The 72,089-nt window shown below is 43.7% G+C and overlaps 1 protein-coding gene across 1 annotated transcript; it reads right to left on the bottom strand.

Moving 5' to 3' along the window:
• Positions 1–34,218: 34,218 nt before the first annotated feature.
• On the bottom strand, positions 34,219–55,124 carry SLC10A2 (solute carrier family 10 member 2). The gene is made up of 6 exons (XM_055426859.2): positions 54,748–55,124; positions 46,366–46,484; positions 41,198–41,286; positions 39,162–39,337; positions 36,701–36,858; positions 34,219–34,310 (listed from the first exon to the last, which is right to left on the bottom strand). Exons 1-6 carry the CDS (start codon positions 55,122–55,124, stop codon positions 34,219–34,221), a joined length of 1,011 nt encoding a protein of 336 aa, XP_055282834.2.
• Between the last annotated feature and the right edge of the window lie 16,965 nt (positions 55,125–72,089).

The raw sequence follows: 72,089 nt of genomic DNA, 5'->3' as shown, positions 1-72,089 counted from the left end.
TGTGGAAAACTCCTCATTCTTCGAAGGTGGCCGTTTGGAGATCGCCTTGCCTTCCTCCCCACTCTGCGCTAGTGGGAGCACGGACTTAGTCTGTTTCCACACCAGCTCTTATTCCAATTCCGCCTGCTCTGAGCTGGTGCTGTCATCTTTGTCATATTCAAATTAAATGCTATGATTTCTCGAGATGCTACTAGGACTCTCCACCGCTCGAAGGTGAGAGTCCAGGTCTCCTTGTAGGATGCATCGGACGCCTCTGTGGCGGGACCTCTGCCTCCTGTCTCGTCACTGCTCCCTGACACGCCCGTGTGCCACGCACGCTCAGCCCACGACCAGGAACCCAGCGCCCTGGGCTGTGGGGCTTGTCTCTCACATCTGAGTTTTTCCCCACCCTGCTTTCTCTGCCCTAAATGCTTTTCTCTTTTATCCCCATGATAAACTTCTTGTCTTCAAAGGTCACCTCAGGGTTTCTTTCTTGTTTTCTCGATTCTCGTTGGCTGCACTTTCTGTTTTTCTGCAGCACTCTTGGGGAAATACTTCCTTCAAAGCATTTGTAGAAGGGCTACACTTTTGTGTAGGTGTTGGTTCATTTTTTTCTCTCTCTCCCTAGATGGGCAGTGAGCACTTTGAGAGTAGGAACATTTCTTTAATTCATCCCTATTTCTGTTTAGTCACTAACTCGTGTCCAGCTCTTTGCAACCCTATGGACTATAGCCTACCAGGCTCCTCTGTCCATGGGATTCTCCAGGCAAGAAGACTGGTGAAGTGAAAGTTGCTCACTCGTGTCCAACTCTTTGTGACCTCATGGAGTGGGTAGCCTTTCCCTTCTCCAGGGGATCTTCCTAATCCAGGGATCAAACCCAGGTCTCCCTCATTGCAGGCAGTTTCTTCACCAGCTGAGCCACCAGGGAAGCCCAAGAATACTGGAATGGGTAGCCTATCCCTTCTCCAGTGGATCTTCGTGACCCATGAATTGAACTGGGGTCTTCTGCATTGCAGGTGGATTCTTTACCAACTGAGCTATCAGGGAAGAATACTGGAGTGGGTTGCCATTTCCTCCTCCAGAGGATCTTCCCAACCCAGGGATTGAACTCATATTTCCCTCATTGGCAGGTGTATCCTTTACCCGCTGAGTCACCAGGGAAGTCCTTATTTCATCCCTAGCCTCACACATATTGCCTGGCACAAAGTAGGAGCTAAATAATGCTTTTCTGGAAAAAACTGACTGCATCGAATAAAAGACTTTGCTTGCCTTATTGTTTGGCCACTGTGTCCTAGTTAACATTTTGTTTGTGATAAGGCGGTGTACCCAACTACACTGAAAGTCTGCTGATTCTTCACCTGCCTGGTCAGAAGCAAAGCAGGCCCCCCACTTTTCTTTTTGATGAATGAATGGAGGTTAGGTGACGGAGAAGGATGCGAATGGGCAGACTCCTGAGCTGGTCTGGAGCTTCAGCGAGTCGGTGTCAGGCTCCCGTCCCACTGCTGTAGGTGAGGTGTCTTGGAGGGAATTTTCTCCTCCAGCACAGCCTGTGCTGCAGCTGCAGTCGTGCATGTAGTGGGAGGTGGAGTAACAGACGGGCTCTGACAAGGCAATGAACGCAGGAGGAGGAGGAACAGAAGCACACGTTAGTGTGGGCTTGGTTAATCCAGCGCTGATTATAAAGAAAATGTCTGAAGCAATATCGTTTCCAGAGAGGTTGTGGTGTCACAGGGGTAAAGAATCCGCCTGCAAGGCAGGAGATGCGAGTTCGATCCCTGGGTCAGGAAGATCCCCTGGAGAAGGAAATGGCTACCCACTCCAGGATTCTTGCCTTGGAAATTCCATCAACAGTGGAGCCTGGTGGGCTACAGTCAATGGGGTGGCAAAGAGATATGACTGAGCACACACACACACACACGCACACACACACACACACACAGGAGCATCAGTGTAGGGAGATGGGTCTTCCTGATGTGTGTCAAGCAGGCTTTATTTGGTTCACTTGGACCAAGTTGTTGAGGGGATGGGGTCCCACAGGAAGCCGTGGGGGCTGTTACTCAGAACACAGACAACAGAGGTAGTTCACACGGTGAGAACTGTTTTCCTAGATCTTTCCAAATACAATTAGGATTTCAGATTGGAAGCTCTCACAACACCTTGACATCAACAAACCATGAATAAATAAAATTACAAAATCAAAATGCAATTCAAAAGGATTTGGTGTAATGATGCCTTTTTCAATAAATGCCACAGAGAGAAAACTGTGGGATAAACCATATCCTTTCAGTTTTCTCCTTGGGGGTTTTTAGATCCATATGCTTTTATGGAGAAAAATGTTATTAAAAAAAATAGAACCTCTGCCATCATGACTGTTGAATCCCTGGTAGGGGCTCACAGAGGGACTAGGCATGGGGCTGCCACTGGGGATCGGGCGGGCTGGTTGGGTTTCCTGCTGATATTTCCTGGGGCTGGAAAGACTGTCATTTCTGCTCCCTCAAGGGACTGTCACTTGTATAAGATTCTCCCTCCAGGAATTCCTTCCTTGGGTTAAGGTATATTTCTAGGAAGTTTAACTTAAGTTGCAAATACATTAGCAGGGACAAGTCACATGTTCATTCAATTCCAGGCATAAAGACTTTAGTGCAAGTTTTCCTAAAAACACATTTCAGAGAATATTATTCATGAGAAATTATGTAAACCAAGAAGTCTACGGTCAGAGGAGCGTGGCAAACACTGGGTTAAATAGAAATAAATGCTTCTCCCCCGTGTTCCTCCTCTTCCTCTTCCTCCATCTCTTTCTCCTTTTCCCTTTCTTCTATTTTTAGCTGTGGATTTCCCCTCAAAGCTTTAGCATGCCTAGAGTGAATTCCCAACATGGAAATACAGTCAACCAGGTTGGCAAAACGTATTTGAACCTGAAAACTGGTTTATTTGGATGTTTAGAGAAACAGTTTGGAAAAGATTCTGTTTTCATGACAGCCAGATTATGAAACATCGGGAAACTGAGAGAGGAGGCTGGGAAGCAAGGTTCTCATCTCAAGTGAGGCCGGGGGTGCACACGTGAAGCCTGGAGCGGGGGCCTGAGGGGTTTCAGGGCAGAAGGTTCACGGGAGGGCACTCGGGCAGAGCTCAGAGGGCAATAAGCGAGCCTCCGCAGGGAAGCCAGAGGCGGGGGCAAGTCAGAGCAAATCGGGGTTTTGCATTTGTTCCGACTTCCGTTCAGATCTTGTTCTGAGCTCAACTCAGTAACTTGGTGAGAAATTAGACCTGCAAAGACCTTGTTAAGGAAGAGTCTGGATCTTCTCCAAATCAACTGACTCTCTCGGGTGTTTTTAGGCCCAGGGTGACCTCCCCCAGATTTCTCAGGATGCTTTGGCTTCCAAATGTTTCCTCCTGGATTACCGGCTGTGGAGAAAGCAACCGGCAGGCAGGATGACAAGATGAAAAATCCTGAGTTTGGGCTTTAGAAAGACAGATTCAGGATCCTGGAGTGGGTATAGCTGTTCCCTTCTCCAGGGGATCGTCCCAATCCAGGGATTGAACCCAGGTCTCCCGCATTGCAGGCGGATTGTTTACCGGCTGAGCCACAAGGGAAGCCCTCTGAATCCCAGACCCATGTTTCAGTCTGAGCAGTGCCACTCCTCCAAGAGATGATCTTGCTCAATTATTTTAACTTTCTCCCCTCAGGGTCCATGGGGGAGTGGCTCCAGGACCCAGTGGATAACAAAATCGGAGGGTGCTCAAGGCCCTTACACAGAGCGGTGTGTAACCCACGCAAACATTCCAGGACCTTTAAATCATCCCTTGCTGCTGTTGTTCAATCACTAAGTCATGTCTGGCTCTTTGCGACCCCATGGGTTGCAGCACACCAGGCTTCCCTGTCCTCCACTATCTCCTGAAATTTGCTCAAGTTCACGTTCACTGAGTCAGTGATGCCATCCTACCATCTCATCCTCTGTCGTCCCCTTCTCCTCCTACCCTCAATCTTTCCCAGCATCGGGGTCTTTTCCAGTGAGTCAGCTCTTTGCATCAGGTGGTCAAAGTATTGGAGGTTCTGCTTCAGCATCAGTCCTTCCTTCCAATGAATATTCATTGGAATATAAGTAATCATCCCTATATTATTTATAATGGTGGTTCAGTGGTAAAGAATAGCCTGCCATTGCAGGAAACGTAGGTTTGATCCCCGGGTCAGGAAGATCCCCTGGAGGAGGAAATGCAAGCCACTTCAGTATTCTCGCCTGGAAAATCCCATGGATGGAGGAGCCTGGCAGATACAGTCAGTGCCTGCCTGCTTGCTCAGTCGCTTCAATTGTGTCTGACTCTTTGTGACCCTGTGGGCTGTAGCCCTCCAGGCTCTTCTGTCCATGGGATTCTCCAGGCAAGAATACTGCAGTGGGTTGCCAAGCCCTCCTCCAGGGAGTCTTCCTGACCTGGGGATCGAATTCACGTCTGTCTGCATCTCCTGCATTGCAGGTGGATTCTTTACCTGCTGAGCCACCTGGGAAGCCCTGGGCTACCGTGCATGCGGTTGCAAAGAGTCAGACATGGCAGTGACTAAGCACAAGCGTGAGATTACGTATAATACCTAATATAATGTGAATGCTATGTAAATGGTTACTAGTGCAGGGAGAGCTCAAGTTTTGCTTTTTGGAACTTTCTGGACTTTAAAACAGTATATTTTTGAGTTTTGGTTGATTAAGTCTGTGGCTGTGGAGGCACACTATGGGACATTGCTGGTTCGATTCCATGTTACAACAATAAAGCTAAGATCACAATATTGCAATAAAGTGAGCCACACAGAATTTTTGATTTCCCAACACGTATAAAAGTTATGTTTACACTGTACTAAAGTCTATTATGTTTTATGTCCAAAACAGCATGTATCTCAATTAAAAATTACTTTAGTTAAGTAATGCTAACCATCATTTGAACCTTCAGTGAACATAATCTTTAACAGTGTCAGACTTTGTTTTTTTGGGCTCCAAAATCACTGCAGATGCTGATTGCAGCCATGAAATTAAAAGACGCTTGCTCCTTGGAAGGAAAGTTATGACCAACCTTGATAGTATATTAAAAAGCAGAGACATTACTTTGCCAACCAAGGTCCGTCTAGTCAAGGCAATGGTTTTTCCCGTGGTCATGTATGGATGTGAGAGTTGGACTGTGAAGAAAGCTGATCGCCGAAGAATCGATGCTTTTGAACTGTGGTGTTGGAGAAGACTCTTGAGAGTCCCTTATACTGCAAGGAGATCCAACCAGTCCATTCTAAAGGAGATCAATCCTGGATGTTCATTGGAGGGACTGATGCTAAAGCTGAAACTCCAATACTTTGGCCACCTCATGCGACGAGTTGACTCACTGGAAAAGTCTCTGATGCTGGGAAAGGTTGGGGGCGGGAGGAGAAGGGGAAGACGGAGAATGAGATGGCTGGATGGCATCACCGACTCTGTGGACATGAGTTTGAGTGTACTCCGGGAGTTGGTGATGGACAGGGAGGCCTGGCGTGCTGTGATTCATGGGGTCGCGGAGAGTCGGACACGACTGAGCGACTGAACTGAACTGAACATCAAAATTCACTGACCACTGATCATCATAATATTAATAAATATGATAAAATGGAAAAGTTGAAAATATTGTGAGGATTACCAAAATGTGACACAGAGACAGGAAGTGAGCAGATGCTCTTAGAAAAATGATGCTCACAGACTTGCTCATGCAGGGCTGCCATACAATTTCAATTTGTAGAAAACACAGTGTCTGTGAAGTACAATGAAACAAGGTCGGGCTCTAGAAGTTTGGGTCTCAGTGGTTTGACCTGTTAAATAACAGCAGTACATTAGATGACTTGTAAAATTATTGCTAGTTTTAATGCTCTGAATTAGATTTTATATATCTATATCTATAATCTCTATCTATAAATGAATAATTCATATTTTTTAGTAATAAAGAAATGACTAAAATACTTTCTTTGGTCTGATAAATGTAATATTTTCTTCTGCTTATATCTCCAGAATATTTCAAATGACTCTAACAAAAATACAGACTCTCAGAAGGAAAAAAGCAGCTTTATAAGTTTGAGATAATATCTATTAAGATAAATGTATTAAACAGAAAACTTTCAGGATTTATATATCTAAATTTTAAGTCTAGTCTTTGAATAACTAATGGATAGCCTAATAATGAAATTCCAAATTATGATTCGGGACGTTCCTGATTGAAAATGTGGAAGTTTTGAGGGTTAGTTGTTCCACTGATCATGAATATTTATTATAATGACTGTGTGTTTTGGCATACTAATTTTTATGTTTGCATGGCAGTGTTTTTGCAGGGGTGCCATTATTCACAAATGCTAGCTCACTCATTTACAAATAAACTTACCCAGTAAAGAATGGAGTGCTTGGCTAGCCCTTTTTAGCTCAATGTAGAAGCAGCAGGATATTGGGAAGTGACTCTCTTGGAAGCTTGGAATTAAGACAAACTGAGCACAGTCCTTTTAGAATCCTAATCTTTGGCCAGTGTATGAGCAAAGGCTTCAGTCAGTTCAGTTCAGTTCAGTCTCTCAGTCGTGTCCGACTCTCCGCGACCCCATGAATCACAGCACACCAGGCTCCCTGTCCATCACCAACTCCCGGAGTTCACTCAAACCCATGTCCATCGAGTCGGTGATGCCATCCAGCCATCTCATTCTCTGTCGTCCCCGTCTCCTCCCGTCCCCAATCTTTTCTCTAGCATCAGACTCTTTTCCAGTGAGTCAACTCTTCGCATGAGGTGGCCAAAGTATTGGAGTTTCAACTTTAGCATCAGTCCTTCCAATGAACACTCAGGACTGATCTCCTTTAGAATGGACTGGTTGGCTTAGTGCTCTGTATTAATAATGAAGAAGATGGATTATAACAATATTTGAGTTTTTTGTTTTGAACAGTTCAACTTGCTTACTCCAATCCTCTCATCCATTTTGTTTTCAAAACATAAGAGCCAAAGTTAGGAATCAGGTTGGATTTTCCTGCTCCTTTATTCCCCATCTCCGGATACTGTGGTTTAAGTCTTTTCTTTTTTTTAAATGTATTTTTAAAGCTTACTTTTATTTATTTTTTGGCTGTGCTGAGCCCAGCATGTGGGATATTAGTTCCCTGCCCCAGGATCGAACCCATGTCCCCTGCAATGGAAGTGCGGGTTCTTAGGCACCGGACAGTCAGGGAAGTCCCCTGTTGTTCTCAAGTCTTTCGAAAGCCCATCAGATTCAGTCTCCCCACCCTCACCCCACCTTTCCAGTCATTTTCATCACACCCTCCTCTCTCTGTTTCCAGCCTTATTCCTTTCCATTCCACCCTGCACACCGCCAGCAAGTTCATTTCACCATCCCCTCAGGAACCAGCAGGCTGCCGTACTCAGCCCCGTCCCTGGCTGCTTTTCGAGGCTGCCTATGTTTGGAGCTTGTCGTAATCAGCTGGGGCTGTCATTGCAGAATACCATAGATGGGGCCACTTAAACAAGAGACATTTAATCCTGGTGTTTCTGGAGGCTAGAAAGTCCTAGATCAAGGGGTCAGTCAGGTAGGTTTTATGCTGAAGTCTCTTCTCCTGCCTTGTAGGAGGCCTTGCCTCTCTGAATACTCGCATGACCTCCACGTGATCCACTTGACCCTTTATTACAGTAGTGGCTCTCCTTACAAAGGCCCTAACCCTGTCACACCAGGGCCCTGCCCTTCTGACTTCGTCTAACCCTAATTATCTCCTGAAGACTCCGTCTCCAAATACTGTGACACTGGGAGTTAGGATTCAGCAGATTTGGGGAGGGCACAGATATGCAGTCCACAGCAGGACTGGCACTCACTTGTGTCCCCCTGGGTGTCCATCCCACTCCGGGGCTTTCACCATTTCCCCACACCGTGACATCACCTGCTTTTGCACCTGAGACCCTCCAGCTTCGCTTCCTCCACCCCAAACCGGTATGCCTCTCACCCCAAAGCCTTTCTTCCTCTCTTGTGCTTGCTCAGATTGGACCTATCCTCAAGGCTCACCTAAAACTGCAGCTGTCTCAAAGCGCACTTTTCTGACCTTCTTTGATTCACGCTAATAATCTCTTTCCATGAACTCTTCCCGATATACGTGCATGGGTGACAAGTTGCTTCAGTCCTATCTGACTCTTTGCGACCCCATGGACTGTAGCCCCCCAGGCTCCTCTGTCCATGGCATTCTCCAGGCAAGAATACTGGAGCGGGGTGCCATACCCGACCCAGGCATCGAAACTGCGTCTCTAATGTCTCCTGCATCGGCAGGGGTCTTCACCATTAGCGCCACCCTTACAGTTATAGTCCTACCATATTTTAACAGTTACTCTTGGCTTCTTTTATGATATTAGTGAAATATCTTATTGGGATTTATACTCTGTAGTGTACTTTTATGTCTACAGTCTCATGTGATTCTCTCAAAAATCCACTGAAGTAGAGTTTAGTTGAGATTCTATTTTAGACATAAGGAAATTGAGGCTCCATGAGAGAAATGATTTAGAGAGCTTATAAATCAGGGTTCCAATGCTGTTTTCTGACTGTAACCTTCATGATCCATCTGCTCATTCCTTACCCCATCTTATGAATCTTCTTTCTAAAATATTTTAATTTAGGTTTTCTAGTATTTATGTGTCTCCTTAGACTGCATTTCATTCTTTCTTGGGGAGAGAAACAAATACAATGCATTTCTTTGAAGGAATTTAGAGTTTATCCCATTTGAGTTTCTTCCCACTAAATCCTGTTGCCGTTCAGGCAGTAAATCGTGTCTGGCTCTTTGTGACCCCACGGACTGCAGCACGCCAGGCTTCCCTGTCCTTCACTATCTCTCTAAACCCTACGCTGAGTTATTGTGTGATGCATAGAAGTCTCGCCACTTAATAAATGAAGAAACTCACAGACACGAGGATGTGATTTCTGCCATCTGTCTATTGGATTAGGCCACGCCTCTTTATTTATTTATTTATTTTCACGTGTGAACTGTGTCACTGAGAAACCCCTGGCAAAGATAACACATCTGTTCTATTCTAAGCCATTGTTGTCTTTGGTCTTCTTGGGATTGCAGCAGTGCAAATCTAACTTGTTCGGGGCCTGACCTCAGAATGTTTTGGCCTCCCACACAGAAGATGAACCCTGAGGTTACGCTGTTGGATGGGGGTGAGGGGGTGCGAAATAGCTGAAGAGGGAAACCTCCCCGTCACACGTGGCCCCAGTCCGTCCAGACATCGGTGCAAGAAACCACTTACACATTCTTTCAGAGTGATACCAAATCAGAAACATTTAATGGGCACTGAAATAGCCAAGCTAAGAATCGGGTTCAGACACGTCGAGGTGCGATATCTCCAACCAGAGCCAAGTGAGAAAGGAGTTAGCCCTTGAAATGGCCAAATTAAACAGGACACAATTGAGAGCAGGTTGTCCCTCTAGGATCTCGTAAAGCCGCACGTGGGAACTTTTGAAAATGGAGTTAGCGCCGACCGTGGCTTATTTTGCTTGGCCGTGTAGTGGGCTCACCCTTCAGGAATTTGGCTCTGACTGGACGTATCACACTTTTATGTGTCTGACCTCCTCCCTCAAGTCTCCTTTTCTCGCGTGTGTGTGTATATATATATATATATATATATAATTTAAAAACTCAGATACGGTGTTAATGTTATTAAGTTTAGTAAGAGTGAAAGATTAAAAAAATACGAAAAAGGACAGAGTGTGCTGAAGGTCATGTAATTAGATGACCCAGGATGGGGGTCTGCTTGAACTGTGTGGGCTGAGTTGACTAGTACTGGTTAAGATCAACAGCGAGGCCACTGGGCCGGAGGGGGCAAAGAGGTGGGGCTCCTGAACCCCGCCTCGGCAGCTCACCACCCAGTGCTCTCGGAAGCAGGATGCTCAAAAGCAGACAGCTGAAGAGGAGGACACAAGTCATCTCTCTGTTGAGGGTCACACGGTAGAAAGAGGGTGTAGTGACATCCCAAGAGGGCGCCCGTCCAATTTCTTGCAGGGTTTGAAGCCAACAGATTGCATGTCATGAGTCAAATGCTGCAGTTCTTGGGACTGGATGCAGACGCAGGGGAGAGGATGTTAAGAACATGATGGAAAAAACCTGTATTTCGAGTGTATTTTCCTCCTAGGATGGTCTGTGTCCTACCTGTCAGCATAAGTCCCCTTCTTGGAAGCTGTAAATGGAAACAGCTACTCACCCATGCAGTGTTGGTGGCAGAGATTATCACTGAAAAATTTCGTGGCATTTGATTAACTTGTGAGTTTCTATTGCAATGTCATAAAAAGGGATCGCTACTGAAATCCCTTCAGCATCTAATTCTGAGTCACTATCTCAAGTGACTGCCCGTGTATTGAGATATACTTATATAGAAAACTGTATTTTGGGGCCACAACCAACTGATGGTTCTTTTCCATTCCTTTAATAAGGTATTCAGAGGAAAGGAACATCAAGTTTAATAAGTTAAGCTATACATATACATATATATACATATAACTTATTAAAAGTTATTTAACATTATTGTTAAATATATCTTAAATATGTGTGCATGCTCAGTCACTTAGTCGTGTCTGATTCTTTGCGACCCAGAGGACTGTAGCCAACCAGGCTCCTCTGTCCATGGGATTCTCCAGGCAAGAATACTGGGCTGGGTTGCCATTTCCTCCTCCAGGGGATGTTTCCGACCCAGAGACTGAACCCGCGTGTCCTGCATCTCCTGCATTGGCGGGTGGATTCTTTACTACTGAGCCACCTGGGAAGCCACATTATACATCTATATATATAGTGCTTTCAGTTTAAGTCCTGCAAATTTCTCCTTTCCCTTTTCACCTTCGCACTCCTCAGCGTTGCTGTGCCTTCATCAGAAACAGCCTCAACCACTTCTCACGGTCTGACTGAAGGTGTTATCGTGGGGTTGATTCTGACACCAAACAGGTGAAATAATCTTTTCTACTGTCAGATTTCAGGCAAGATTCAATGCTCTGAGCTCAGGAGAGGTGTGGTAAAAAGGTGCGTTTTCATGCCCACTCAGCCCTCTGACTGTTGTGTAGTTAAGGGTAATTCTCTTAACAATTTGATGGTGCTTTTTTATTCGGCAGTTTCTCGCTGAGGTCAAGGTTGGCAAAGGACCAAACAGCTTCTGTTCCAACTTCCCTGTAGTTCCCTTCCAGGTCAGTCCTGGGATTCTGGGCTAATTTGAGAAGTTTCTGCAGGTCTCCGCTGTTTCTGGCCAAGGAGACCTCTGGGAGGCCACCTTAGAACCGTGACTGCTTTGCTGATCTGTGTTCATTGGGCACCTAGCTTGCAAATCTATTTTTCTCTGTGCAAATTTCCTGGATCTGTCTATTCATTCCTGAAATTTCTGGATAAAAGACACCTTTTATGATTCGACCAGTGATTGTTTAATTGTGTGTGTGTTTTCTTAGAAAACTAGGGCTAACTTGCCAAGCATCTGTTCTATTCACTTTAGTCTGTATTTCCCAGGGCTCACTTCTAAAAATCAAAGGCCCCTTTGAAGTGGCTCTGACTCTTAAATGACTAAACCTTTACTTTCCTCTCTCCACAAACCCCATACATTTTTTAAAAAAGTGTCTCTAATGGTCTTTATAACTTTGTAATTGGTCTCTCTTCATAACAGAACCGTTGATGTGCCAGAATGTGCACTACTAGATTGATGGTATGGTGGAAAGGCTCTTCATGTGGAGAGATGAGAAGCTGAAGGAAATTTTATGCGTTCATTAGACATTAATTATGTATCTGGTCTGTGCAAAGTTTTGAAAAGTGTATTAGTTGCTCAGTAATGTCTGACTCTTTGAGACCCCATGGACTGTAGCCTGCCAGGCTCCTCTGTCCTTGGAATTCTCCAGGCAAGAACATTGGAGTGGGTTGCCATTTCCTTCTTCATGAGATCTTCCTGACCCAGAGATTAAACCCACGTCTCCTGCATTACAGACGGATTCTTTACCGTCTGAGCCACCAGGTTGCATAGTAAATGCATATTTACATTTATATTGTAAAATAATCTAGCTATAATATGAGATTGAGTGGCATGCTCTTTATTCAAATGAACGTTGTGCCTGAAACTCAGAGTAAAAGGATTTTCTGGAAGAAATGATTCTAATTGAATTTGAGAGAAGCAGTCTTGATTTGGTATACACAGAGTGGAAAAAACTATTTTCCAAGGACTGGGAGGATGGCAAGAAATAGAGAAATAAAAGTTTAAAAGGGCTAAATCAAGTAAGTGCTTGTAGCACAGGGCCTATGACGAATTGACTTTAGCTAAGATAATATATTTCATGGCTTGAAAAAGTGGAAAGGGTTACATAATGAGGTTGGAAAGGTGCTCTTATGGGAGACCTTTAAAGACCATGGCCATGAAGTTAACTTGACAGTATCATATTGTGGAGAAGTTGGTTTGAAACTTTTTTTGTGTGTTCCGATGGATCTTCTGGAGTGTCAATGTTTCTCTCCTTGATTTGCTAATCAGATCATGTTAATTATGAATTGCAAATATAAAAGACAATATACAGGATCCTAAAGCAAGGAAACTGATCTACTCCCAAAGCCAAGCCCGATCCCTGGCAGACAAGGTTTGCTCAGTAGATACGTGATGCTCCCATGAGCAAAGGTCCTGAGTTGGCTCACTTCCCTGGCTTGTGCATCATTGCACACACTCATGGCTGATTGGCAATGCCTCTTTCACTGAATAGTGATCACTTTTTATAGTTTTAAATCTCACTCTTAATCAATTCATAGACACTCAGAAACTTTCTTAAATAGAACACTCCATCTGAGTGGTGGTAAACAAGATGTTGAAGTCGCATAATAGAAAACAAATTATGCAGAGGAGCTGTGTGCCATGGCTGAGAAAGGAAAAAAAAAAAAAAAGGACATTTTGTAACCCACTGCTGCGTCCTTAATTGTTTTGGCATGTGAGACTCAGAGAATCACTCAGGCGAGCAAATGTCAGCCTCCCAGAAGCCTGCCACTTGGCTGCTCGATCAGTTCATGTTTGGTGTAGCTCCCCAGGCTGTAGTCAAGACTCAACAGCACAGGGCCAGGCAGTGTTCTGTTTGAAAGGACTGAAGGTGGTTTTGAACTTTTCACTGAAGCGAGTGTCATGGGCTAAAGCCTTCAACCAAGGCTGCAGTGAACCACGAAACTGTCTCCAGGACTCAGCTTACTGGTCCTAACTGAGGTTGGATACCCATCAAGGATTCCAAAATGATGCTTGACAGCAAAGACTTTGGCAGCATTATTTGTTTGGGTTATTATTCCGAGTCAACATATATATTATAAAGGCTTCCTTTCCTTTGTTTTTATTGCCTTCCCATACTTTTACGAGTTTGGCAGGGAAACCAGAAAAATATGGTGAAAAGGAGTAAATTTTCTGCAGAGAGTTTAAGGGGATAGTTAAAATTTCGTAAACAAAGCATCGTCTCTCACCAGAGGCATGGCCCTTCTCCCAGTTATGGGTGGAAGAAGACCGCTAAAAGCACCACAGCCCTGGGAATACCCAAAACAGTACTGAAAAATAGCTGATGCTGCTACATTTCCCAGATGCAGCCTCTGAGGCTGGTGGAGGATAAATAGCAACCTCCTAGATCACACTGCCACTGGGTGTAGGTGACAAAATCGTAATTGGATTCCAGATGTTTGAACTCTAAACCACTGTGTTACAAGCCTTCAGAATGGGAGAAAATAATAGCAAATGAAGCAACTGATAAAGGATTAATCTCCAAAATATACAAGCAGCTCCTGCAGCTCAATTCCAGAAAAATAAATGACCCAATCAAAAAATGGGCCAAAGAACTAAACAGACATTTCTCCAAAGAAGACATAAAGATGGCTAACAAACACATGAAAAAATGCTCAACATCCCTCATAATCAGAGAGATGCAAATCAAAACCACAATGAGATACCATTTCACACCAGTCAGAAAGGCTGCTATCCAAAAGTCTACATGCAGTAAATGCTGGAGAGGATGTGGAGAGAAGGAAACCCTCTTACACTGTTGGTGGGAATGCAAACTAGTACAGCCACTATGGAGAACAGTGTGGAGATTCCTCAAAAAACTGGAAATAGAACTGTCATATGATCCAGCAATCACACTCCTGGGCATACACACCGAGGAAACCAGAATTGAAAGAGACACATGTACTCCAATGTTCATTGCAGCACTGTTTATAATAGCCAGGACATGGAAGCAACCTAGATGTCCATCTGCAGACGAATGGATAAGAAAGCTTTGGTACATATACACAATGGAGTATTATTCAGCCATTAAAAAGAATACATTTGAATCAGTTCTAATGAGGTGGATGAAACTGGAGCCTGTTATACAGCGTGAAGTAAGCCAGAAAGAAAAATACCAATACAGTATACTAATACATATATATGGAATTTAGAAAGATGCAAATGATAACCCTGTATACGAGACAGCAAAAGAGACACAGATGTATAGAACAGTCTTTGGGACTCTGTGGGAGAGGGTGAGGGTGGGATGATTTGGGAGAATGGCATTGAAACATTTATGTTGTCATATGTGAAACGAATCACCAGTTCAGGGTCGATGCATGTTACAGGATGCTTGGGGCTGGCGTGCGGGGATGACCCAGAGGGAGCATAAAGGGAGGAGGGAGGTGGAAGGGAGGTTCAGGAGGGAGAACTCATGTACACCCAGGGCAAATTCATGTCAATATATGGCAAAAGCAACCAATATAATATTGTAAAATAATTTGCCTCCAATAAAAAATAATAAAAAAAAAATAAAGGGATCCTTCCTGAGTCCCCAGTTATTTCTTAGTCCATGTATGACACTCCTCATCCTGGTGGTTGAATCCTACAGTACCAGACAGGGCCCTGCTCTTAAGAAGTTCCTCCTATTGTTAGGGGAGATGAGACATGTTTAAACAGAAACTCTCCATAATAGAAGACAGTAAAGAAGATGTGAAGACTTAGTGAAAGTGAAGTCGGTCAGTCATGTCTGGACTCTTTGTGACCCCATGGACTATAGCCTACCAGGCTCCTCTGTCCATGGAATTTTCCAGGCAAGAGTACTGGAGTTGGTTGCCATTTCCTTCTCCTGGGGATCTTCCCAACCCAGGGATGGAACCCGGGTCTCCTGCATTGCAGGGGGACACTTTGCCGTCTGAGCCATCAGGGGAGACACCATGTGAAGACTTAAGAAGAAAGAATTAAGAAACATTTTAAGCAAAGTAGGCTTGTTTTGGGCCCCAATCCCTTGTCCTTTGAAGCATAAAACATGATATTGATAAAAGAAATGTCCACTTATTGAAGTCTGGGGAAGTCTTTCTGGCTTATGCATGAGTTCCCTTGAACTTTATGCTAGTTAAAGCAGCCAGTTGGTGACTTTCAAATGTATATTGTACATCTGCTTGAATTATTAAAGGAAAGGGTGCATTGACCAGAGGTAAAGAATGTTGATGTTAAAAGTAGATTAAATGCCTTTCTTCCCAGGGTGCCAAGGCAGGGACTCCTTTGATGATAAGACTCCCTTCCCAGGTGCCAAGGCCAGGATGACTCACTGTGTAGGGGCTGTGTTTTTGAAACCTTGAAGGCATATGTATCTCTGACCTGTTCAGTGTTCTTTGTTCTGACCAGATGCAGAACTGTGCTGAAACTACACTTCTCCAGAGCAGTTCCTCGGTTACCTGGGATGCTGGCTTCCGGGTTATAGTCCTCAGTGTGGCTCAAATAAAACTCTTTTTTAAAAAAAAAAAATTTTTTTTTTTATGTGGACCATTTTTAAAGTCTGTATTGAATTTATTACAATATTGCTTCTGTTTTATGTTTTGCTTTTTAGGCCCCAAAGCACTTAGGATCTTCGCTTCCTGATGAGCACCCCCTGTATTGGAAGGCCAAGTCTTAATCACTGGGTCCCCAGGCAAGTCCCCAAACTCCTATTCCTATTAGAGATTGTTGATTGACTGTTTTCATGGACAGTATCAACCCACCAGTGCAGGCATAGCCACTTGAGGAGAGAAGACACAGCATTTGTCTGAATGTTACAGCTCAGCAGCATTTCTGAAGACTCTGATGTGATCAGGGAGGGCTCCTCCGAGAAGGTGGCACTCGAGTGGGACCTCCAAGGATGGTGAAACCTGGGTAGCTGGAAAGGGGAGAAGAAGATGTCAGAGGCTGCAGAAATGGTTGATATTAAGGTGGAGAGTCAAGTGTGTATGAGGAGTTTTGGTAAAATGTTGAAGAGGGTCAGCCTTACTGGAGAACAGGTTTTCTGGGGAAGGAATGTCAGGTAAGACTAGAAATCCAAATGACCCCCGGCAGCACTTGGCAGGAAGAGGCAAGCAGGATGCAGGAGGAGGAGGAGACGCACCATCCCCTCACCCCTCTGTTTACAGCTTAGGCTTTTTGTCCAGAATCTTTCCTTAAAAACTTCTATTATTAAGCACCAAAGCTAAATGAATACTGAAATAATTATCTGAGAAAACAGGGGATAAAGATTGTGGAATTATTTTCCATAAACAGCAGAGTATTTCCTGAAGCCAAAAAATGTGAGTTATTTCCTTTATTATTTTTAATGCCCTACTAAATGCCCGCTAGTCCTTGGAGGGTCAAAAATAAACTCTTATCTTTAGTTGCTCTTCTTATCTTTGAAACTTATCTGATAAGAACATTTTCAACTTTTGAGCTGCAGGAACAAGCATCCTTAATAAAATTATATGGTACTTTCTTTGATATCTGATTTCTGTCTCTATTTATCCTCTGTCTTTTGACATTATTATTACTGGACACTTTTAAAAAACAGGTTGTACAGTTTGTTATTCTTAAGTATATAGAGAACCATTAAATTAAGTAAATTTTTCTAAGTAGTTTTTATGCAACAGGAATAAGTTTATGTATATATGTGTATAATATATATTCTCATTTCAACTAACTGATAATAGGCCGTAAGTTAATTTTGGCATTTCAGAAAGCAATAATGAAAACAATAAAATATTCTGCTTTGAATTCAATTTCATGACTATAAATGTAAACATTTAGAAATTTCTACTTACACAGGTTCTCTTGAGTTATATGCTTCATGTTAATTAATTGGTGTAGAACATGCGGTTTCCTTTCCTTCCAGGAGTCCGTTATGTGTACATTTTTTTCCTTTGCTTTAAAGTTTGTTTCCTTCTTATTCTTTGTGGGATGTGTGCCTGGGTACAATGAAGTATGTCAAGAGTTAGAGAAATGCATAGTCCTTTAAATCACTGTAGCCAGTCGAGCAAACACCTGAAAATATATTGTCCATTTCCCGGGTATTATGTAAATCTAGCTGAGAGAAAAAGATATATGGGCAAGAAACAGTGAAGTGACCTTGCAGATAGAATGCCAAAATTTATCACTACTGTTTAGGGGATGTTATAGAAATTAAGATACGATGGATGGCCAGGGAAGGCACAAGTCATTCTAGATATGCATTCATGGAGGTAATGGGGTGAAGTTTGCATGTGTCAAAGCTTGGGTGATTTCCCGAGCCAGAGAAACTTGATTCTGGCCTGCTTAGGGAAAGCTACCTGGGTTGGTAGGGTAGTTTGAAAATAGTAGACAGAAGCTGGTATCAGACTAGACAGATTTAGAGTCTGAGTTGAGACATATTGGGATGGGGTGACTACTATGAAATATGTAAGGCATTTTATGCAATAGAGCATTTATTCATGAATTCATTGTCCCATTCATTCACTGAACAAACAGTAGTCAACTCCTAACATTGGTTGGATGTGCTGTCAAGGGCTGGGCAGACAGGATTTTGGAGGGAAGAGAAACTGGAGGAAGGGAACCCAGGAGGCTGATGAAAGTGCCCAGATATGAGACAATGAGGGCCAGTGTCGGGTATGGTGATGGAGGCGAGGGAGAGGGGCTGGGCTTAGAGGGGTTTTCTGAAATTTTATTGGAGGATAATTGCTTTACAGTGCTGTGTTAGTTTCAGCTGTGCGACAAACAGCGTGGATCAGCCCTGTGTGTACATGTGTCCCCTCCCTTTTGAGCCTCTCCCCCCCCCCCACCCCTCTAGGTCATCACAGAGCCCCGAGCTGAGCTCCCTGTGTCACATAGCAGGCTCCCACTGGCTGGCTGTCTCACGCGTGGCAGTGTCTCTCCAGCAGTCCTAATCTCCCGATTCGTGCCCTCTCCCCTTCCTCCCGCTGTATCCATATGCTGTCTCCCCATCTGTGTCTCTACCTCTGCCCTGCAAATAGGTTTACCAGCATCGTTTCTCTAGATCCCATATATGCGCATTCATATGTGATATGTGTTTGTTTTTCTCTTTCTGACTTACTTCACTCTGTGTGACAGACTCTAGGTCCATTCACAGCACTGCAGATGACCCTATTTTTTTCTAGGAGGCCTTTTGAATTCATACTGGAGCCACCATTTAACTCGTTGGCTATAGGAGATGAAGGAAAGGGGAAGAGGAGAAGGTGGCCTCAGAGTGTCAAGCTGGGCTGACTTGGCAGATGCTATTGAAAGAAGGAATGAAATTAGGTGAGTGGACGCAATGTCGGAGTAAAGAGGACGGATTTACTTTAAAGGAGCAGTACCCTACATGCGATTAGTTCCAGGACTAGAGTAGAAATGAGAGATCAGGGTTGGGTATATGTCATTAGCAGTGTAAAGAAAGGCACAAACTTTATTTTAATGAGACATTTTACAGTCAGCCCTCCACATCCAAGGACTCAACTAACCTCAGATCAAAAATATTTGGAAGAGAAAATTCCAGAAAGTTCTAAAAAACAGAGCTTAGTAACTATTTACATAGCATTTGCATTGTATTTACAACTATTAGCATAACATTTCAACTGTATTAGATTGTGTGTGTGTGTGTGTGTGTGCGCTCAGTCACTCAGTTGTGTCTGATCCCACGGACTGTAGCCCACCAGACTCCTCTGTCCATGGGATTTTCCAGGCAAGCATACTGGAGTTGGTTGCTGGTTCTTCCTCCAGGGCATCTTCCTGACTGAGGGATGGAACCCTCACCTCTTGGTGTCTCTGGCATTGGTAGGCAGATTCTTTACCACTGAGCAATCAGAGAAGCATAGGGAAGGCTGTGCATAGATTATATGCAGATAAAACCACATTTTATATGAGACATGAGCATCCTGAGTTTGATATCCAAGGCAGTTCTAGAACCAATCTCCCATAGAAACCAAGGGATGACTGTACTTATACTGTAGTTGAAGATCATAGAGCCAAGAAAGAAATAATGGAGAGGATCACAGATTGTATAAGCATTTATGTAAAGAATGAGATTTATAAGGAGCAGGGTAATTGGAAGAAAATGGGGGCAGAAAAATGTTTCACATGTTAATATTTTCAACAATAGATTTTCATACCCTTTGTTAACAAAAGTTGCTATTAGTCACTCAGTCGTGTCCAACTCTTGTGATCCCATGGACTGTAGCCCACCAGGCTCCTCTGTCCATGGGATGATCCAGGCAAGAATACTGGAGTGGGTTACTGTTTCCTTCTCCAGGGGATCGTCCCGAGCCAGGGATGGAAACTGCATCTCCTGCATTGGCAGGTGGATTCTTTACCACTGAGACACCCAGGAAGCCTTAACAAGTATCACTGAGCCCTTGTTATGAGCTAGGTACTATTTTAGGTGCTAAGGTTATATGGGATTGCATATAAATGTTCATGACCTCATGGAGATTATATATTGGTTGGGGAAAGGCAAGACAGCTTGAAATACTCTCATGTGATGTGATACAACACGCAGAGATTTTAAAGAACTGGTGTGCAATATGTTCATGCTCAGTCTCTCCGTCATGTCAGACTCTTTGCCACCCCATGAACTGTAGCCCGCCAGACTCCTCTGTCCATGAAATTTTCCAGGCAAGAATACTGGGGTGGGTTGCCATTCCCTACTCCAATATGTGATGAAGATTCAAAGTATGGGTGTAACCCCCAAATGGTAGAGAAGATATTTTTAAATGAAACATTTTTTTCCTCTTAGGTTTATGATTCAGTAATGCCAATAACAATAAACTGGAGTTATAAAAGAGGAGATAAGGCAGAGTGTGGAGGAACAGAACTTCAGGTAAACGACTGATGTGCATCGTCATCACCAGATATAACACCACTTTTTTACAAGTCTATAAAATGCTCAAGTCCTTGAAGAAGAGAGTTGCAGAGGAGGCGGGGCAGGGTCCTTGAGGCACGTTTCCTTGGGAAATGAAGCTGCTGAGTAGATGTTAGCTGCTAGACTCAGTCTTCTCTGAATTGTCAGAAATGAGTGTAATAAACAAAGGCAAGCAAGGTTCAGAAGGCAGCCAACCTGCTAATGTTTTAATCAAAGGTCACCACTTTGCAAAGATGCATCTTGCCTTTGCAAGGGCAGTGCTATTTCTTGCGGAAAGCGTCTTCCCTGTAAATATCAGGATCCTGCGTGTACTAATTAGATATACAAAATGTGTGTGTGCATGCACGAAGCCACACACACACACAGGCATAATCGCAGTGTGTCCTTTAGTAATTCCTCTCATCATTGCAGTTCTTTCCAAGGGTATTGAAATTCAGTGAGGCATGAGCCCTCAATAAATGCTTGCTTGTTTAGCCAGAAAACATTGGGTATGAGCCAATGTATATTTTGGCAGTTATGAAACAATATGTTGTAGGATTAATGAATTTTTGAAACATAAGATTAAGAAACCTCTTGTCCAGGTGGCATGATAAAGGAATAAAGACACCCAGTGTTTTAAAGATCTATAGTACATTAAAATAGCCATTATACAATTAATCTTCCTCAAAGTCTACCCATGTATATGTGCTCAGTCATGTCTGACCCTTTGCGACCCCATGGACTGAAGCCCACCAGGCTCCTCTGTTCGTGTGTTTCTCCAAGCAAGAATACTGAAGTGGGCTGCCATTTGTGGCCCCATGGACTATAGCCCACCAGGCTCCTCTGTCCATGGAATTCTCCAGGCAAGAATACTGGAATGGGTTGCCATTTCCTTCTCCAGGGGATCTTCCCTACCCAGGAATCAAACCCAGGTTTCCTGCATTGCAGGCAGATTCTTTACCGTCTGAGTCACCAGGGAAGCCCTAAATCTATATGTATATGTTTAGCTAATTCCCTTTGCTGTACAGCAGTAACTAACACAACATTGTAAATCAATTATACTCCAATAAAAATTTTTGAAAAAGAAAAAATTATGGGTAGAGAATAATAATAAGATCACCAAATTTGAAAATTAAATCATTTCAGCATTTTGGTTGATGTGGTATGTGTTACATAAGACAAAATAATTTTTTTAAGAAAAGATACCAATTCATGCTGGACAAGTGATTTTATTCTCACTTCCAGAGGCACTAAATTGATAGAATCTGGATTTAGGAGCATTCCAAAGCAGTGGACCCTGTCCAGCGGTATGGAGGAAGTTTCAAGTTTGAGGAAATTTCTCAGGTTCAGCAGTAGAATCTCCAGGTTAAGAAGAAAAAGATCACAGTTTCAAATGTGAATGGAAAGTAGGGGTTGGAAGTTTGAGAAGACATCAGTTATGGGGAGCTTAGAGACCAAAGGTAACGCAATTCTTTATAATGTTGGTGATTCATTCATGGCCCTTTAAATCATGAGAATTAACACCTGAGTTATAAAGTTAATTGTATTATATCACTTCAGCATTTTGGAGAACATCATTTGACACAGTCCATTAAAAATCCCTAGCATAATGAATATATTACTTTGGGATTCCAGTGAAGTCTAATGAATAAACATAACATTTAAGCACATTCCTAAGAACCTAGTCTAGAGTCACTTGATAAACGAGATAAGCTTGCTGTTAATGGATTTGTTCTGGTTGGCTGAGTTAATAATGAGTGCTTAAAATTGCACCTAATGCATATTTACTCAATAAAAGAACCGTCTGAGTGATGCTTCTATGTGCAATTGGAAGCCCAATGTAATAAGCATGCATTTGAAAGCTTTAAAAACTATTACTACATTAGGATTATATAATTTGAATTTTTTGAATTTTTTTGTCTTTCCAATCTCATTTGATCACTGTCGGGCAGGACATTTGTTTACATTAGAGCAAATGAATAGTGTAAATATACTTTAAAGAAATTTGCGTGGTCTGGGAAGACTAATAAAAATTATAATCATGCTATGTACAAAGTAAAATATTCCAACATGTAGCTTGGCAATAGATACTTGGAAATAATCCAGAAAATTCCTAGTCTTCATATCTGCAACTTTTGTGTTTATTACTTTTCATTTAATTTTTAGTCTATGGGAAGATTTCTTTGGTTTGAAAATGAGCAACGTTTTTCACAATCTGATTCAGGATCAGTGTATTCACTTCCACAAATATGTACTGATATTTTGCGATAAGAGGTAGACAAACTAGGTGTTATTTAGTTATGTCATTGCCTTTACTGGGAATTCCCTGGTGGGCCAGTGGTTAGGACTCAGTGTTTTCATCACCAGGGGCTCAGGCTTGATCCCTGGTAAGGGAACTAAGATCTTGCAAACTGTGTGGCATTTCCTCCCCCAACAAATCACTGCTTTTACAGGACCTGCCCCCTGTTGTGCCCTGAGCAAAGCTGTCTGAGGAGATTTGTCTTGACTGTTCCCTACACCTTTCAGCTTCTCCTTGTCCACCATGGCTGTGTTCTCAGATGTTTGTGTGGGAGGCTTATACCTGAGGCAGCTCCAGTGATAGTAAGGACTAGGTCTTTGAATGAAGAATGCTTCTAGTTGCAAATAACAACACATCTGGGCAGCAGCCGCTTCAGTAAGTAGTGTTTATTCTTCTCAGGTATCAGTAAGCTCGGAGGCAGGATGCTGGAGGCATTGGTTCAGTGGTTAGCGGTCCTAGGGCTGGTGTCTGTTTGGATTTCTGTCCCTTCCTAGTCGCTGGACTGGCACTAGGCACTCTTTGTCTTGAAGGCAGAAGGACGTGGAGGAAGAAGCAACGCCAGACGCATCTGTTAACCTTACAGCAACATCGACCAGAAATTACCAAAGGTTTTACTGTTATTCAGTCTCCCTGGACATGTCTGCCTCCGTAACTGTCTAGAACTGTGGCATATGGGCACCTAGCGGCAAAGAAAAGTGGGCGTGTGAGATTTTAGTTGAGGGGGGGAAAGGGAGAAGGGAATCAGAACTGAGTGTTGGGTTAGAACACCCAGTGGGGTTAACCAGGCAGGAAATGGCAACCCACTCCAGTGTTCTTGCCTGGAGAATCCCAGGGCTGAGGGAGCCTGGTGGGCTGCCGTCTATGGGGTTGCACAGAGTCGGACACGACTGAAGCGAAAGCGACTTAGCAGCAGCAGCAGTGCTGACCACACTGGGAGAGCCTGGCTCTAGCGATTAGGAACAGAGACTCACGGGGGCCAGCTGGGCGAGAGGAGACACAGGCAACAGAGGCTGTTCGCATCACCATCGGCGTCCCCCTCCAACCACACTCACCCTGATCTGCATATTGACATGTGGGAAACTGCTGTACCCCTGGAGGTGATTCTTAGTGTTTCTTTCTTTCCCTCTTGATTTTATTTGATTCTCACATATTATATAATAATATAGAAATAGGTTGCAAAACCATCTCTCATCGCCGTTTCCTTAACTGGTTTTCATGCTTCCATTTTCCTTTTGATCCATATCATTTGCATGCATTTCAGTGGAAAGATAATTAAACACTAAGTTATTTTTTCACTTCACATTATTTCATAACCATGTCCCTCTGGTTGCTTTCTTTTGTCCTTAGTGAATGTCTTTATCATCTGCACTGATTCCTTTAAAGGATAGACATTATTAGTGATCTCAGCTTAGTAGCCATTATAATGTTCCTTAGCTCCAAGAGATTATTTGCAAAAGAGTCATTATATCCACAGTAGCAGAAGGACCCAATCATATTTGTTATTTTTGAAAAGCTATTTTTTAAAAATTCTTCTGGTTTGAGAATGATGTAACCATGGTGACTTAACAACTTTTGTAATGTATGGATCAGTCAGTCAGCTGAAAACGCTGCTGGTTCAACGTGCAAGTAATCTTTGTGTTTAAACATCCCAAACCACTATTTTAACTTTGATTAGTGATCAAAATTATCACTAGATAGGTCAAAAGAACTATCTTTCTTATTCCTTTTGGCACTGTTTGTGTGTGTTTGTGTCATTATGTATTTTATTTGCAGAAAAAATTGTATTTCTTCAACTACCCCTACCATCTTTATAATACTGACCAGGCTTTAGAATGCAGTACTAGGCTATGGTTTTTCCCATGGTCATGTATGGATGTGAGAGTTGGACTGTGAAGAAAGCTGATCGCCGAAGAATTGATGCTTTTGAACTGTGGTGTTGGAGAAGACTCTTGAGAGTCCCTTATACTGCAAGGAGATCTAACCCGTCCATTCTAAGGGAGATCAATCCTGGGTGTTCATTGAAAGGACTGATGCTAAAGCTGAAACTGCAATACTTTGGCCACCTCATGTGACAAGTTGACTCACTGGAAAAGACTCTGATGCTGGGAAAGGTTGGGGCGGGAGGAGAAGGGGATGACCGAGAGTGAGATGGCTGGATGGCATCACTGACTCTGTGGATATGAGTTTGAGTGAACTCCGGGAGTTGGTGATGGACAGGGAGGCCTGGCGTGCTGTGATTCATGGGGTCGCGGAGAGTCGGACACGACTGAGCGACTGAACTGAACTGAACTGAACTGAACTGAACTTAGCAAGTAACCAGACGCCCAGAACACTGGAATTAAAAAAAAAAAAAACCCACTAGATTTCATATAATCCCAAATAATTTTAAAATTTGTGAATATTTTTATATATATTTAGATGATTTTGCCATTGGTCATCACAAGATTAAATAATTATAGATTCAATTTCTAACTACCTTTGCAAAGGCAATTTTGTAAATACACTGTCTTGTTGTTGTTAGTCGCATTATCATGTCCGACTCTTTGTGACCCCATGGATTATAGGCCGCCAGACTCCTCCTCTGTCCACGGGATTTTCTAGACAAGAATACTGGAGTGGGTTGCCATTTCCTTCTCCAGGGGATCCTCCCCACCCGGGGATTGAGCCTGGGTCTCCTGCATGGCAGGCAGACTCTTTACCATATGAGCTACCGGGGAAGCCCAATTGTTACTTCACTTTTAGATACAGCCAATGAAATCTGCATACCTCATAGGTATGATTAGCCTCATAGCCATTGTTAACAAAAAATAATTAATTTATAATATTGATAAGTTCTTTCTTCAACCAATGACTGGATAAATAAGTAAAGATCTTGACTGCAATGCAGAAGACACAGGGGACACAGGTTCGATCCCTGGGTGGGAAGATGCCCTGGAGGAGGGCATGGCAACCTGCTCCAGTACTCTTGCCTGGAGAATCCCATGGACAGAGGAGCCTGGTGGGCTACAGTCCATGGGTTGCAAAGAGCTGGACATGACTGGGGACACCTGAGTGGATTCAAGCGATAGAATATTATCCGGCCTTTACAAAGAAGCAATGTCCTGGCAATGTGGCAGACTGGATAAACCTTAAAAACATTATGCTGAGTGAAAGTAAACCATCACAGAAAATCTAAATATTACCTGACTTAATTCATATGGAAATCTAGAATAGGGAAACCTATGAAGACAAAAAGCAGAATAGAATTTGTTTATGGCTGGGAGGTATGAAGGAATAGGCGGGCTACTGTGGAAAATTCTGAAAGAGATGGGAATCCCAGACCACCTGACCTGCCTCTTGAGAAACCTGTATGCAGGTCAGGAAGCAACAGTTAGAACTGGACATGGAACAACAGACTGGTTCCAAATAGGTAAAGGAGTATGTCAAGGCTGTATATTGTCACCCTGCTTATTTAACTTATATGCAGAGTACATCATGAGAAATGCTGGGCTGGATGAAGCACAAGCTTCATCAAGATTGCCAGATGGAAATATCAATAATCTCAGATATGCAGATCAGTCCTGGGTATTCATTGGTAGGACTGATGTTGAAGCTGAAACTCCAATACTTTGGCCACCTGATGCGAAGAGCTGACTCATTTGAAAAGACCCTGATGCTGGGAAAGATTGAGGGCAGGAGGAGAAGGGGATGACAGAAGATGAGATGGTTGGATGGCATCACTGACTCAATGGACATGGTTTTGGGTGGACTCCAGGAGTTGGTGACGGACAGGGAAGCCTGGCGTGCTGCAGTTCATGGGGTCACAAAGAATCAGACATGACTGAGTGACTGAACTGAACAGATATGCAGATGACACCACCCTTATGGCAGAAAGTAAAGAAGTACTAAAGAACTTGATGGGCTTCCCTGGTGGCTCAGAGGTTAAAGCGTCTGCCTCCAATGCAGGAGACCCGGGTTCGATCCCTGGGTCGGGAAGATCCCCTGGAGAAGGAAATGGTAACCCACTCCAGTATTCTTGCCTGGAGAATCCCGTGGACGGAGAAGCCTGGTAGGCTACAGTCCATGGGGTCGCAAAGAGTCGGACACGACTGAGCGACTGAACGGAACGGAACGGAAAGAACTTGATGAAAGTGAAAGAGGAGCGTGAAAAAGTTGGCTTAAAGCTCAACATTCAGAAAACTAAGATCATGGCATCCGGTCCCATCACTTCATGGCAAATAGATGGGGAAACAGTGGAAACAGTGACAGACTTTATTTTTTGGGTCTCTGAAATCACTGTAGATGGTGATTGCAGCCATGAAATTAAAAGATGCTCACTCCTTAGAAGGAAAGTTATGACCAACCTAGACAGCTTATTAAAAAACAGAGACATTACTTTGTCGACAAAGGTCCGTCTAGTCAAGGCAATGGTTTTTCCAGTAGTCATGTATGGATGTGAGAGTTGGACTATAAAGAAAGCTGAGCACTGAAGAATTGATGCTTTTGAACTGTGGTGTTGGAGAAGACTCTTGAGAATCCCTTGTACTGCAAGGAGATCCAACCAGTCCTTCCTAAAGGAGATCAGTCCTGGGTGTGAAGGACTAATGTTGAAGCTGAAACTGCAATATTTTGGTCACCTGATGTGAAGAGCCGACTCATGTGAAAAGACCCTGATGTTGGGAAAGATTGAGGGCAGGAGGAGAAGGGGATGACAGTGGATGAGATGGTTAGATGGCATCACTGACTCAATGTACATGAGTTTGGGTAAACTCTGGGAGTTGGTGATGGACAGGGAGGCCTGGTGTGCTGCAGTTCATGGGGTCGCAAAGAGTTGGACACGACTGAACAACTGAACTGACTGAACTGAACAGATGAAATGCATAATGCTTATTTTTGAAGTGGTGAAAGTATTTCAAAATTGACTGTGGAGATAATTGCACTTATATGTAAATATACTAAAAATCATAAAACTATACTATAAATGGATAAACTGCATGGTAAATAACTGTCTCAATAAAGCTGTTTAAAAAGGAAAGAAAAAACTATGGACAAGTTCTGCCTTCATATTTGGGGATTTCATCTCGTTTTTCTTCTTAGATTTGTATTTTAATTTCATTTCCACTGAGGAGTCTTATTTTAATATAACACATTCGTGAGCGATGTGAAATCCCGTGAGTCTGTGGGCGAGTATGATACAGTTAACGCTGTGGTCAGCAGTGCGGAATGTGGAGCCGGGTTTCTTGAGTTCCAATCAAGTTTTGCCACCTGCTGGCTATGTGACATTGAGAGAGTTACTGTGCTCTCTGTGCCTAAATGTCCTCGTCTGTAAAAGGAAGAAAACACGACTTATGCCATAGAATTGTCGTGAGAATGGAAACAGTTTACCTAGTACCAAAGTTAAAGAAAGCCTGCAATACAGAGGCACCCGGTAAACTTTTGCTGTTGTTGTTAGACTGAGATTGTTGCTGTTCAGCCACTAAACTATGTCTGACTGTTTGTGACCCCATGGGCCACAGTGCACCAGGCTTCCCTGTCCTTCACCAACTCCTGGAGTTTGCTCAAACTCATATCCATTGAGTTCATGATACCATCCAACCATCTCATCCTCTGTCATCTCCTTCTCCTCTTGCCCTTAATCTTTCCCAGCATCAGGGTCTTTTCCAATGAGTCAGTTCTTTGCATCAGGTGGCCAAAGTATTGGAGCTTCAGCTTCAGCATCAGTCCTTCCAATGAATATTCAGGACTGATCTCCATTAGGATGGGCTGGTTTGATCTCCTTACAGTCCAAGGGACTCTCAAGAGTCTTCTTCAGCTGAGATCGGGTTCAGCAGCTACTTTGTTCCTCTTGTTAAATTTTTATAGATTTAAGTGCCGATCAACCTTGTCTCATATAAAGAGAGAGATGACAATGAAAGGATTTTGGTATCTATTATTGTTCTTCAAGTTTGAACTTCTTCCAAGTTACATGCCAAAGAAATTACAGCTGTCTATAAAGGAAACCAGAGAAAGCAATGGCACCCCACTCCAGTACTCTTGCCTGGAAAATCCCATGGATGGAGGAGCCGGGTGGGCTGCAGTCCGTGGGGTTGCTAAGAGTTGGACACGACTGAGAGACTTCACTTTCAGTTTTCACTTTCATACGTTGGAGAAGGAAATGGCAACCCACTCCGGTGTTCTTGCCTGGAGAATCCCAGGGACGGGGGAGCCTGGTGGGCTGCCGTCTATGGGGTCGCACAGAGTCGGATACGACTGAAGTGACTTAGCAGCAGCAGCAGCATAAAGGAAACTAATGCAAGGTTAACAACCTGACTAGAATCTCTCAGTTTTGTTGAAAGCAAAGAATTGGAAATACCTGGTTTTCAAAAGAGCTGTTCACTGTTTCAATGTCTATGTAATAGATTGAGAAGGCTTGGCTAAGCCTTATCAAATAGCTCTTAGAGTCTGTTAGTCTTTGACTCAGAGGCTCCAAATTTATCTCAATATTCTCAGAGGTGATTGGGAATGGAATAAATTTGCTGTTGTTCTGTCGATAAGTCATGTCCAACTATTTGCGACCCCTTGGACTGCAGCTCGCCAGGCTCCCCTGTCCTTCACCATCTCCTGGAATCTGCTCAAGTTCATGTTCATTGAGTCATCTTCTGCCGCCCTCTTCTCTTTTTGCCTTCAGTCTTTCCCAGCATCAGGATCTTTTCCAGTGAGTCGGCTCTTCGCATCAATTCTTAATCAGTTTTATAAACGGTGTAATTTACACGGAGTAAAACTCACCAGTTTTACATGTACAGTTCTGTGCGTTTTGACAGATGTTTAGGATTTTGTGACCGCCACCGCCTTCGTGGTCAGGAGCGTTTCCATCACTCCGCAATGGTACCTCAGCCTGCTGCAGTCCATGCTTCCTGCAGGTGTCTGGCCCTGATCTTTCTGTTACTATGTTTTACTTCTAGAATCTGAGTCAACACCTAGGAGTGAGCCTGCAGCTTATACAGTTAGTGTGAACTTTAGGAGAAACTGCAGACCGGTTTTGAAGTGACCCTACTGCCAGCAGTCTCTGAGAGTGGCTGTTCATATCCCCATCAGTACTCGCTGTCATCAGTAATTTATTTATTCGGCTGTGCTGAGTCTTAGTAGCGGCACGCAGGATCTTCGATATTCCTTGCAGCATGGGGACTCTTTAAATTGCAGCATGTGGGATTTGGTACCCTCACCAGGGATCGGACCTGGGTCCCTTGCTTGCTTTAGGAGCTCGAAGTCTCAGCCACCAGACCACGCAGGTAATTCCCTGTCATCAGTGATTTTTTTTTTTTCTTTTAGCTATTTTACTGGGATGCAGTGATGCCTCGCAATTTTGATTTGAAGTTATCTTAACTCTTCATGGTGTTTCCACTTATTGTTTCCCATTGTCATGTGCTTATTGGCTTTATTACCTTTCTTTGCTAAAGAGTCTGTTCAAAATTTTTTGCTTATTTTGTCACTTTCCTTCTTCTTGTTTTGTAAGAGTCTTTACATGTGTATGTGTGTGCTCAGTCGCTCAGTCACGTGTGACTTTTTGCAGCCCCATGGTCCTTCCAGGTTCCTCTGTCCATGGGATTTTCCAGGAAAGGATACTTGAGGGAGTTGCCATATCCTTCTTCAGAGGATCCTCCTGACCCAGGGATTGAACCCACCTCTCTTGTGTCTCCTGCATTGGCAGGGGGATTCTTTACCACTTGTGCCACCTGGGAAGCCCAGGAGTCTTTATATAGTCTAATTATTTTGTTTTTATAATAAGCTTTATTTTTCCTTCCAAGGTTTTATTTATTTTTAACTGCAGGATAATTTTTTATTATGACATGTTTTAAAATATATTTTAGAAAACATTGGTGCTGCAGATTTTACTCATCTACTTTATGGAAAATGCCCTTCATGTTTCTCAATCGTCCAGCAAAGCAGCTAACTCACACTTTTTGCCAGAAAAAAATATTTAATTCCATCTTTCAGTTCTGACAGATACATCAACATGGATTCCTGTACCAATCCCTTCACATCAGAATTCTGACTTCAAGATAGGTAAAATTGTAATATTTGCCAGAAGTTTTCCATCCTTGGATTAAAAAAAAATGTGTCTTCTCTCAGGGTTTCTAACCAATACTCCCTTGATTGCTCTCACAGTGATAATTTTGTGTGTGTGTGTGTGTGTGTATGTGTGTGTGTGTAAATAGTTGAGGATGGAAATGCTGGCTGTTAACAGAAAATTATCTTCACTCCCATTCCATTGTACAGTATTTCTAGATTCAAAATATCCCAACACAGGTCAGAACACTCCTTTTCTAAAATCTTAAATAAATAGGTATACGATTGAGAAAGATGAGAAGCCTTTCTTAGACACTAATATTCTGAATTGTTCCTTTAATTGGTGTTCAGAAGTCTTTTGTCCTGGGCTAATGCGCTTTATGGGAAATAGATGGAAAAACAGTGGAAACAGTGTCAGACTTTATTTTTTGGGCTCCAAAATCACTGCAGATGCTGATTGCAGCCATGAAATTAAAAGACACTTACTCCTTGGAAGGAAAGTTATGACCAACCTTGATAATATATTAAAAAGCAGAGACATTACTTTGCCAACAAAGGTCCGTCTAGTCAAGGCTATGGTTTTTCCCGTGGTCATGTATGGATGTGAGATTTGGACTGTGAAGAAAGCTGATCGCCGAAGAATTGATGCTTTTGAACTGTGGTGTTGGAGAAGACTCTTGAGAGTCCCTTGTACCGCAAGGAGATCCAACCAGTCCATTCTAGGGGAGATCGATCCTGGGTGTTCATTGGAAGGACTGATGCTAAAGCTGAAACTCCAATACTTTGGCCACCTCATGCGACGAGTTGACTCACTGGAAAAGACTCTGATGCTGGGAAAGGTTGGGGGCGGGAGGAGAAGGGGATGACCGAGAGTGAGATGGCTGGATGGCATCACCGACTCTGTGGACATGAGTTTGAGTGAACTCCGGGAGTTGGTGCTGGACAGGGAGGCCTGGCGTGCTGTGATTCATGGGGTCGCGGAGAGTCGGACGCGACTGAGCGACTGAACTGAACTGAATTCGCTATAGAAAGGTGAGGGCTGGTGAGAGTACAGCTTCCCTTTTTCAAGGGACAGCATCTTGCCAGGAGGGGTGAGAAGGGAGAACCCAGGGCATCTCAAGCTTTGGGGTATTTACATAGGGGAGCTTTGGGAAAGTGTACGCGTGCAAGGTGAAGAAATGGGAACTGTTTCCCCATTCATGCCTGCGTACTCCTGGGACAATTTCATGTACTGGGAGCATCCATACCGCAGCCTGAAGACCTTTGTTCTGAGCTAATGTGGTTCTTGAGAAGTAAACGTTTAAGAGGCAATGGGACGCCAGAGAGATTTTAACGCACCACGACCACGAATGAAGTATCTCTGTCTCTCTCCGCATCTCTGCATCTGTCTCTCTGTACGTTTTTCATAGAAAGTGGTGGTGTTGGTGGTGGTCTTATTTATGTGTGTGGTTAGTTGTGTCTGACACTTTGTGACCCGATGGACTGTAGCTTGCCAGGCTCCTCTGTCCATGGGATTTCTCAAGCAAGAATACTGGAGTGAGTTGCCATTTCCTCCTCCAGCGGATCTCCCTGACCCAGGTTTGGAACTCGTGTCTCCTGCATCTCCTACACTGGCAGGTGGGTTCTTTAACACTGAGCCACCTGGGAATCAAGTACACGTAATGCTTTTACTATTATTTAAAATCAGGCATCGCCACCCTGTTTTTCAGAATCTTTGGTTAATATTCTTCCAGTATAATCTTCTTGGGGGCCACCTCAATCTGTATCAGTGGGAGAACTAATTATTAGAGTATTTAGTTAAGTTTCTTTCAGGCACTTTTCGAGAAACAATTGAACATTTGAAAAACGTCATCTTACTAATGTCTCTGGAACTGAACACTGAAGACAGTGGTTGCAAAGACCCAAATAGACCAGCCCAGTCATTACAAAAATTATTTTCATTTATTCAAGCCTTTAAAATAAAATATTCATTTAATAGGATACTCACAGAGGCAATAAAATACATAATTTAATCAGGCTTTCAAACTCATTTAAAAATAGAGAGCTTTCATTTGAGAAAGCTCAGCTATTTTTCTTCCCTCTAGCACATTAGAAAAAAAAAACTGCAACTCACAAGATAACTACGTTGTATAAGAGAGCCAGATTCTGTTTGACTTACATATCTTGATGAACAGGGAGGAAAAAATCTGCTTGCTGCAGCTGCTGACATCCAGGCCCTTGACTTTGGGCGTCTTGAAATTGTGATGTGACTTCATGGCGTGTCTTTAATGCACCTGCCTGCTTCCCATTTGATGAGACAAGTACAGGAAGAACTTGACAGACAGACTGAAAAATCTTCCTTTTGCACCATTTGGAACAACAGTCTTTGACCCTCCCTAATAGGAAGATTGGTAAAACCTCTCCCCTGCTAACCTTTAAATAAATCCCTAGTTCCTTTTAATATGTTTGCCTAATGCTGGAAGCATAGAGGACTCATTCAATTGTAAACGTGAACCTGGTATAATAAGGCATAAATGGGACGCATTTAAGAGTAGAGGCCCTCCCTGCTGATACTGGAATAGCTAAGAGCTGATCCTATAATTCATGATCCTGTAATGCTGAGGCACCAGCTTGACCCAAACTCACACCAACCAAATGCAAAAGGCCCTTGGAAACCAAGATGTCCGAAAGGGAATGGATGAAGCAGTGAAAAATGGCTGAATATTGGGTTGGCCAAAAACTTCGTTTGGGTTTTTTCTGAAACGTCTTATGGAAAAACCCAAACAAATTTTTTTGATCAACCCAATAGAAAATGGAACTAGACCACTCTGAACTGAATGGAGAGTGGATCGTTGAAGAGTGAAGGAAAGGAGATTAAATTAGCCTGGTGATGGAGACCCGACTGTCGGCCAGCTGTTCCACCTTTGCCTTGAAACCTCGCTGTCATTGTCCAAATCCTCTTTGCTTCCTCTTGTTAGACCTGTTTACAGCAGCCCAGGGACTCAGCTGGCGATGCCCTTCCCACTTCTGGGCCTTGGGTTTGTCCTCCGCTCCCTCAAACACTGTGAGATGCCTTCCTCATTTCCCCCCTGGCTCCCTGGCTTCATTCTTACTGCTGTGTATCTCATTGACTCTGGTCTCGCATTTCAAGTGAGTTTCTGGGTTGTTTGCTTTTCCTTGTATTCGCCATCATCTCCCACTGGATGGAGCTCACCCACCGGAGCGGTCTTGTTTCCTCCAATACGCCTCCTGCTCTCTGCGCCCACCGCCCCCTCTCTGCTCTAGGGTGTCTGCTGTGGGGGCTTCCCATGAGCCAGCCAGCTGTCACAGTAACCAGAGTCAGACGGGCAAGTCTCCAGGGCTCAAAGAGCTCTGCCAAATTCAAGCCATTGAATTTGAAGAATTCTGTTTTTCCTACAAAAAAATCAAGTGAGCATCATTGGACTCCCAGGGCCGAGTGACAGATGTACAAAATCTCTATCGAGTTATGGGCTGGATTCTACTTTGGTTATTAAATTCTCAGTGTGTCCTGTGTTGGCTTTAGTCTGATGTTCAAGGATATTTGGGGCCATATTCAAAACCAGTGTATACATATGTATATATATATAGAATCACATACATGTGTACAAATATTTGTTACATTAAATATTTGGATTGCCAGTCGCTTGGTACCAAAACCAATACACGAATTCAATTCAAATTTAAATTTTCACCATAACTTTTTTCTGCCAAATATCCTATCCAAACAAATAATTAAGTATTGTTAGAGCTGAAGCACATTCTTTAGGATGCTTTTTGGTCCGCCGGTGTTTGCTTTTCGTCTGGTTGAAATCCTTCATTGACCTGTTAGAACGATGACTCAGGTACTGGTTCCTTGTCTCTGCCCTCCGGAAGTTCCACATTGTTTTTCCTATAATATTTCTTGTATACCACGTACACTAGAAGACAATGCACAGCAGATGAAACAAATTTCATAGTAATCAGCTGCCAGCTTACATTGGACAGGCGTGATAATTGGTGACTCAAAACACAGCTGGCATTTTCTGTGGGCGGGAGGCAACTAGTGAGTGCGACCCCCCCTGAGCTCTGTGGGTCACTCGTGGGAAGAGGGGCGACTGCACTTCGGAAGGGCCTAGCACATGTGTGCTCACCCGATTCCGGCAGGCATCAGTTAGGTTGCTGGTACCTAGCAGGAGCAACCACAGCAAGCACGTCTCCTGTCCCTGCCATCTCCCAGTTATGCACAGGTCCTCAACACATAAGCTAAGGTGCATTGTCAAGACCTTGGCCTGCTGGGCTATGTTGGAGGAGTTGAGCTGGAATAACTGTCTCTCCCAGCCTTCACTGACTTCTTCCCATGCTGGGGGGGCCTTGGCTGATGGGTGATCAGCCAAGAGATTCCATGAAGCTGCTAGTCTCTCATACCAGCCAAGTCTCAGCATATTTCTGAGATCAGCTCGCTCCTGGACAGACTGGCCCATGGTTGATGTATCTGTGTGCTAAATGCACCCGTGGGAAGCAATGAAAAGGGGTGGTATTAACAAGCCCATCTGGTCGTTGTTGCCAGCTGTATTTTTTAATTAAGCTTTATTGATTGAATACAATAAATGTGCTATTTTGTTATCTAAGTATCTGATTTTTTCCCCTTCTACTTCTCATTTGGTTCCAAAGTCAATAGGGGAAGAGAAGGTATCATTTATTGGCACCCTCAGATTCCAGTACCTCACACTTAAAGATATAATAGTGCTATCTATCTCATAGGGCAATTGTGAGATAAAATGCTCAAGTGTGTAGTACAGCCTTGGGAGATGACCAAGAGATCAGTAAACACCAACTCTTGTGATGACACAGAGATGAGAAAGACAACAGCCTGCTTCCAAGGTCCTAATATGTCAAGATCAATATCTCCATGGTTGGTCCCCGCACTTCTAATATACTAGTTTCAAAGCCACTGAGCTATTGACTCTATTGAATTGAACTTGTGGTTAATCAAAATATTCTACTTTTATTATGAACTGTTTTGAGCCAAGAATCCTCATCTTAGCACTGATTTTACTTAACCAAACTATTTCCTCCTTCCTTCTTCCTGTCCTTCTTTCCTTTCGTTGGTCCAGAAAACATTGAGACTTATAATCTTTTCATCAAGACATGTTTCTCAGCACTGCATGTCCTTAGGAGAAGCTAAGGACTTTCCCATTATTCCTCCAGCTCATCTGTTAACCCCTTTTGAATTAGTCATTTAACTAGTAAGTCTATGTGACTGTTCTGTCACCAGTATACTTTCTCTGGTTTGTCTGGTAGATGCCACTAGTAGTTATTTGGAAAAATCCCACAGTGCACCAAATTGGGTGCATCTCCAACAAAGAGAAAGCAAGGTAATTAGGCCATGGAGCCCTCTGTCCTGGACCGGTGATAACTCAGTGGAATGTTTCTAATGGATCCAGAGGGTCCTATTCTAGGAAGGAAAACTGTGCTTCGAGAATGACATTCAAGACCACAGCGCGGAGAACGATTAGCTCCCATGGGCCAGTTGAATACCTATTGGAGCTAAGCGAAAAAGCAAAATTGTACCTCTGATCATTGGATCACTTAAGAGTCATGTTAATTTTTCATCCGCCTTCACTATGCTGTCCCTGTTAAAATGCCATGAAACTTAAAGGTGAAATTCCTTTATTAAAAATAAACAAAACCAGATTTTGAAAATAAAGGTCAAATATCACCAGTTATTAGAAAACAAATGTTGAGAAAAGTTTCAAGCGGGTGACGGCTGGCAAGTGGCAGGGGCTAATGGATCAAAGCTATATGCTACGTTAGAATAAAAAAAAAATCAAACTTGCTATTCCTTGTACTTGAAACAAAGAACGAGTGTGCTTCAACTGTTTCAATTGTATGGGACTAAAATATATATAAATAAATGTATAAATAAATAATATATGCACACATATATGTCTTCCAATATAGCTTAGCCTGATGTCTCTTGTTACACCAATTTTCTGATAAATATTCTATATGTGTGTGTGAGAGTGTGTGTGTGTATGCTCAGTCACTCATTATATCTGACTTCTGCGACCCCGTGGACTTTAACCCCCCAGTCCATGGAATTTCTCAGGCCAGAACACTGAAATGGGTTGCCATTTCCTACTCCAGGAATCATTTTGCTCAGTACATCATTTTGATATGCTTAATATCAAGTCATAATGATATGGGTGACTTCTACCACCCACTTATTTCACTGCCAGAAACAGGGAATTAAATGATGCCATACTGGCGACCTCAGGATTCCTCAAAGGAGCGCATCGCCATGAAACGTGACTGTGAGGGTCCTCACCTGCTAAGAACAGTGCTGCCGCGACGATTTGGAAGATGCTGTAGATGAGGGGGAAGGTGAATATGAGGTTGAGCTCTTCGGGGGTGAAGGAGAGCTGGACGATGGTGGAGCACAGCTGTGTGTTCTGCATCCCTGTTTCCAAAGCAACGGTTCGGCACCTGGAGGAGAGGTCCAGAGAACCAGTGTTTTCGCTGGTTCGTTCTGGGTGTTGTTCTGCTTTGTTATTGTGTAACGTTAGAAGCAGATCTGTTACCAAGGAGACGGTGGAGGGCAGGGAGGGGTAAACTAGGAGTTTGGGATTAGCAGATACACACCACTATATATAAAGGTGGTAATCAACAAGGGGACCCGCTACCCAGGGAACTATATTCAATATCTTGTGTGTGTGTGTGTGTGTGCTTAGTCGCTTCAGGTGTGTCCGACTCTGCGACCCCATGGACTGTAGCCCATCAGGCTCGTCTGTCCATTGGATTTTCCAGGCAAGAATACTGGAGCGGGTTGTCTTGCCCTCATCCAGGGGATCTCCCAGACCCAGGGATTGAACCTATGTCTCCTGTGTCTCCAGCATTGCAGGTGGATTCTTTACCCACTGAGCCACCTGGGAAACCCTCAATATCTTCTAACAATCTATACTGGAAAAAAATTTGAACAATAATATGCACATATATACAATAATCACTTTGCTGTACACTGGAAGCTAACACAACATTGCAAATTATTCTAAAAAAAATTACTCCAGAAAAAAAAAGCAGATATGAGAACAAGTACATAAATATGTATGTATAAATGTATCTGTTTTAATGCATTTATTCACATAGTTTTATTTATATTAGACAAACATGCAACTTATTAATATATTATTAGATAATATAATATAGATATTTTATCTTTTTCTCTAATATACATAGATGAACTCTTACTCTAGTCACCCTAATGATTGCTATAATAATCAGAAAATGGATATGAACCTCTATAAAATCTCTATGACAACCTAGAGGGGTGAGATAGGGAGGGAAGTGGGAGGTGTGTATAAGAGGGAGGGGACATCAGCCTGTGGCTGATTCATGGTGATGGATGGCACAAGCCATCACTAGTTGTAAAGTAATTATCTTCCAAATAAAAATAAAATAAAAAAAAAACCTCTGTGAACATTAAAAAGTCTTGTGTAAACAAAAGCTGCTGTTACTGTTTTCTCCTCTTTACATTAAAAATACTGAGGTTTATAATATTTCTAGTCCAGAGGAACAAGGAATGCCAGCTAGCTTATTTTAGCCTCTGAGCACTAGAAGATATCTTGTCATCTATTTCTATAGTACACATATGTATAATTTGTTTATCTTATATTTAATATATTGGATAATATTCATTTATAAGTAATATATACTTATTCAACATAATACTGAATACATTTTATATAAATAAAAATTATAAAATAAAATTACATCCCGATGTGCTGTTTGGAGATGAAATATCCTTCCTTGTAGCAGGCCCACATGTGCTAAAACCTGTGTGGATCATGAGTTGGTCCTGCTTCTGGCTAGAGGAGCTTTGTAGGTCACAAGGACGATGTGGATGCTTTTGTTGAAGTCACTTTGTTTGGAGAATCTGAGTATGTGACTGCAGAAGAGCTCAACACGCACTGTATGGGGAGGGGTCCAGGAGGGTTTGAACAACAAGAGGCAGTCAGTGCTGTCTTTCTGGGGAATGTGTATGATTTAGGAATGAATGCATCTACTCAGAGTGATGTATTCAGAAATAGGGTGAACGTTATGATAGGTGAGAAATTTTGAGTTTGCCTTGTATTTGCAGCTATTCTAGGTTGAATTGTGTGGTAAAGGTCCTAACCCTCAGGACCTCAGATTGTGACTCTTTGGAAATAAGGTCACTAAATATACAATTATTAACAGTGAAGACAGATGATTTGGATGTACGACCAGTGTCAATACGACCAGTGTCCTTATGAAAAGGGGGGATTTGAATGTAGAGACATCCATAGAAAGAAGGCAGTGTGAGCAGAAATAGGAAGATGCACCTAACAGCCAAGGGGAGGGACCTGAACAGACTCCCCTTTATTCCTCATAAAGGACCAGTCCTGCTGACACCCGGATTCTGGACATCTATCCTCTGGAACTGAGAGACAAATTTCTGTTGTTGAAGCCTCTCAGTTTTTGGTACTTTGTTTGAGCAGCCCTAGCAAACGAGTTGGGCTTCCCAGGTGGCTCAGTGGTAAAGAATCTGCCTGCTGATGCAGGAGATACAGGTTTGATTCCTGGATCGGGAAGATCTCTTGGAGTAGGAAACGGCAATCCACTCCAGTATTCTTGCCTGAGAAATTTCATGGAGAGAGGAGCCTGGCGGCTACAGTCCATGGGCTTGCAAAGACTGACCGCATACAGAGCAGAAGAATACAATGGCTATTACATAAGAATATTCCTAGTATGATTTACTGAAAACACCATACCTGTGCCAGGACTGACCGGCTATTCTAGCCAGGAAAAACCCTAAGGAGTAGCCAGCTATGGGAAATATGGTTCCTATGATCCAGAGTTTGGGCTCTATGATCCAGGCACTCTGGTAGAGCACGCCTCCAACCACGGCTATGATCACTATGAGCAGGGCGCCTGTGATGGATCCGATCTGGAAGAAAGACAACAGCAGCAACAATCGTGAGTCAAAGCAAGCTCAAGGACTCCTTTGGGAGAAGAAGCCTAAGGCTCTCTTTCCTCCTGAGGAAATGAGAACAGTGAGCCCTCTGTGTACCTCTTGCCCGATGGTCATGGTAGACTCTGGGAAATGCTGGTGCTTGCCCCACACTTCAAGCTTTAGAAAGATTAACAGGACATGGAGTGCTGTTAATCTCAATTAGCCCGAAGAAGATGTTCTACTTGCAAATCAGCGTTGTCACAGGGGAGGAGAACCCACTCCAGGAAGAATCAGAAGACCTAGTTTCCAAATTCACCTCCTCCTACCTGCCTTCCTTAGGTCAATCATGAAACCTCTCTGAGTCACAGCTTTTTCATCTAGGATTGAAGATGAAATCCTGCCCTAGTCACATTTTATGATTGTCTTGGTAATGAGAAAATGGAGATGAAACTCTATGAAAGTTAAAAAGGTGTGGGCGAGCCAGCGTTATTGCTTTCTCCTTTTCACATTAGAAAAAGAAAAAAATGGAGATGATAATTTTTTTTTTTTTTGGTGAGAGAAAAAAAAAGAACACTAAATGGCTTATTTTACCCACTGGGAAGTGGAATCTGTCCATATCTATACATCTTTTTTTTTCCCTTTGAGCTTTTTATTTTGTATTGGGGTATAGCCAGGTAACAATGTTGTGATCATTTCAGGTGAACAGCAAAGGGACTCTGCCAGACAAATACAGTCCGTGTCTGTATATCTGTGTCATCCATCTCCATCTCTTCTGATTAGAATATAGTAAAAGGGAATGAATGGCAACTTATTACATATGTCATCATTTGTATGTATATATATATATGTATCATTTTATATTTATCTATATATGTGTATCATATACACACATTATATATTTAGTATATTTTTAAGAAAGTGAAGTCGCTAAGTTGTGTCTGACTCTTTGTGACCCCGTGGACTGTAGCCCACCAGGCCCCTCCGTCCATGGGATTCTCCAGGCAAGAATACTGGAGTGGGGTGCCATTTCCTTCTCCAATATATATGTATCATTTTATATCCATCTATTTATGTGTGTAATATACACACATTATATATTTAATATAGTTTTAATATCTATACATATGCATTTACTCATACACACACATATTTATATAAATATAGAATCTATCAATTGCCAGGTACTGGATTGGCCATATGGACACAAGGATGAGAAAGACATGACCTATTTTCTAAGACAGCTATCTAGATATATTTCTTAATACAAACCCACATGCTGCTGCTGCTGCTAAGTCACTTCAGTCGTGTCCGACTCTGTGTGACCCCATAGACGGAAGCCCACAAGGCTCTCCCGTCCCTGGGAGTCTCCAGGCAAGAACACTGGAGTGGGTTGCCATTTCCTTCTCCAATGTATGAAAGTGAAAAGTGAAAGTGAAGTCGCTCAGTCGCAACCGACCCTTAGCGACCCCATGGACTTCAGCCCACCAGGCTCCTCCATCCATGGGATTTTCTAGGCAAGAGTACTGGAGTGGCTTGCCATTGCCTTCTCCGACAAACCCACATAGCAGAGGTAAAATAAAGTGCTGTGGGTGTACAGAGTAGAAAAAAGCCAAGAGGTGACTTTGAATGGGGTGAACTGGGAATCTCAAAGGGTGGATAGAAACTTGCCATGTGGACAGGGAAGGGCATTCTAGAGGAGTGGGCTGCGTATCTATTAACTTTAAGACCCCTTAGAAGGGGTTTTCTGAGCCGGTGAGAAGACCAGTTCAGTTGATGGAGAGACTCGTCATTGCAGCGCACACGCTGGGGCACTTGAGTGTGCTGCCTGTGCCATGAGTGACATGGGACGCTTACCTTAAGGATGATCTTGGCTTGACGGGGCCACTTGTGGTTCACATACATTCCAAGCGAGACAGGAACAACAAGAGCCACCAGAGATATACCTGAAGGTGACCGAGAGCAATGTGATCGACAGAACAAGCACAGGCAAGACGAAAACAAGAGTAAGCGGGCTCCAAAGGCTTTGGGATAGTGCTCAGACTCCTGTCTTGAACACACTAAATAACTGAAAAACCAACAACCTCCCCCAAACTCTACTTCTTCACCTACTCCAGTAAACAATTCAATATTTCTCGTGGAAAAATCGATTATATAGATGATATAAATCCTTTCCCTAAATCCTAGATTAATTTTTTTAGACTTCCTTGATGCTAAAGCTGAAACGCCAATACTTTGGCCACCTCATGCGACGAGTTGACTCACCGGAAAAGAGTCTGATGCTGGGAGGGATTGAGGGTGGGAGGAGACGGGGACGACAGAGAATGAGATGGTTGGATGGCATCACCGACTCAATGGACATGAGTTTGAGTGAACTCCAGGAGTTGGTGATAGACAGGGAGGCCTGGCGTGCTATGATTCATGGGGTCGCAAAGAGTTGGACACGACTGAGCGACTGAACTGAACTGTACTGAACTGATACTATCAATTGATATCTTTTAGTTTCAACTTGTCAGAATCTTGGCTTATTTGGCTTTGGAGTCTTTTATGCTAGTGAACAATATCGTTTCAAAGTGTGTGTGTGTATTCTTGGGGTGTACAAAGATGATAGTTAACATCTGTCTGTTACTTCACAGTAGCAGAAATAAAAGAAAAAAATTTCAGGATTCTGCAGGCATTCTGTGGCTAATGACTTTGAGTTAAGATTGACTAGGGTGATTCAAACCTGCAGCCGAGAGGTGAGACAATAGGTTGGAAAAGCATGCTTTAAATTTTCCATGAGATAATATATTTGGCGACCTCTCAAGTAATTATAATTCTTTGCAGGAATGTGCTCACCCAGCCAGATAAAAGTCATACTTCAATTTCTCCGTGTTAAATTTACTGCTGTTCTTGCGACATGTGGTTTGTTTCTCCTTATTATTTAACACTCATTTGTCCAATGGCTGCTTTTAGATAATATAGCACCGAACAACTTGTAACTTCTCGTGGGCTGTTTCTTTTACAAACATCCCTTTAAAGCACTAGGAGAAAGTGGAGTCGAATAATGAAATTCTGAGAGTGGGTGTTGCTTGGTACTGGAGTAGATTGAACCAGGACTGGGAAATGGATTCTAGATTCCAGGGCTGTAAATGTCAATTTACAACGAATGTAATAGTGATAAAAACATAATGTCTTTGCAGCCTTCTGGCCCTCCTGGCAGTATAAGGGTCTGCAATGACTTTTTCCCAGAAATTACACAATGGGATTAAGTAATAGCTGAGCGTACCAAGAGCAGGAAAAGAAAAAAGAAAAATAGGGATGAAAGAAGAAGGAGAAAATGATGGAATAAAGGAAATGAAAAAGGGTCACTGATGGACATAGTGGTAAGAGCTCCTAGAAAAATCCCCTTTGGGGGGTCCTTGCATCCTGCTCCTGGGAGGAACATTCTTCCTCTGGATCTTCAGACTGTTCCCTAAAGGGATGTTTGTTCACCTTAAAGGAAAACCACTCTGATGCGTATCAACCGTCCTGTAGTGTCTTCCATCTGGGGGCCAAAACTGTGATTGGAATATGAGTGTGATTAGTCCGTGGGGTCGCTAGGGGTCGGACACGACTGAGCGACTTCACTTTCACACATTGGAGAAGGAAATGGCAACCCACTCCAGTGTTCTTGCCTGGAGAATCCCAGGGAAGGGGGAGCCTGGTGGGCTTCCATCTGTGGGGTCACACAGAGTCGGACACGACTGAAGTGACTTAGCAGCAGCAGCAGAAGCAGCAGGCTTTGGTGATGTATTTGTCACATGTTGGGTCTGTGCAAAGGCAGCCCAGCTCCATGTTCGGCTCCTCCTTGCTGAGTCTTTATCTTTTGAGAGCACCCCAGGCTGCAGGATACACACGCAAGCAGGACCAGCTGCTCAAGTCGATGGCAGAATTGCATTTCCTCTCTTGATCCATATGAAACCACATCAAGTTTGAAAGTGGACTCAAAGTTGGCTGGAAAAGACACCCTTTGCCCTTCGTCTCTCTCCGAGTGTGGACTCCCGCCTGGAGAGGTGGGCTGTTGTCTTCATTTACTCCCTCAGGCTAGATCCTGTGTATCTTATTCCCCGTGTACCTGAGCTCTCTGTGGCAAGTACCTGTCTATTTAGAGGTGAAAGCATCTGCTTACAGTCGTACCTGGATCATAACTGGACCTTTAATCAAGTTTACGTGGCAGGGACAGGAGGGAAGAAGGGAGAGAGAAGGAAAGAGAATGGGGAGCAGAGTCACGTGGTGGAAGCTGGAGCCGGACAGACTCAGCGCAGGGCCTGACTCACAAGCTGTGAGAACTGTGAGTCCTTTATGCCTCTGAGTCTTGCTTTCCCCGTCTGTGGAGTGGGCAGAATTCTGTCTCACGGTGCTGATGCGAGAATCGATGGTGAAGTGGATGCACGGTTCCTGGTCCTAGACTTCTTCAAATGCTTTGAGGGAGGAGTAGAAACAGCAACTTGCTGCAGTGTTTGCGGCGTTACCGGCTGCGCAAGTGGCCTCGGTCTCTATTGAGCTCTCATCCTCTGAAGGGACTCAGGGTGTGTTTGCTGAGTCATCAGAATGTCGGAAGCGCGTATGGGAGCTGCGTACAATGGCCCTGCCCACGGAGCAGGTGAGAGCAGATCTGAGGGCTACTCCCAGCAAATTAAACATATGCCCTGAGCCTAAACTGCCTCGTTGAAAAAGCAGTGATAACATCTTGCTAATTAATCAGGTTGTGTGTTTTCCACGTTGAAGGATAGCAAGAAGGTTAGGTTGGAAAACAGGCCCAGGCAAAATGGTGAATAAGCGGAGTTAACATCTTTGTTTGGCAGGCTATCATTGAAAATTTTTTTAATCTTTTCCTCTCTGTTTCTCTTCATTTCTATTTTCTTTTCTGCCCTTCATGTCTTGTATGATGATGTCTTCCTCCTCTGAGGTACGAATGACTCTTTCTCACTTTCTTTTCCTTGCTATCAATCATTCACACTGTAGTTAGAATTTCCCAATATTGCCACGGGGCATTTTTCAGAAAGGAATGACTGTTAAGAGTAGGATACTTTAAGACTTAATTTTTTTCTTAAACGACAAGCAATATAGAATTAAAAATTCTCATTCAGCAGACAGGTTCTGTGAGAAATGTACACCACTCAACAAATTGCACTGTTTAAGAAGGTGCCCTTCCCAGGCAGCAGACTGGGGGTTGAGCAGCATGAGGCCCAGGGTCACCTAAAACCTGCTTGCAGTAGATGGCAGGAAGGAGTTCCCTGGGGTCAGTAGAAGGACCACAGGAGGGGAAATCCTATATTGATCAAGTGTGACAAAAAGAACCACTTTTGGGGAGGGATGGTGGAGGGGTTGGCCAATGACCATGGTAGGAATAGAGAGAAAGTGGAGGCCATCTGAAGATACTACAATACAGATTGTCCCCAGGGGGGTGTGCCAAAGTTTGTTCTGATTCAGTTGTGTAGACCTGAATCAGGTTTTTTTTTTTAATCACAGAACCAATCTTTCTTAGAAATGGAAGCCATCCAGGACAGCTTCCCATGCCAATAGGAATCCTTTTTACAACCAACCATCTTTCTGAGGCACCGTTCAGTCTTTGCTCGCGTGCTCCCTTCCATGGGACCCCCACACCTCTTTGTGGAAGCCCATTAGGGAGACACGTGTCTCCAAGGGCAGCTGAGAAAAGACTATTAGCATACCAGCGATGGGTCCTGATGTACTAACTTACCCACATCTCAGCTGCGATGATCCTGGTTCTGGCAGATGCCTGCTTTGCATAGACCAGGAACTATCCTATCCTGCCCTTGACCCCATGTTCCACCAGGGACCTAATCTCCCACCATTATTTGTTCCCCTAGAAACAGAGAAAAGCCCTTTGGGTGTGGAGGTGACCATCTGGGAGCTGAGATGAGTGGACACAGAGTTACAGCTTGCACATTGGGCTCCTGGGACCAGATGCACAAGCCGGGCCAGTAGACCACCTTCTGAATCAAGACACGGTCCCGAGGGGACAGTTATAAACAGTGTGCTTCACCTGAAGGCTTCTCATGGCTGTTTCTTACCGGGTGCCCTATTTTGAAATCATTAGTGGAATGTTTTTTCCGATTTCTTTAACTTGAGTGATTGGGAGCAAACTCGTTCCCCTGGGATTAGTTGTGCTCTGGGTTTCGGGAAGGACAGAGCCTCCTGTGCACCAGGCTCCAGTCTCCTTAGGTCCAGATGGCTGTGCCCAGGGGTCCCTCCCATCAGCCCCTCTCCCTGGTGGTTTCGGTGGAGGACAAAACTGATTCTCCCACGGGCTCAAGGTGTGGAATTCAGATTCTGCTAACCCTCATTCAGACGCAGGCGAGGCTTGTCCTGGAGGCCTTTGTTGTTGTCCAGTCACACAGTAGTGTCTGGTTCTTTGCAGACCCCGTGGACTGCAGCACACCAGGCTTCCCTGTCCTTCAGTATCTCCAGGAGCTTGCTCAAACTCATGTTCACCCAGTCGGTGATGCCATCCAACCGTCTCACCCTCTGTCGCCCCCTTCTCCTCCTGCCTTCAATCTTTCCCAGCATCAGGGTCTTTTCCAGTGATTCAGTTCTTTGCATCAGATGGCCAGAGTATTGGGGTTTCAGCTTCAGCATCAGTCCTTCCAATGAACATCCAGGACTGATCCCCTTTAGGATGGACTGGTTGGATCTCCTTGCAGTCCAAAGGACTCTCAAGAGTCTTCTCCAGCACCACAGTTCAAAAGCATCATTTCTTTGGCACTCAGCTTTCTTTATGGGTCCAACTCTCACATCCACACATGATTACTGGAAAAACTGTATCTTTGACTATATGGACCTTTTCCAGCAAAGTAATGCCTCTGTTTTTTAATATGCCACTTAGGTTTGGACTTTTCTTCCAAGGAGCAAGCATGCACAAAGTATAGAGGGTGTGAGAGGCAAGGTCTAGCTGAGGCTGAGCCTGGCCTGAGAAGTCAGCCAGGGGCAAGCAGAGGGGAGGCTGACCAGGCTCAGGGTCTGGCAGACGAGTGACTTACCTATGTTGTCGTAGGGAATCACGATCATCCCCGAGTCAACCCACATTTTGGTGTAGATTAACAGGCACAGCGGCATCATTCCCAGGGCGAGCAGTGTGGAGCAGGTGGTCATGCTGATGCTAGAAGCAAACAGGCAAGTTGACATGGCCACCTGGGCTTTTCAGGGGAGAGGTGGTTTCCTTTCTCAACCCATGATCAGAAAGTCCTGCCAGAGACTCTTTCCAAACTGCACCATCCCGTCTGATGGATGGAAATATACATGTCCTGTGCAGGCCACACCAGGGGCAAGATGGTGGGATCTGTACTGAGTCCCTTTCTATTTTGTCTCCCTCCCCATTGCTTTTGGACCTCCCTTGGTGGTTCAGACATTAAAAAAATCTGCCTGCCATGCAGGAGACTCAGGTTCGATTCCTGGGTTGAGAAGATCCTCCGGAGAAGGAAATGGCAACCCATTCCAGTATTTTTGCCTGGAGAACCCCAGGGACAGAGGAACCTGGTGGGCTACAGTCCATGGGGTCACAAAGAGTCAGACACAACAGAGAAACTAACACTTTCACTTTCCATTGCTTCTCAAGCATCAGAGAAGATATTTCGTGACAATTTAAACTCATTGTTAAATGAGGTACGAGGTGCTTGGACATGCCGCCCTGAGAACCTCCAGTCAGAGAACAGCAGACATATTTACACCTGCCAAGACTTCATGGACTTTGGTATGTCTGTCCAGCTCGAGATGAGATGGGTCTCCACAGCCCCTGAAGGAGAATGCATGTCCAAGGGAAGAAGTCTCAGTGTCTTTCCTTAAAGCAGACAAATTATTCCTCGACTGCACCTCTCCCCAAAAAAACTTGAGAAAGGAGAGGAAACTGACTTCAGAAACCAAAGAAACCAGGAGAGCAGACAGGGTGGACCTCGTTTCTACTTCTGCTAAGAGATTTAGCAAATGGAGTTCAGCAGAACCAGCGTCTGGGACTTCTCTGGTGGTGCAGTGGATAAGAATTCATCTGCCAACGCGGGGGACCTGGGTTCATTCCCTGGTCCAGGAAGATCCCATATGCCACGGAACAACTAAGCCCAGGTGCTACATCTACTGAGCCCGAGCTCTAGAGCCTGGGAGCCACGGCTACGGAGCCCATGGAGCACAGCGACTGAGGCCCAAGCACCTACAGCCCGAGCTCTGCAAAGAGAGAGGCCCCCGCAATGAGAAGCCTGAGCACTGTGATGAAGAGTAACCCCGCTCGCCACAACTAGAGAAAAGCCTGCACAAGGCCACGAAGACCCAGGGCAGCCCGAAATACAGAATAAATAAGTAAGCAAAACGATATATAAAAAACTTAGAAGAGAACCAAGGTCTGGGAGTCTGCTCCCAAGAGCATCGGCGTGTGAATGAGTGACCTGGCTGAGCAGGAGGACAACGGCTCTGGAGGTGGAGGGTGTGGAATGATCTTCTTCAGCACCACTGCAGTGGGTGGAGGAGGGCTTTCGGGTTAAGGGGGTCTTCCAGTCTCTGCAGGGTGCTCGGGGCGTGGTGGTGGCGGCACAGTCTCTTCCCAGGAAATGGGGCCCTTAGACGGCTGGGCCAGACCCTGCCTAGCTCGGAAGCAGGGCTGGCCACCAACATGACTCTTAGCTTACTTGACGTCTCTAGGCCAGTTTCCTTCTCTGTGAAATGAAGATCTTAATCGTTACCACCTCACAGGCTGAGGGACCCGATGTGTCCAGCACTTAGAATGATTCAAGGAGCTCATCAAAAGCCAGTTAGCCCTAACCCCGTCTGGCCGTTGGGTGTGTGTGCGTGTGTGTGTGCTGTGTTGTGTTTCGGCACAGAGGCCTTTTTCTGGAAGGCCCTCTAATAGCTGAAGTACTGGGACTATCAGGATAGTAATTTCTTAAAGGGATTGTACGTGGACTTCAAGGAAAATACTAAGTCATTTACACCACCAGCTACCCCACCAAAAAAAAGATCCAGCTTTTGCAAAATAAAGAATAGGACAGTGTTTATCAGGGGGCTTAATTTGCCTGATAATCTTTTTTTTTTTAAAAAAAAACAACAACAGAATGAACTCATTTAAAATATGTTTAAAGGATTTAGAAAAAAAAAATTTGACTCACTGGAAAAGAGTCTGATGCTGGGAAAGGTTGGGGGCGGGAGGAGACGGGGATGACGGAGAATGAGATGGCTGGATGGCATCACCGACTCGATGGACATGAGTTTGAGTGAACTCCGGGAGTTGGTGATGGACAGGGAGGCCTGGCGTGCTGTGATTCATGGGGTCGCGGAGAGTCGGACATGACTGAGCGACTGAACTGAACTGAACTGAAGAGCTAAAATAGTGTAACAGTAACCAATGCCGAGGATGTACCTAAAGTATTTCCAAGAGGTTCAGTCTATTATGGTGACAAGTTGCCTTAACTTAGATACACAAGCGGATGCTAAAGGCAGAGTTCTACACCAGAATAAGAAGCTAATTTGTCATAAACAATGCTTGATCCTACTTGCAAGTAATATCCTGGAGTTCGTAGACAACTTTTCCCCTCTCTCTTCCTTTGCCATTCTCTTTTTTATCTTTTATTTTAAAAAATAAATTAGGATGGATTTAAAGTTATCCCCATAATAAAATTACTTTTATTCCAGTACATCCAATATGCTTTCCAGAGTGGAGATGCCACGAGCGGGGTGGGGAAGGGGGTGGTGTTCGTTACCTAGATCACAGCAAAGGGAAAGGTGAGTACTTTTTGTTTTCAGCCATGAGAACACCTTTTGGGAGGAAGTCTGTTTCTCTCCTTATTTTTCTTTCAAATTTCTTTGTGAAAGCTTCAATTCTGACTCAGTGCTAAGACAACTCGTGAAGTCGTATCATGGTTTTGAGTTTGGCAAGAGCAGTTACACAGAGGCCATGAGGAGGGCCAAGACAGGAGCTGGAGAAGGGGACGGTTTAGAGTTAGTGGCCACTGGGAGCGTTAAAACACTGCAGAGGGCACGAGAACGGAAGAGTTGAACTACTCGAAATGAGATGAAAACCAACTCAGGTAAATGATTTTAAGGAGCAATGTAGGAGGATAAATTAACAAAAGGAAAGGATCATTTTATATAAAAAATCAGAAGTTCTGCAAAGAGCAAGGAGGAGAAGGCAGGAGGAGAAGCGGACAACAGAGGATGAGATGGTTGGATGGTATTACCAACTCAACGGACATAGTTTGCGTAAGCTCCGGGAGATGGTGAAGGACAGGGAAGCCGGGCGTTTTGCAGTCCATGGGGTCGCAGAGCCGGACACCACTTAGTGCCTGAACAACAGCAACAACAAACAGCAAAGAGGCCAACAACGGAAATACTATGCCAGGCATTTGCATTTGCATTGGAATAAGAGAAACCGTGAGATAAGAAAAAAAGAAACCTCTGGTTTAAATTCTTGTCTTAGCCCTATTCACTGCCAGCGAGAATTTTTTTCCTTCTTGTTTTCCTTTTGGAATTAAAACAAAGCAATAAACGAGAATTCAGTGAATGCTGAGGAATTTGGTGAAGTCAGTGATGAAAAATGCAACAGACTGTAATCATATTAGAAATGAAACACCAAGTTTGAAACAGCAAAAGAACTGAATCTAGGTGAGGCTGGACAGTGGAAGTGATGACATAGAATCAGCATTGAATGGAGGCTCAGAGTCTGGATAGGGATAAATGGATAGATCTGGATTCTAATTTGGACTCTCACATACACTGACTATTACCTCTGTCAAGGTTTGGAGCCTTAATTTCATCATTTATTAAATGCAGAAAGTAATAGTATTAATTCTAACCTCAGAGGATTAGTTTGAGGATTAAAATACACTGGTTGGATGGCATCACCGACTCGATGGACATGAGTTTGAGTGAACTCCGGGAGTTGGTGATGGACAGGGAGGCCTGGCGTGCTGTGATTCATGGGGTCGCAAAGAGTCGGACACGACTGAGAGACTGAACTGAACTGAGGAAAATCTAGAAACTTTTCCTACTTTTCTAGAAAGTTTTCTACTTTCCTAGAAAATAATAGAAGGGAGTGTAGACTGTGCATAGCAATGAAGGAATTAGCGGGGAACGGGAGAGAGGGTGCACAGGCAGCAATTTCCCACAGAAGTGAGAAAACAGAAAGTGGGAAGGAAAAACCCTTGGGTGGCGTGGTGGCGGTTTACTTGCTAAGTCTTGTCTGGCTCTTGGGACCCCATAGACTGTAGCCCGCCAGTCTCCTCTGTCCATGGGATTCTCCAGGCAGGAATACTGGAGTGGGTAGCGATGCCCTTCTCCAGGGGATCTTCCTGACCCAGGGATCGAACCTCCATCTCCCGCATTGCAGGCAGTTTCCTGCACTGCAGGTGGATTCTTTAAGGACTGAGCCACCAGGGAATCCCGTGCAGTGTGCTCAAGCCATTGTTAAAGAAAGGGGAGATTCAAAACCAGGGAGGCTTTGCATGTAGAGCAGACACAAGCGGGTGGGGGTCTCTGTGTTCGTTCCCGGAACCGTGAGCCTGGGCCTCTGGCAAATTCACCTGAAAACACCTCTGTTTCTCCCCGAGACGTTTTGTGCCTGATGCACCCTTGACAGGGCTAGAACAGGTGAAAACACCTGTTTCCTGATCAGATTCCCACGACAACTTTCTAGACTGGAGTGAAGGAGCGGAAATACTACTTGCCGTACATCAGTGAGCAAGGATTCCATTAGCAAGGTCTCTATTTTGTAATTTGTGTGTGTATGTCGATCCTGGGTGTTCATTGGAGGGACTGATGCTGAAGCTGAAACTGCAATACTTTGGCCACCTCATGCGATGAGTTGACTCACTGGAAAAGACTCTGATGCTGGGAGGGATTGGGGGCAGGAGGAGAAGGGGACGACAGAGAATGAGATGGCTGGATGGCATCACCGACTCTGTGGACATGAGTTTGAGTGAACTCCGGGAGTTGGTGATGGACAGGGAGGCCTGGCGTGCTGTGATTCATGGGGTCTCAAAGAGTCGGACACGACTGAGTGACTGAACTGAACTGTGTGTGTGTTAAGTCACCAGAGGCTACAAATTGAAGACCTCCCTCGTGGCTCAGATGGTAAAGTGTCTGCCTGCAATGTGGGAGACCCAGGTTCGATCCCTGGGTCAGGAAGATCTTCTGGAGAAGGAACTGGCAACCCACTCCAGTACTCTTGCCTGGAAAATCCCATGGACGGAGAAGCATGGTAGGCTACAGTTCATGGGGTTGCAAAGAGTCAGACATGACTGAGTGATTTCACTTTCACTTTCCCAGGTTTTGGAAGAGACGATGGGGTGAGAGAGAGAGAATTTGATTTCCCCCACACCCAGGAAAGTGAAAGCCAAATGATATTGATTTGCTCCTGTTCTGTGGTATCTGCTCAACTAGTGCAGGTACCTGTTGGTATAATCAGTCACATCGTGGCTGCCATTGCTAGAATTTAAGCGGAAATGGAGAAGCTAAAGTCCCCAGAGGACAGAACTGGAAATATAAAGGTTAGATAGAATTGTATACACACACGTGATCATGACTTTAGTTATCCACTGCTCACAAGGAAAGAATAAAAAATGTTGGCAAACCATTTCCCAATAGTTGAGATGTCACTTTCTTAATTTGTTCTAAAGAAAATCTATTTTTCTGAAGTTAGAAAATATATTTAGAAGTATATTTTTCTAAAATATATTTTCTAAAGAAAAATATTTCAACAGTTTTTCCTCTAACAGATGCAAGGCATAATGCAACTCATCGCCTTCATCGTGGTATAATTTGACCTCCTTTCAATGATTATTATTCCTGATACACTATTACTTGTTCCACTAAAATGTAGTGGTGTCTTCTGGGTGATGGGTTCATAGAGCTGTCTGTCCCTAAAAGAACTGAGGGCTTCCCTGGTGGCTAAGATAGTAAAGAATCTGCCTGCAATGTAGGAAACCTGGGTTTCATCCCTGGGTTGGGATCATCTGGAGAAGGGAATGGCTATCCACACAGTATTCTTGCTTGGAGAATCCCATGGACAGAGGAGCCTGGGGGCTACAGTCCGTGGGGTCACAAAAAAGATGAGCTGCTGTGTTTTGTAAGTTGTCTTCTTTGCTTTGGAGGCATTTTAATCTTTAAATTGAGGTTCAGGATTTTGGGGAACCTTGCTGCCGTGAGACACAATCCTGCCCCTCTAATAACTTGCCCCCCACCCCAACTTCCTGTTTCTCATCCTCTGTGCTGGGTAAAAGCACAGCAAAGCTTGAGAGCTGGGCAAGTAAGTAGGTCCTGTGTGAAGAACGTCTATGAGATCAAGTAGGATTTACTTTGGGTGTGCCACGTCTTTCACTGGGTCTTGTTTGAGTTCCAGAGAGGTGAAATTGCTAGAGAGGTATGATGATTGCCCTGGGCGGGTATTGGTGTTGTTCACAAGACAAGGGAATCAGTGGAATGCACACTTTCCAGGATGAAAATGAACAATTTTCAACACTACAGTCCAATAAGAGGACTTCTTCTGACTTGCTGAAGGATTCATCTACACTGATTCAGCTGGGGGTTTTCCACTGTCATTTCAAACTCTACTTCTGGCTTTCTTATTTCTTAATATTTTTATTTCTTACAGGAATTTTTATGCAAGGGAAGCAAGATTGCATAATCATCTCCTGTTTCCAGAGAAATAGAATTTCCTTTAAGCCACAGGAAAGTGTGAGTTAGAACCTTTAGATAAGGTTTTTTTAACTGTTTCAGCCCCCAGAAGGGAATCCACCCCCAAAGCTGATCAACTCAGCATTAGACACACTTTTCTGTCTTACAGATGATCGCACGTGTAGCCTTACATAGAGATACAGGCTCTTTCATTTCGTTGGAACGTTGCATTACGTAATATTATATGAAAGCTGTTTGGTGGCAAAGTCCTGTCTTCAATTCACTTCACCCGCCTCGACTCGCTTGTAGGTTCCCACCTCTGCCTCCATCCGGGTCAGACTAAGCTGAGATGTAAGGAGGCCTTATTGCTATATGGCGGTTCACAGATTAACTAAACCTGAACAACACTTGCCATCCTTTGCTCCTAATAGGACTTCCATTTGGAAAAAAAAAATCTGTTATAGGGAAGAGGTGGCACTTCCTTATGTGAGAGAGATGTAACGTGAAGATATACGGTTGGTGTGATTTCTCTAAAGCTTCTGGAGAAATGGGCACCAGCAGAGCTTGAGGTGGTGGGATCCCGCGTGCCCACTAGGTGCTGGGCCAGTCTGGAGTCCAGTTTGACAGTGTGCGGTGGTTACATTTCTATACCATGAGCGTCTCTCTTCCACGTGTTGCTGCTGAGGTGGTGAACAGAGCCTGTTGCCCACTGTTCAGTATTTAATAAGCACACACTACACTGATACCTGGCTGGTTTGCAGAAATGCACACCTTTCACCGGAGATGAGGAATGGGGAGGGAAGGAAAAATGTATTTGTCTACTCAACCTGTAGCATTAAAATTCCTGGTCCCCTCCCATTAATGCTTCGCCTTACTCCGATTAGTGTTTTTCCCCCCCATTGCTGGTTCAGATAGCATAGGATGAAATGGACAAACATTGCAATTGAGACCACTCTGTTTATTTTATAGGAAGGTAAGCATAATTTTTAAAAAAATTGCTGTAGGTTTTTTTTTTTCAATTACACTTCTTTAATCGGTTTTTATTTTTTATTTTTTTTGAAGTGATTCTTTAATTTTTTATTTTTTTTAAAAAACAATTTTAGGAATCTTTACTTAAAAACAACCTTATCTTAAAATGGAGTAACTTTGGTTTTATGAGCAGCAAGCAAAATGAATAACCTGGAAGAAATGGACAAATTCCTAGAAAAGTACAACTTTCCAAAACTGAACCAGGTTTTTTTTTTAATTTACTGCCAGTAGAAGCGAAGCAAATGTATATATATATATATTTTTAGATTTTATACCAAGAGAAATCTTGTCCAAAAAAACTGGCTGTGTTTGGTCATGGCCTCACCCTAGGGTCTAATGTTTAGTGGACAATTTGATTTCATGATTGCATTCAGGACTCCTCATCACTGCAAAGAAAGGTTTTTTTTTTTTTTTTTTTTCTGATACCAAGGAAAACTTTCTCAGCTATAGCTTCTGGGTTGGAAAGGATTTCTTTTTTGGAAAAACTTGGACTCTTTTCCCAAAGAGAAACAGCAATTATGCAACTCCTTTTTAACTGAGTTAGATTCAAAAACACAAACACAGAATAGAATCCTTAGATTCACACAGCACAGCAACCGTGCAGGAAAGAAAGGCATTTTGTCTTTTGTTTCAGCTGGACCCCAGATCCATGGCAGAGCAGATGGGCATTCATGATGCCACAGGCTACTGAGAAGGTTAATTCAATGCCATTAATGCTGTACTGGGAGGTTTACAGATCTTACCTCAGGTCCATGTCACCATCCACCCAATAGGCCAAGATGTTGGAGGAAGTCCCTCCCGGACAGCATCCCATGATGAGGACCACTACGGCTTGGATGGGAATGATGTCAAAGGCCACGGAGAGGATGAATCCTGTGAGGGGCATGATCCCGAACTGACAGAGGAAGCCAATACAGATGCCCCATGGCCGCTTTATGTGCCCTAGGAATTTCTTGAGTTCCACATTGCATCCCATGGAGAACATCACCAGAGCCAACAGGATGGTCAGGACGGCACTCAGGACTGTACTTAGAATGGCGTTGAAGTTGGTTTCTGGTACCAGACAGGACGTGCCATTGCAAACTGTTGCATTGGCCAAACAGACCATTGAGCTATCCATTGCTGGCTGTTCTGCTCAAACGCTCACTGAAGTCCACAGCAGTTCCAGTCCACTGCTCCTATTAGATGATACCGTCTACTCTAACCGCATCCAACTTTTAAACCCTTTTCAAACATGTGTCATCTGGTGTCTCCTTCCAAAGCCACCTCAGAGAGGTAATAAAGAACAATAAATGCTAGAATGTCAGTTTCGAGAGGTAACCTTACAACAGCACAAATTATGAATCATAAAAGCCCTGCCAAATTATTGGCCCAGACAGAGAATTCTAATTAATCATTTATTAGCATGATAACGAACTGTGTATTATAAAAAGAGCTGTGTTAATGTTTAATGCTGGGAAGCTTTGTTAAATAATCTCAGTTAAGTGACACTTAAAATCAACTCGGACTATTACAGAACGTTGTAGGGGCATGTCTCGTCTCTGTGCAATATGGGGGAACTGGGTCCTGAGAAGTCCAGTGCCTTGTGACAAATCAAATTACTGATCAGTATCAGACTTTGAGCTAGAACCCAGACCACCAAGCTCCTCACCAAGTTTTCCTTCCACGTTGATCTGTCTGTATGTGTTGGTCTATAGTGACGGTGGAAGGAATATTTGAGTTTGAGAAACTTGTAGGGTCTTGTTGCACACCTGTGGGAGAGTAACACAAGGAAGGGTAAGATGTTTTCTGTGTTGTCTGGTGGGAAGGCTGGCCAGGAGAGTCCCATCAGTTATAATTATGTATGTATCACCGTGGTAACAAAGCGCTTCATGGCCAGAGAGATAATACAATGATCTGGAGGGATGAAGCTCAGAGCAGTAGGTCAAAGTGAAGGGTGTCAGGAACTGGAATTAACAATTTTTTGGGGGGGGTAGGGATCTGAGATTCTGAAGCAGAATGCTGTCCTTAGGGGACAAAGAAGATAAAAAAGGAGAGCAGAAATTCTTCCTCTTCTCAAAGCTTCACAACCCAATTGTTGGGTCAGGGTGCAGCCCAAGAATAAAATTGAATGTTTTGACTGTGATTTGCAATTTATAAGACAAACTCTAGTTTATTATTCAATTTGACACCTTAAGTAGGATTAGCATCCCCATTTTACAGATGAGGACTGAGGGTCTAGGAAATGTGGTGCTTTATTCAAGGTTGGAAGTGTAAGGTGAAAGTGTTAGTCGCTCAGTCATGTCCGACTCTTTGTGACCCCAGGAACTGTAGCCTGCCAGGCTCCTCTGTTCGTGGGATTCTCCTGGCAAGAAGACTAGAGTGGGTTGCTATTCCCTTCACCAGGGCATTTTCCCAACCCAGGGACTGAACCCAGGTCTCTTGCATTGCAGGCAGCTTCTTTACTGTCTGAGACCAGCAGATCTTAACTGGAAAGCTGAAACTCAGTTTAGCTTGGTGGAGACTAAGAGAAATACCTTAAAAAAGGGTTTCTCTGAACTCCGTGGACCCAGGAATCTCAGAGGGTCTTGTCAAAATGCAGATTCTGAGTTTGGAAGTCTGGGGTGGGCCCTAGGTGTCTGCATTTCTGATGAGCTCCCAGTTCAGGGTGAGGTTGCTGATCCAGGCATCACGCTGGTCCCAATACCCACATTAGGGTGTCACCAACTGCACCCAAGCTGGTGAAAATCACATTTACCAGTCACTTACTGCAAACAGCGTTTACAGAGCAACTCGATGTGGGAAATCAAACTCTGTCATAACTTGAGTGAACGGGAGCTGCGGGCAGTAGAGGGGGGCAGTGGGAGATGGGGGTGCCAGCCACTAAGCCAGCAATGGAGTCAACTGAGTCGGAAGTCCCAGCTGCTGGGGTCCCAGACCATGACCCCTCCATGTGGGGCTGAGCTGCTGGGAAAACCCTGAGCCATGTCCTCAAAGGGTGACAGGGATTCAGGGTCCCTGCTGGTCCCAGAAGCCTACTCCAGGGTTGCCTTCCCCAGGTGTCTGGGTCCATTCCTGCCTTCCCCGCGTGGGTGGGCTTATGGGCTCTGCCGCCAGTTCCTGGGAGGCCCTCTGTCTCTGCCATCACCCTTCCCCCTCCCGAAGCTAAAAGATTCAGTTCAGTTCAGTTCAGTCTCTCAGTTGTGTCCGATTCTTTGCGACACCCATGAACCGCAGCACGCCAGGCCTCTCTGTCCATCACCAACTCCTGAAGTTTACCCAAACTCATGTCCATTGAGTCGGTGATACCATCCAACCACCTCATCCTCTGTCATCCCCTTCTCCTCCTGCCTTCAATCTTTCCCAGTATCAGGGTCTTTCCATGAGTCAGCTCTTCGCATGAGGTGGCCAAAATATTGGAGTTTCAGCTTTAGTTCTTCCAATGAACACCCAGGACTGATCTCCTTTAGGATGGACTGGTTGGATTTCCTTGCAGTCCAAGGGACTCTCAAGAGTCTTCCCCAACACCACAGTTCAAAAGCATTAATTCTTCAGTGCTCAGCTTTCTTTATAGTCCAACTCTCACATCCATATATGACTATTGGAAAAACCATAGCCTTGACTAGACGAGCTAAAAGATTAGAGCTAGCTCATTCCCATCCGGGCTCCCCGCTCCCGCTCCTGGGAGTGGAATGACACACCCTGCCTTGCTGGCTGGCTCCAAGCATCTTCTGACCTCTGACCCCTTCTGGCTCACTGCCAGCCAGCCTAGCGCTGATGACAGGAATATGCCCCCTGCTGCTACACCTTGGCACTGCCCTGAGGGCTCTTCCCCACCCTCCCACCCCCTCAAGCCAAGCCAGCAGAGGGGAGGGACGCGCGGTGCAGAGGTGTAGAATCATGAACTTGACACACTCCTACCTAAGGCCGATGATCAGCTTTCCAAGCAGCTGCCCTGCTCTGACCTCGAGCATCGCCTCAGAGAGTCTGAGAGCTAGCCCAGGATCCGCGGGCACACAGCATCTCCTACTCCTCCGAGTCTGGTCTGGAAAGGGGAATCAGGGTCCTGTGGCTTGTGTGGAAGTACTAGGGCCTTTCCCAGGGTGGGCTACATGTTCTGGCTGTGCCTGAAGTTGCAGGTGCAAGCCTGCCAGCCCTTGGTCCACAGGAGAGACCCGTGAAGGGAGAGAAAACCAGGCTGGGGAGCAAAGCTCTTCTCAAATTTCAGACGACTTGCTAAGGAGGTTTGAGGCTCCCAGGGGCTGAATGCTTTGCATATAGACAACTTGCAAATGAGCAGTCTGTTTGACTAGACTGGAGTGCTACAGTTCTGGTTTAAAAAAAATGTGCCAATGCATTTCTAATTTTCACATTGTTTTTACATAAATTTGCACATTAGGCTCTGGAGGCCTTCTATTCAAGTACGGGAATGATTCACAATTAATTAATACCCTTAACTCAGCTCCATTCAAATTCAGGCAGCAGACCAGGTCGAAGAGGAAAGATCTAAATATGAAAAAAAATCATTTGCTTTAATCACGACATAGAATCAGGGAACAGATGCGCACCTGAGTGAGCCGCCGGGAAGCTGGGACTTGATTTCCACTGTCATCTTTCTGTCTTTTCTGCTCAGCTTCTTCATGCCCGGGGCTCAGATACGAGGCCTCCTTCAAGACCTGGCCTCCTGAGTGGAGAAATGGAGGGTTGTGGGTCACTTCAATGGTCAGTCTTTCCTCTGGTTCCTGTGTAGACGCATGGTTTTGGAGAAATGAGGGTATAATAGCTTTCCAAGGTGTTTGTGGGCTTCCCAGGTAGCACTGGTGCTAAAGAACCCGCCTGCCAATGCAGGAGACGTGGGTTCAATCCCTGGGTTGGGAAGATCCCCTGGAGGAGGGCATGGCAACCCACTCCAGTATTCTTGCCTGGAGAATCCCATGGACAGAGGAGCCTGGCAGACTACAGTCCATAGGGTCACTGAGACACGACTGAGGTGACTTAGCGCGTGCGCGCACACACACACACACACACACACACATGCAAGGTGTCTGCTGAAGTTCATATAATGAGAAGTGAGCTTTCTGTTTCCTGCTGTGCTCCGTCAGGAATGGCTCTGTTCAGAGCGACAGTCTTGGGGACTTGAGAGAGTCTGAACAGTTCTCTCTGAAACAACTTCCTTCTCTCCTTTCTCCCGTCCTTTCCTGTGGATTGAGCTTTTATGGAACCAGAAAATCCCACAATTAGAATTATTCTTTGGAGTCTCCAAGGACCCTCTTTGAGACAAAAATACCCTGGGGAGAATAGCCCCAGGAACAACGAGCTGTCCATGCATCTGAGAGGCAGTAAAGGAAAAAGGAGAGCAAAGTATTGTTGAGAGGGAAGTATTTAGTACGAAGGGTTTAGAACTTAGTGAATGTGAAAAGCACTGGACTTGGACTCAGAAGATCTGAATTCTGGGTCTTCTCTTGAAGACACAGGGCCAACTGTTAAGGCTTTTGAATGTGAAGCCATAATCAAAGTCTGAAGGATAGTGTAACCACTTACAAGAATGATTCAAGCTAAACACACACGTGGCCTATGACCCAGTCATTCAAGTCTGGGGTAAAGACCTAACAAATCCATCAACTGAGCTCCTTGAAAGATTGAAGGAAATGAGTTCCTTTGAACTAGAAAGTCCTTGGTAGCACCATTCATAATAGATCCAACCTGGACATGATCCAATGGTCCACCGGGGGTAGGATAGGTACATTAAACGTGGTCTATCCACACAATGTAATTGTGTGCGTTGTTTAGGATGAATGATCGGCCACAACAAGGTTAATGTTGAGTAAAAGAGGCCAGACACAAAACAGCACACACAAAAACAAGCAACACTGATCTATGGGGTTAGAGGTCGTGACAGTATTACCCTTGTATGTGGGAGAAAGGAGACTGAAGGCGTGAGAAGTTTGCTGTTCTTTAACAGAAAGTTAGAAGTAGCAACACTTCTAGATGATCTTATTCACGAAGCAGAAATAGAGACACAGACAGGTGTAGAGAACAAACACATGAATACATGTGAAGGCAGGGGAGGGCTGGGATGAAGAATGAACTGGGAGACTAGGATTGACACATACACACTCTTGATACTATGGATGAAGTAGGGAACTGGTGAGAACCTGCTGTCCAGCACTGGGGACTACACTCGGTGCTCTGGGGTGACCTAAATGGGACAGAAATCCAGAAAGAGGGGATGTATGTATACGCATAGCTGATTCATCTTGCTGTACAGTAGAAATTAACATGACATTGTAAAGTGACTGTACTCCAATAAAAGCTGATTAAAAAAATAATAACACTTATGTGGTTGCAGGAACAGACTTGGGGAGGGGGGGAAGATATGTGTCCTGGCCCAGAGAAGGCAAATGGCGGAAGATAAGACCAGACCCGAGATGATTTCGTGGGAGAATACAGTAGGGGGTAGAAAGAGGGGATTTGGGGAACATCAGGATGTAGGTAGGTAGGGAGATGGATATTTCACCCTCACCTTTTAACAAGGGTTGGCTTGGTTTCATCCTATGGTTGCTAACTAATTACAGCTTAGTGATTTTGTGGCAATCAGTTAAACATTCTCTAAAAGTCTAAAAACACTGATCTCTGTGAGTCTTTAATAAAGTACTCTTGGGTTAATCAACTCTAGATAAACCTCCAAGCAAACCCTTTTCTACAGAAGGCAATGCTTGGGTCCTTTTTGCTTTCTCAGTGATATTTTCTCATAATATTTTTTAAATGTAATTTTATTGAAGTAGAGTTGATTTACAATGTTGTGACAGCTTCAGATATACAATATACACTTACTGTGAATCATATATTCTCTTTTCATGTTCTTTTCCCTTATAAATTTTTATAAGATCTTGAATATAGTTCTCTGTGCTATAGAGTAAGGCCTTGTTGGTTTTCTAGTTTATACATGGTGGTGTGTATCTGCTAATCCCAAACTCCTAATTTATCCCTCCCCACCCCTTTTCCCCTTTGGTTACCATGAGTTTGTTTTCTGGGTCATGTTGTCTCTTAATTGGATGATGACCATCACTATTTCTCGGGTACACGCTTTAGTTTTGTGGCTCAAGACTGTTTGTATACAAACACAGCTAATCACAAATCAGTCGCAACTCACTGATTTCAAAGTGGTACTAAATTTGAAAATGGGCACTATCTTAAAAAAAAATTGCATTTGTGTTCTAACGTGAGCCAGATTCTCTTTGGATCTTCAAGTGTGTACTGGTATCATCAAAAGCTGGCTGAGATAAGATGCATAATCTCAAAGAGTGGTCTCAGAATCTCAGCTCCTCAAACATTTATTCGCTATAAATTTTTACACTCTCAATAGATTACAGTTTGGCTTCTTAGAGAGGGTCACCAGGGTCTTAAATTATTTGTATCATCTGTCAAGTTCGGAAGAGTGAGATTGTTAACATAGAGAAACAGTCTATCTCCTTGTGAGGAAGGTATTATCACCTCTAATTTACAGATGGAGTGATTGAGGCTCAGAGGAATTAAACCATTTCACATACCCGGTATGGAAGCCCTGGTATCCCAGCCCCCTTTTTAAAAAAATTTCCCTCAGAGCCTCAGGTTGATGTGGGCATCAGGTTTGTTGGATCAGACAGACACCAAGGGACTCATTTCACACTGTCTCTCCAGTTTCCCACTGGCAGTGAGAAGCGAGGCTGTGTACACCTTTATGCCTATTCAGTGTGTAGACCTCCGCCCCCCGCCCCCCAAGCACATACACACACAGACTACTTGCCCTGGCAAGGTCCTCCAGGCTTGGTGGCCAAGGAAATGCCTGCGACTTTGAAAGCTCTATGCCAGAAAACCTGCTCCCATCGGACTCAAGGTGCACTGTGCTTTAGCTCAATAACACCTCTGCTATTGACCCTGACCTGGCTCACTTAAGCAGGAAGTGTCTCAGAAACTCAGCTCCTCCCACCTTACATCTGAAGTTTTATTCCTAGAGCCAGCATCTCAGCCAGATCACCCACGTGTTAATACCAACTCTTCCCTCGTTCTGAGGGCTTCTCAAGACCCTTCAGGAGGCTTGGTCCCTTCGCCTAGGATGGCCATACATCCTGCGGCATCTTCTCGCCTCGCTACCGCCCCTCTCCGGCCGGCAGCGTAATATCACCTGAGCTACAGCCTACCTCCAGCTATCCGTCTTTCTCCACCATTGCTCTCCACACAGCAATCTTTACAACCAAACAGCTAAAACTAAGCTCATTGGATTACGCCAATCTCTGCTCAACCTCTCCATATAGGATCCCGTTACACACACAATAAAACCCAAACTATTGTGTTCTAAAGGGTTCTGCATAGCCTGGCCCCATCGTTTCAATCTGAACCTCTGCCATGGTCTTGGCTCAGCCATTCTGGTCTTAACGTTCCTGGAGACATGAGGGGCTCATGTCTCCCTCAGGATTTTGGGCTCACTGTTGCTTTGCCCAGAACAATTTCCGTTTGCTTTCCGTTAGTTCATTCCCTCACTTCATTTAAGTCTTCTTCACATGGCATTCTTTAGAGAAGCCTCTTCTGATGACCTTGTTTAAAAAATACTCTGTCCGCATTTAATCCCAATACTCTGCTTGTCCTTTTTTTTTTTAAGGTATTTGAACTCTATTTATTTATCTACTTATTTATTTCTGGCTGCACTGGGTCTTTGCTGCATCTCTCTAGTTGTGGTGTGTGAGCTCCAGAGTGTGTAGGCTCGCTACCTACGGCCCATGGGCCTAGCTGCCCTGTGGCATGTGGGATCTTAGCTCACAGTTCCATGAACAGGGATTTAACTTCCCTGTATTGGAAGGTGGATTCTTAACCACTGGACTGAAAAGGGAAGCCCCCTGCTTGTTCTTTAAAGCCCTTACTGCTAGTGGAAATCCACTGCATGTTTACTTGTCCACTTGTTTTATTGTCAGTTTCCACCCATCCTAGTTTGTTCCTGCTGCCATAGCAAAGTACCACAAACTGGTACTCAGAGTTCTAGAGGGTAGAAGTCCAAGATCAAGCTGTTTGGCAGGACTGGTTCCTCCTGAGGGAGATTGGGCCATGGCTTTTCCTAACTTCCGGGGGCTGGATGGCAGTCTTTGGTGGTCCTTGGCTTGCAGCAGCATCACCTCAATATCTTCCTTTATCTTCACAAGGTGTTATCTCTTGTGCAAGTGTATCTCTATGTCCAAATTTCCTCTTTGCACACAATTATATTAGACTATTCCTTAAAAAACTAAAATAGAGCTACCATATGATCCAGCAATCCCACTCTTGGGCCTGTATCTGGAGAAAAACCATAATTTGAAAAGATACATGCACCCCAGTGTTCATTACAGCACTGTTTACAATAGCCAAGACATGGAAGCAACCTGAATGTCCATTGGCACAAGAACGGATAAAGAAGATATGGTACATATATACAATGGAGTATTACTCAGTTATAAAAAAAGATTGAAATAATGCTATTTGCAGTCACATGGATGGAACTAGAGTTTATCATACTAAGTAAATGAGCCAGAGAAAGACAAATATTGTATGATATTGTTTATGTGTGGAGTCTAAAAGCATGGTACAAATGAAGCAATTTACAAAGCAGTAATAGAGTCACAGATATAGAAAACAAACTTATGGTTACTGGAGGGTAAGCAGGGGGTAATTGGAAGATTGGGGTTGACATATACACACTGCTATATATAAAACAGGTAAATACTAAGGACCTGCTGTATGGCTCAGGTAACTCAATTTAGCACTCTGTAATGACCTATATGGGAATAGAATCTAAAAAGAAGCGACTATATGTGTAGGTATAGCAGATTCACTTTGCTGTGCGCCTGAAACTAACAGAACATTGTAGATCAACTACACTCCAAGACAAATTAATTAAAAAACCTTGGAATGAGACCTAAATTTTTTTTTCTTAGACTAGGATCCACCCTAATGGCCTCATCTTAAATTGATCACCTGTAAAAACTGTATGTCCAAATAAAGCCACATCCTGAGGTACTGGGGATTAGGACTTCAATATATAAATTTTTGGAGGGACACAATTTAATCCATAGCTCCAACTCCTATGAATTCCTTCTGGAGCATGGCTTTCTCTTACTCATTTCTCTATAGCTTGCATCAGAATTGAGTCAGGAAAGAAGTCCTTGTTAACCAAGTGCCTAAGAACATTCTCTTCTTGCAAACTTTCAGTGGGACCTTTGCTTCATGCTCTGTATCAGGCTGTGAAAACCCCTATCATGGGGGTTTCCATGATCAATGTCCATATGCAGATTCCTCCGTCTTAATTGTATAAATCATCCATCCTCACCTTTCCTCCCTGCCTTGCCTATCAGTGTTACTACGTGAGTGGCATTTACTGTTCTTGCTCAGCAACTCTCCTCCACCTCCTTTCTTGATCCCAGATTTATTACCAGTCCCAGCCTTGTGTGTCCTTGAGCATGGTTTCACTTTGACTTCCAATAGCTCCCTGCAAATGCCTGGATTCCCGTTGTCTTTCCTGGTCTTGAAGAAACTGGTCCTGTCCACCACAGCCAGACCCCTTATCCTTGAGAGACTCCCTAGATGTGGCTTTGTGGCTGGCTGGACCTGAGAGCGGGTCAAGCGCCTGGTTGTTGCACACCAATTATATGTCAATCATGTTAGGAGCTTCACGTGCAATGATACTTTGAGAAACAAAGTTCAAGGTACCAACCTTTCTAATAAAACACATACCTTCCAAAACTGGAACAGTGACACCCTGGCAACAGACCTCTTCAAGTGGCAGGGTCAGCTAATTAAACAGATGATATAACCCTAGAAGGGGTTCCCGGGTGACTCAGTGGTAAAGAATCCGCCTGCCAGGCATAAAACCTGGGTTCAGTCCCTGGGTTGGAAAGATCCCCTGGAGAAGGAAATGGCAACCCACTCCAGTATTCTTGCCTGGGAAATCCCATGGACAGAGGAGCCTGGCCGGCCACAGTCCATGGAGTCGCAAAAGAGTTGGACACAACTGAGAGACTAAGCACACTGGAACCTGCACTTCGACTGCGTCTTGTTTCTCAGATTTTCTCCCTTGGCTTCCCTTCTGAGCAGTATACCCACCCCATCTCTTACTATCTTCACATACTCCAGCTCCTGTCAAGCTTCTATATCGAGGGGAAAAAAGGCAAAAAACCCAGACAGACAGAGACCTTTCCTTGTTTTCCTTTGTACTTTGAGACATGTTAGATTTTTTGGATACTTGACTAAATACAAAGAAAGGAGAAAACAAAATTAATAAAATACAGGAAAGTCTAAATGTAGGCACATTGTCCAGGCTTTTAAGAGTTCCAGAAGGGTGTCTAGGCTGGAGAGAGGCAGTGACTGAGGTTAAGGACAAATGATCAGCTATTTGAGTGATGAATGAAGGAATTTGGACTACTTCCTGCACAGGGTTTTTGATCACAGCAATGGGATTGAGGAGCTGAGATGGCTCTGAGACACTAATTAAAGTTATAAACAAAGAACGATTGGTAACTAGGTGCCTTGTTAAGTCAGAAAGAGTCAAAGAGAGATTTAAATTCCAAGTTGCAGTTTGATAAGCAGGCCTCATCCTCAATGAAGCATAAGAAAACAAGCTTGGGGTAAATAGGACGAGGGTAGTCAATTACTGTTTTAAGTACATGTTGAATATGAGCTGCTTTGGGGACATTTGGGTAGAGATACTTCATTAGGCAGTAATTTATCTTTTAAATTTAACTTTATAATTTTTACCACTGATAAATATTTATTATAAATTAATGCAATTAATTCAAACAGGTTCAAAGAAGAAGGTAAGAAAAATGTTCAAATACTAGCCTCCAGAAATAATCTTTGTTAATATTAAGTGAGTGTCAGGTCAGATATGTCCCTATGCAGATACACTGAGGGAAGGATGATGTCTTTCTGTTGGCATAGAGAGAGATAAGCTTATAAAAGTGAGATCATGTACTCACGTCCTTGTAAAAATAAGAGGAATTAAAAATATTTCATATGAGTTTATCAGAAAAATAGAAAATAAAGGATTTCAGTTAAATACTGAGACTGTCTTATGGAAAGCATGGGCTTCCCCAGTGGCTCAGCGATAAAGAATCTGCCTGCAATGCAGGACCCACAAAAAACCTAGATTCGAACCCTGGGTGGGGAAGGTCCCCGGGAGGAGGGCATGGCAACCCACTCTGGTGTTTTCGCCTGGAGAATCCCCATGGACAGAGGTGCCTGGCAGGCAGCAGTCCACAGGGTCGAAAAGAGTCAGATATGACTGAAATGAGTTCACACACACACACACACATATTATGGAAATCATAAGATGTTGTTGACTGCATTTAAAAATGCATAATGAATTTTATTCAATTTTGATCAAGATTGCTGGGAGAAATATCAACAACCTTAGATATGCAGATGACACCACCCTTATGGCAGAAAGTGAAGAGGAACTCAAAAGCCTCTTGATGAAAGTGAAAGAGGAGAGTGAAAAGGTTGGCTTGAAGCTCAACATTCAGAAAACAAAGATCATGGCATCTGGTCCCATCACTTCATGGGAAATAGATGGGGAAACAGTGGAAACAGTGTCAGACTTTATTTTTTGGGGCTCCAAAATCACTGCAGATGCTGATTGCAGCCAGGAAATTAAAAGACGCTTACTCCTTGGAAGGAAAGTTATGACCAACCTAGATAACATATTAAAAAGCAGAGACATTACTTTGCCAACCAAGGTCTGTCTAGTCAAGGCTATGGTTTTTCCCGTGGTCATGTATGGATGTGAGAGTTGGACTGTGAAGAAAGCAGATCGCTGAAGAATTGATGCTTTTGAACTGTGGTGCTGGAGAAGACTCTTGAGAGTCCCTTGGACTGCAAAGAGATCCAACCAGTCCATCCTAAAGGAGCTCAATCCTGGGTGTTCATTGGAAGGACTAATGCTGAAGCTGAAACTCCAGTACTTTGACCACCTCATGCATCGAGTTGACTCACTGGAAAAGACTCTGATGCTAGGAAGAATTGGGGGTGGGAGGAGACGGGGACAACAGAAAATGAGAAGGCTGGATGGCATCACTGACTCGATGGACATGAGTTTGAGTGAACTCCGGGAGTTGGCGTGCTATTATTCATGGGGTTGCAAAGAGTCGGACACGACTGAGCGACTGAACTGAACTGAGCATAAAAGATGGCAAAAATTAACATTTTCACATTGCTTCTCTGCCTTCCAACTTCCGACTGTATTAATTAATATATATTTGGGTACCTACTATGAGCCAGGAACTGTTCTAGGTGTTTGGGATACACCCGGGGAATAAAATGGGCAGATTCTTGTCTTTGTGGAGCTTGTAGTGTAGTCAGAGGGAGATGGAAGATAAATAATGAAAGTAAACATGATGATAATTTAATAAATATAAATAGGAAAACAAATGGTAAGGAGAAGGAGTGCCAGGTATGGGGTTGAGAGAAGGTTATACTCACAGTTCATTTTGAAGGCAAGATCCTGGATGAAATCCCTCAGCCCTGCCTGGCAGAAGACCAGAGAGGAGGCCAGCGGGGCTGGACTGAAGTGAGGAGAGGGAAGAGGGGTAGAAGAGATCAGGCGTTTACAGGACGGAAGGGCTGACCCAGCAGAGCCCTGCAAGCCGTCGTGAGGCCGTTAGGCTGCACATCAGTTGGGAACCAGGATGAGTCATAATATTCTTTTTTCTCATTTCACTCATTATAATATTGACATCTTGCTTTATAACTATGTTTCATGGATTTCATATATATGAACAGATGACTTCTTTATTCATCCATTGAAGGGGTAATACATGGATGCTACATGCTGACATTCCTAGCTTTGGGTTATATATCCAACCTATTTGTTTCCAGATTTCTTGTTTCTTTTTCTTTTTGAGGAAGAGTGGTGGACTTCACTACTTTTTGAGACAGAATGTCACACTTTGAAGTCTTCTCTAAACATTATTTTTTTCACTGGAGTATGGGGCACATTTTCCTCTTTCTTCACATGCCTAGGTTTTATCCTCTCAAGTGTATACTGGATATTGTGCATTATTTGTTGCAGAGAACTTAATTATAGAATCTTTCTCTGAGGAATGCTGCTTATTGATCCAGTGGACAGTTAAATTACTGGCTTACTACACTGAACTTGTATCGGCTTTTCATTTTATGGGTGAGACTGTTGATTTTGTACTTAGTCTAGTCTGATGGCTAGACAGCTTAGTCTTGACACATACATTTTATTTTTGAGGCATGGCCCTTCTTTGATTGTGATGGGAAGCCCAAAGTGTTTACAAATCGCCTCTAATTTGTTGGAACGCAAGTCGAAAGTTGTTTCTTCAGTGGTGGGCAAAACTTTGAAATCTACGCCCAGCTCTTTCAGACTCTCAACTCTGGCTTTATGGTTTGCCCCTTGAAATTTCCCCTGCACCTCAGCTGTTCAGAAGTCAGCCAAGGATTTAGGGAAGAATATATGCAGACTTGGGGAGATCTGCCTATGTCTTCCTTGGGATTTTCCCTTAGTTTTTAGATCTTCTGGCAATTCCAAATTCTTCTCAGACATCTCAAGCTTGCATGGCTTTCTGCTCTAATTCTCCCACATAGCACTAAGGACTGACGGCTGTCTTCAGAGAAAAACTTTGTCATCATAGATCTCATCCAGGCGGCTCATTTTTTATCAAAAATCAAATATCTTTTGGTTTCTTCCTGTCTTTGGTGACTACTCATTATTTTCAAATAGTTCTTTTTAATATTTTTGCCAAAATTTATAATTGATATCTGTAGGATATCACCACAAAACATCAATCACCATGAAACATTCTGGCAATACCAGAAACTGTAGTCTGTGATTTCTTTTATTTAATATATAAATAAGAAACAATTCCATACTATGGCCTTTAGGGAGGGATGTTTTAGGGGGTGACTTTTTTCTAATTTTCATTTTAATTTCTTCTCTGATCCAAGGTTTACTTATAAGTATATATTAATATTTGCCAAATATATAGATTCTCCTAATTATCTTTTTTGGGGTGTCCCTCATGTCTCAGTGGTAAAGGATCCTCCTGCCAATGCAGGAGACACAAGTTCAATCCCTGGTCAGAAAGATTCCCAGGAGAAGGAAATGGTAACTCACTCCAGTCTTCTGGCCTGAGAAATCCCATGGACAGAGGAGCCTGGTGGGCTACAGTCCATGGGGTCACAAAAGTGTTGGACATGACTGAACGACTATACAATGACAACAGTTGATTGATATCTTATGTGAATTTATCTGTCAATGAATTAGGTTCTTTGAAATTAGTAATTCACATGTTAAGCTTTATTCTGAAAATAACATGCTTTTCAGTCACTAAGTTGTGCTGACTCTTTGCGACCTCATGGACTGTAACCTGCCGGGCTCCTCCATCCTCCACTTTCTTCCAGAGTTTGCTCAAATTCATGTCCAATAATGTGGCAGTTAGCTATACTGACCTCACACTTCACACTGTAGTTTATTGCTATTTACTTTCTGTTTTCACTCAAATCATGGTATTTTGCTCATGCTCATGAAGCCACTAAGTATTATAGGCAAGATTGTACAATGCTTAGATCTTATTTTATCTTACACTTCTTAGTTGACAGAACTGGAGGTTGGTATTACATAGCTTAAAGAATATTTCATTTCATCTTTTCAAACTACACTTCTCACCTCCTCAAAGATGATCTCTTCCAGGAAGCTTAATTTCAGCGAGGCAATTGACAAGAAAGAAGGGTTGGATATGGAATCTTCTCGCTTTTGTTATGAGCTGATTGTTCTGTCTTCATACTATGTGATCTACCAGGAAACCTGTCTTTAAAATATGTTAATATGTATGACCGACCATAAGAAACCATAATTCTCAAAGTTCTGAGGATGGAAAATTAGAGAAGTTAAGAGGGATATCATATGTAATTCAATGCTATGGAGAGAAAACGTTTTAATTTTTATGCATCAACTGTACTAACTGTTGTCACTATTGCCAACCCCTCTGGCATTTGGGACATGTTAACTGAATCTCATTTTAGAGTGATGGAAGCTGATGATACTGTAGGAGAAAACCTTGTTTAAAAACATTCTTGAGTTCTGGTAAAGCGTGTACTTTCAAAAAATCAGTGGATGTCAATTCCCATAAAGCGATGTGAGGCACCACAATTTACTCACATATGAGCCTGATTTTCCTGCGGCATATCCTGTTTCCACAAACAGAAGATCTCACTGATTTGGAAGTCATCCATCAGAATGCCCTTCTCAGCTCCTGAGGGCCAGATAGAAATAGCAGAGCTTCTCAGATGTGGTAATGACTCCCCCAGAATCTCTGCTGCATCATGAGGAATATTACTCTGGGATTTCAGACTGTCTGGGAAGTAGCTGTAGCCCCAATAAATGTGTAAATATTTCACAGTGATTTATTCCATCTGTTTCACTGAGGATTATCTTAACATTTGATAATTATTGAGGAGGGCATTTTGAATTTTTGTTGCATGTGTGGCAAAATAATTTCTGAAGTATGATTTTTTTGTTTGTTTCTACCGTAAGAGTTCCATCTTTATTCCTAGCAGTTGGCCACTTTTGGGGTTTCTATAACTCGGGAAGTGGTAGAGGAATTGTACTCTCAAGTAGGAACCAGGGTGATGGCCATCGAAAGAGAAGGGTGGAATAGACGGCCTGGGCTGGTTTTTGTTTATGTCTCTTGCTTTTTACATTGTTTTCTCAAAGGTGGTCTTAGGGCTTCATTCGTTCCTTCTTTTGGCAAGCTTTCACCTTGGGTTTGTCCTTCTGTGGGTTTTTAAAAAGCAATTAATGTATTTTAACTGGAGGATAATTGTTTTACAATACTGTGATAGTTTTTGCCATACATCAACATGAATCGGCCATAGGCATACATGTGCCCCCTCCCTTGGGAAATCCATCTCGCCCCAACCTCTCTGACCACCCCAAGCCTCCAGGTCATCGCAGAGCACCGGCTTTGGGTTCCCTGCACCATACATCGAACTCCCACTGGCTGTCTGTGTCACGAATGGTAATCCATGTGTCTCAGTGCCAGTCTCTCACACCATCCCACCCTCTCCCCCTACTGAGCCCCAGATCTGTCCTCTGCGTCTGTGTCTCCTTTGCTGCCCTGTACATACCATCATTGCTTCCATCTTTCTAGAGTCCATATTTATGTGTTAATATATGACATCTGTCTTTCTCTTTTTGACTTGCTTCACTCTGTACAATAGGCGCTGGGTTCACCCACCTCATTGGAACTGACTCAAATGTGTTCCTTTTTAATAGCTGGGTAATATTCCATTGTGTATATGTACCAACTTCTTTATGCAGTAAAGAAGTTTACTTCTTTAAAGTAAGAAATAACAGCCATTAAAATAGCTGGGTATAGGAACAGGGCAGAGGTGGCATACAGAGTTACTTTATTATTCTAATTTAATTAATTTATTTATTATACTTTACAATATTGTATTGGTTTTGCCATACATTGACTGAGTTACTTTAGATTAAGGGTTGTGAAGCAGAGCATTAAAGTCATACAATATAATTTTGTGCATCCTTGTGTTTTGTGTGTATGACTACCCCAGGCCTTTTAGGAGGTGGCTATAGATACTCTGTGTGACCCCATAGACGGAAGCCCACCAGGCTCCCCCATCCCTGGGATTCTCCAGGCAAGAACACTGAAGTGGGTTGCCATTTCCTTCTCCAATGTGTGAAAGTGAAAAGTGAAAGTGAAGTTGCTTAGTTGCGTCCGACCCTTAGCGACCCCACAGACTGCAGCCTACCAGGCTCCTCCATCCATGGGATTTTCCAGGCAAGAGTACTGGAGTGGCTTGCCATAATCCTGGTCATCCCTGTCTATTTATCTTAGAGAATGAACAGTCCACTCTCTTCCTTGTTCCATCCCCACCAGCAACCATCAGTATGTCAGACACGCCAAAACTGCAAACAGGAAAGAAAACAAACACACACCCAGGGAACAAAATAAAAGCTGCTGTCAGTGACTGATGTCTTGCAAAATCCAGCCAGACAGGTCAGAACTGTTTCTAATCTGAGCTTCTGACTTGCCTGGGTTTCTGATTCTGGACCTATCTAGCC

Source organism: Moschus berezovskii, chromosome 13 (genome assembly GCF_049115385.1).
Source record: "Moschus berezovskii isolate FMDL1 chromosome 13, NW_MosBer_1.0, whole genome shotgun sequence".
Lineage (NCBI taxonomy): Eukaryota > Metazoa > Chordata > Mammalia > Artiodactyla > Moschidae > Moschus > Moschus berezovskii.
Note: the sequence above shows the minus strand (reverse complement) of the source record. Positions and strands in the feature narration are given on the sequence as shown.

Bases quoted from the DNA above. Each gene is read 5' to 3' on its own strand.
- SLC10A2 (XM_055426859.2), bottom strand. From the start codon at position 55,124: ATGGATAGCTCAATGGTCTGTTTGGCCAATGCAACAGTTTGCAATGGC. The intron at 36,859-39,161 runs GTATGGTGTTTT...CCTCTCCTCCAG, and splicing joins GCCGGTCAGTCCTGGCACAG to GTGCCGAACCGTTGCTTTGG. The intron at 34,311-36,700 runs GTGAGGACCCTC...ATTGTCTTCTAG, and splicing joins GGCAGCACTGTTCTTAGCAG to TGTACGTGGTATACAAGAAA.